This window comes from Arvicola amphibius, chromosome 5 (genome assembly GCF_903992535.2).
Source record: "Arvicola amphibius chromosome 5, mArvAmp1.2, whole genome shotgun sequence".
NCBI lineage: Eukaryota > Metazoa > Chordata > Mammalia > Rodentia > Cricetidae > Arvicola > Arvicola amphibius.
In genome coordinates, this window is record NC_052051.1 from 10,979,913 (window position 1) to 11,043,049 (window position 63,137).

The 63,137-nt window shown below is 51.9% G+C and overlaps 2 protein-coding genes across 2 annotated transcripts; one reads left to right on the forward strand and one right to left on the reverse strand.

Annotated features, from left to right (window-relative positions):
• Nucleotides 1-7,881: 7,881 nt before the first annotated feature.
• Nucleotides 7,882-9,312, reverse strand: Cebpb (CCAAT enhancer binding protein beta). Its single transcript, XM_038330856.2, has one exon. It carries the CDS (start codon nt 9,240-9,242, stop codon nt 8,346-8,348), a length of 897 nt encoding a protein of 298 aa, XP_038186784.1. The 5' UTR covers nt 9,243-9,312; the 3' UTR covers nt 7,882-8,345.
• A 21,864-nt stretch (nt 9,313-31,176) lies between these two features.
• On the forward strand, nt 31,177-51,018 carry LOC119814411 (plasmanylethanolamine desaturase). The gene is made up of 6 exons (XM_038330102.1): nt 31,177-31,339; nt 38,590-38,709; nt 46,887-46,978; nt 48,038-48,182; nt 49,132-49,344; nt 49,898-51,018. The coding sequence occupies exons 1-6, from the start codon at nt 31,216-31,218 to the stop codon at nt 50,017-50,019; spliced, it is 816 nt and encodes a 271-aa protein (XP_038186030.1). The 5' UTR covers nt 31,177-31,215; the 3' UTR covers nt 50,020-51,018.
• The last annotated feature ends 12,119 nt before the right edge of the window (nt 51,019-63,137 follow it).

Consider the following 63,137-nt stretch of genomic DNA (forward strand, 5'->3'; position numbering starts at 1 on the left):
TAATAAGTAATCAAATGAACATTTGAAAGTCGAAAGCCATCCAAGATATTTACATTGTATCAAAGTTCCACCCCTCAAAACTCTATTAAGTACAAAGAAAGAGACACTGCATTATAAATCTGACTCCCTGACCCCCAATGGTGGCTGCCGGTGAGTTCAGAGCTCTGGAGACAGAAGCTGGGAACTGACTGTGAGTTTGAGGCCAGCCAGGGCTGTTTGTCTAGGGCAGGCCGGTCTCAAAAACCCTAAACCAAAACCGAAAGTGAAGCCCTGCAGGACTTGCTCTGATCAGGTGACCAGAATGTGACGGTCTGCCCTAGGACAGAGTCGAGCTCAGCCCTCAGGTCCTGCAGAGACTCGGAGCCTAGGTCACATGCAAGGAGATGGACCTGTGGGGCTGCTGAGAGGACGACGTGTGACAATGTGAGAGCCACAAACAGCCTTCCCGAATCCCACAACCTGCCGCAGCTACACAGGCGTGCTGAGGCACAGGTCAGTGAGGAGATGAGGCCACCACATCTAGCCTGGCCTACACAGTGAGTTCCAGGGCAGCCAGAGCTACATAGGGAGACTATGTCGAAAACAAATAAAAGACAAAAGTTTAAAAATAAACAAATCATGAAGGATTAACGACAACTCAGCGATTCGTTCTCTGTTCAGACAGAGTATGTCATTTAGAGTTTTGTCATTTTCCTATAAATCTTACATCTTTTTCGAAAGAAAAGGTATTGTTTTTAAATGTGCGTGCGCGCACGTGTGCGCGCGTGCGCGCGCGCACACACACACACACTCACTTGTGTTGCTACCACGAGCAGAAATTCAAACACAGCCATCATTCCCTGTGTTTCCCAAGGATGTGACCCTGAAGCCCACACTCTGAACCGCTTAAAGAGCTGTCTGCAAAGTGTTCACCTCAGCCACCCCTAAAGAGCAGACAGGAACCCATGTGTCCCCAAGACATTAAATTAGGGAGCAAACACGTGTTTGCAGCACTCAGCAATAAAGGGGACTAGTGAGTCACATGCTGCCACCTGGGGAGACATCAGGCTGGACTTGGGGCCACTGTGTAGGATTCTTGGAACACAATTCACAGAACCAAGTGGGCCAGTTCTTGCTATCAGATATCAAGGTACTGAGGCTGGGGATATGGCTCAGTGGGTAAAGTGTGCTCATCTAGCATGCACAGGGTCTGGGGTTCGATCTCCGGCATCTCCTGAAACCTGGCCTAGTGCAGGCCTGTAATCCCAGCACTCTAGAAGGAGAGGCGCGGGGGATGAGAATTTCAAGGCCAGCCTAGGTTACATCGTACACGGTCTCAACCACAAAATCAGGGTACTGATAACCTAGGTGTGGCAAGGGACTCTTCGGGGCCACAGCCTGGGAAAGAAGGTAGGTACCTTTGCAGGTGTGGACATTAGGAAGAGGACACACAGCAGGAGATAGCCACATGGGCCAGACAGCATGAGGCTATAAAACAAGGGAAAAATGGCCTTGGAGTAGGTGTAAGGGAACTCAAGAGAGACTCAGTGTGGTTCTTGAAACAGTCTGTGACAACCTCAGGCATATACCTGGGGTCAGGAACGAAGGCCAGAAATGTTACTTCTGTTCATCAGTCAGCCACCCCATGGAGCAGGAGAGGCTGGGGCCCAGCAGGCCCTGACCCGCCCCAGTACTCTCTCCTCCACAGCCCCTCCCCTGGCTACCAAGCCTCTGAGGAGTCTTCCTCCTCCCTGGCTGCCTCTGTCCCTGCCAGGGTTGCAAGGCTGGGCCAGGGATCTGGTGACATCTATAAAAATAATAACCTACCCGGCCAGCTCCCTGGCCTCCTGACTCGCCTCGCAGCGATCTCAGCGGGACTGGCCCTGGCGGCTGGCAAAGGTGCCTTCCAGCCCTGGTAGACTGGCATCTCCAGGCAGCAGGTGCTGGTGGCTGGGACTTGGAGCAGAGAGGTCATTCTGGGTGACATCTGGGCCCTACGCAGTTGACAACATGCTCCATTCCCCGCAGCAGGGCCTGGGCCTCTCTGACACTCAGGGGCCCCTTTCTGGACTCAGGAGAGAAAGCAGGGTCTGAAGCCTGCTGAAGCCAGTGGGAAAGTTTCTACCCAGACCAAAGGCCCGGGTCAAGACTTACCTGAAGCACACTGAGATTCCAGAGTCATCTGGAGCCACCAGGCACCTTCACACATGACTTCTGTAATTCAAATGCATTAATCAACCCTTTCACCTGATCTAACAGAGACCTTTTCTGCACTCAGGGCAATGGTGGCAGCAGATCAGCCCAGACAAGGAAGCAGTAGGCCACCACTAAGAAACACAGGTGACAAAGAGACTCAGTCAGCTCTGTGCCATTTGGGCAAATGTATCAGAAATAAATTCAGCTGCCAGTAACAGGAAACCAAATGACAAAGGTCTCAATGAACAGTGCTTTTCTCCATGTAAAGAAGCACAGAGCAAGTCCAGAAGGACCCATGTGGTTCCTCCGCCACCTCCGGGACTCAGACACCTTTTGTCTTTTGGGTTTGAAGGGTCAGCTCCGGGTTCAAGACAGCCTTTGCTGCTTTAACCATCACGTCTGAATGCCAGGCAGAACGTGGAAATCAAGGACATGTGCCTCGCAGCTGAGTCCTGAAGAGACGTCTGGCAGCCCCCTCCTACAGTTCCTGCGCGGCTCACGGGTCATTCATTCCTAGCTTCAAGAGAAGCTGGGAAAATGGAGTCTCCCCATAAGGCGGCTGTTCCCAGAAATGGGGCAGCCCTCTGCTGAGGAAGAAGGGGAGGTGTGTACATGGACTGGCAACCGTAGCTGCCACGAAGGGGGATGGGATGGAAATCCGTGGAAGAAAATTCTAGAGGTCTCTGCATGAACTAACCTGTCAAACCTTTGCAGAACACTCCCAAGAATGTTGCTATCTTCTTGTCACAGTCAGGGAAGAGAACTGCTTGCCCAGTTCACATCCAGAACACAGTGGATTCAGCAGCACCGTACAAGGACAACGGCTAACCCCCACCCTGTACCAGGACAGGATCGTGTTAAACATAGTATGTGAACCAACTCAGCCTTCACTGCATCCTTATCCTTCTGAAGCGAGATCATTATTATCCCACTTAATAAGCAATGAATCGGAGACACAGAGAGGCAAAGTAACATACCTAAGGCCACACAGCAATGTTTAACAGCTTTGTTTCTGGGTATTAAAACCATGGGTGCTTCTGACTTCCTTTTATTGGCACTCCACATTAGTAATTCTCTGGAAATTAAATAAAAGCAAAATGCCTCTTGGAAGTCCAGTCTCCTGCCTCTCCCCCAGTCTTGAGGCCACAGGAGGCCTGGCTTCCCTCTGCAGCCTTGCAGCCTTGTTTGTTCCCAGAGAACACCTCTCTCTCTCTCTCTCTCTCTCTCTCTGTCTCTGTCTCTCTCTCTCTCTCTCTTCCCAGCCTTTGTTCCTCCAGTCCCTCCTGGCCAGCCTGGCCCCTTTTCCTGCCTGGCACAAGGCTCAGCTCAAATGGCTCCAGGCCCTGGGTCACAGGCTTGAATCCCTCAGGTCTCCTGGGCCAGGCAGGCGGGCAGGCGGGCAGGCGGGCAGGCAGGCGGGCAGGCAGGCAGGCAGGCGGGCAGGCAGGCAGGCGGGCAGGCAGGCGCTCTGCTCCTTCACCCACTACCCTTTGCCTAGCCCCCAGGGCCGAGGGGCCTGTTCCATTCGTCAACAGACTTATCAAGGACTTTGTGGGTGCCAGGCTCTGGCAGGGACACCCACTCAGTCATCCTCAAACAGTCTCTGTTGGCCTCACCCTGGCCTCAGAGGCCCTGCAGAAAGAATCCACCACCCTCCCTTCTCCTCTGCAGTTCTAGGCCTCTGGCTGTCACCCCTCTAGCCTCGGGGCCTTTGCACCTGCTGCCTTCCCCCTGAGATCCCTCCTCAGGTGCCTTCTACCACTTCTTGGCTTGTTTGCTCAAGGCTGTTATGACTATCTGAACCAGTTTGTTACAGCTTCCTTTGAAGGGTTGAGGAGCTTGAGACAGGGTCTTCTGTAGACCAGGCTAGCCTCAAACTTCTTATGTAACCCAGGCTAGCCTCAAACTTCTTATGTAGCCAAGGATAATCTTGAACTCCCAACCTTCTTGCCTCCACCTCCCGAGTGTTGGGGTTACAGGCGTGTGCCAGCACACCAGGGGTCGCACAACATTCTCTTTCTTTTAGCGTATAACTCCCCTCACTTGGGCCCCGCAGCAAGCGTCTGTTTGCTTGACACTGGCTGACCAGATGGACTCCTCGTCCGCAGTGAAGGCCAAGCACAGAGAGGTCAAATGTCTTGCTTAATGTCTCCAGCCAGCAGGAGACAAAGCTCAGGATCACGGGTCCTGGTGCACATCTTAGCCCTTAGAGGCTGTGCACACTCGTTGTCTGCCTCGGCAGGGCCAGGCCACTAGGGTCTGAACCTGCCAATTGCCCTGGGTTCAAATGCAGCTCCGTCAACGCTGGTCCTCTGGCACGGAATCTTGCAGGTGGTTTCTAACACGTACAGACTGCTCATTTTTTATCAGCAGCAAAGGTATCCTCCACTTACCAAGACTCCTGACTTGGTTTAAATCCCGTTCAAATCCTGTGCCTCTAAATTACCCCATAATCTTGGATTTAAAAAAAAAAAAAGCTTCACTGCTCTTTAAGAATATTCCTGTGGATCCTGTGAAGAGCCTTGGATCCCCACACATCACGAAATAGGGCTCCTGGTTTCTGCCTCAGAGGACACAAGAAGGGCTTGGTTACCACCAGCTCTTGGCCATCCCTGCCTGCCCTGCTGTGCCCAGCCTAGGCACTTCACTGCCCAAACAAGCCCTGTTACAAAGGCAACATCTGAACCCCCAAAGAAGGAGTGGTTGGTGGGACACCACTGGGGTCTCCGTGTCAGGAACAGGGTGAGGGAGGAAGGGAGAGAGGGAGGGAGGGAGGGAGGGAGGGAGGGAGGGAGGGAGGGAGGGAGGGAGAAGGTCTAAGGTTGTCACAGTAGGGCGGGTGGCAGCCTTTGGGCTCACACGAGGAGTCAGATCTTCACTTCGGTAGCTCCGGGGACAGTGACTATGACTCTGCTGTGCCTGGCTTTCCCTGGGGGTGGGGAAAGCAGTGGGAGCTAGGACTGGTCTCATGGGAGATGGAGGATAAATGTAGCACGTGGTATCCTGGGCTCCCTGCTTAGCTAGGGCTAGCCCAAGAGAGACACCTCCTCTCAGAAGACTCCTCCCCACCCTTTCCTGCCCCACTTTTCTTCCTTCCGAGTCTTTGTTCCCACCTGTCATTATCTTGTTCCAGTGGCTGAGTGTTTAAGTGTCCTTCTCTGCTTGTTAATTGTCATCTCCTTCTTTATAACCACCCAGCTCCAGCACCCGCAATGGGAGCTGGCATACAGCTGGTGCTCAATAAATGATTGTCACATACATGAAAAGTAACAGGGCAAATAAATATCTAAGAGAGGAGCAAACAAGTCAGAACCGGATATGGGGGAGGGGAACATTCCTCAGATGGCTGGAAGAGACAGTCCCCCCAACTCCAGCACCCACGCTAACTTTTACCCTTCCCAGCTGTGCAAACTTAGACAAGTCACTTCCCCTCTTGGAGCCTCTTCACCAGGCAGACGACTCCTGTAGCCGAAGCTCCAGCCAAGGCTGAGCCGATCATAGCAGCGAGCAGGACCTCCATGCTGGGCCGGTACCCATGCCTCCCCCTTCCCTTTCTGTCACCCACTTCTCTCACCAGGTTGTGGGTTGGCTGCATTAGACAATGAGATGAGAGTACATTTTGTGAACACCCCCATCCTGAGCAGGCGCGGGGAGGGCTCTGGTCGCCTCACCTCAGGCAAGCCTCAACAGTGACCACCACCACTCCATGGGGCTATGGGCAATATGGCTGATCAGCGCTGGCAGCAGGAGGACCCAGCTGCCCACCAAGGGTCTGGAGAGACACTCCAATTCTGTGAACCATCCTCCCCCACCATAATTATCCTTCAAGCCGCTGCTCTATCCCCAACTTACTGTCCTGTCTCCAGGCTTTTGGTCCAGCTTGTCCCACTTCTGAGTAATCCCTGACCCCTGGTGGCCTGGTGATCTGATATGTCACCTCATCAGTGACATCTCCTGTCCACTGTGCTCCTACACTGGGCCACACAGATAGCAAAGTATTGACCCACTTACTGCTTTTCCCAATCCGGGAGACATCAGATGGGCCTTAGGCCACGCCCCCTTCCCGGGAGCATTCTAGTCTGTGCTGCCACTTGGGGTAGGGTACCTGATCTTGGGGCCGAGAAATGAGCCTTCCATTAAGGGCAGAGGGACTGGGGTAGGAAAAAGGGACTGTAAACCAACCCTGGAGACAGCAGGTAGCACCCCTCGACCTTGAGTGAGTGTCACTTCTGTGACTTCAAGTCACAGAAGTTACTTATGCTAAGAAATGGATGCAAGGCCAGCCTGCCTGCATAGGTATGTTAAAGTTTTCCATTCCTGAAAAGGTAGAGCCTCCCTGACCTCCTAGTTCAGCCCGGGCTTTGGGTCTAAGTGGTTAAATCCTGAAGCAATGGAGCTGACCAACAGCCCCTGGCGTGGATAGAAGCCACCAGGACACTGGGCCATGGGCTGCACTGACCTTGGCTCCAGGGCCCACCAGGTCAAGTGTCTGTCTACATAAGCCTAGAAGGCAGCTGACTGGAAGCCTAGTGTCAGGGTCTGCATAGGCCTCTAGCCACCTTGATTAGAGGGAAAGAGAAAGCCTCACCATCAGCCCTGTGACAGAAGACCACAGGTCACCAGTCCCAGTACTCCAGGTGCCCAGAGAAGAGGAAGAAAAAGCATTCCCTATTCTCAAGCCACGGTGTCACTGGTCACTCCCAAGACCCCAGGCTCCCCTAGGCCTCTGGCAAACTGCCGTTACCCACTACCCAGAATTCCTCAGGGCAGGGTGCTCATAGGGATCTAACAACCACAAGCCATCCACATTCATAAAGCAAAGGGCACAGGAGTGCCCACCTTCCATGAGGCCTGAAGGAGATACAGGCAGGTCCAGGGCTTGTAGGACGCTAGCCCTGGGCAGGCGCTCCACGCTCACACAGCCAAATGCCAGGAGCCTCCCATCAAAAATAATAACAAGAACAAATGCTTATGTAAGAGTTCTGGCGTGCCAGGCACGGCGGGACACGGCATATCCACTACTCCTTGGACACTCTCAACTCCCACTAATGCAGGCCGGCTGTGGAAATCGGTGCTGCTCCAGCAAATCTGAGTGGTGGATCTGAGTTCAAGTCCTGGCTCAGCCACCTTGAGACAGGCCAGGGAGGCTCCATGTCCCATCTGGGTTGGAAGGGAACACAGAGTAGGAACTGTCCCCTTTACCCTCTCTTCCACTTTACGGGGACATACAAACCAAACAGACATGCAGGCTCCCCTCCCCGCCACCAGACACACAGTACTTTGTACACCGTACTTACCAAAGCACCTGCCCGGACTGGGGCTGTCTGGACCAGCCCTTTCTACAGAGTCACTGCCTGCCTGGTCCCCAACACAAGCCTGACACCCAGAACCAACCCCGTCCCAAGCAGCGTTTCTAGCAAGGTCCCCAGCACCCATGGGTGCTGAGTCACCCTGATTTCCTGACCCAGCACTCTGCTCCTTCTCCTGGGGGGAGGGGCTGGTACCCCATCTGCCAGGGGAAGAGAAAAACCCAGATGCGACACCCCCACCCACCACCACACACAACCCAAAAATAACCGCAGCCCCCTACACACCAGAAACACAAAAACAAAATCTCGCATAAATCCAAAGTCAGAAGGGAAGAAAAAATTTTTTTCAAAAGCCAACTACTGCCCCCAAAAGGCTTTTAAACATTCTCCAAAAAAGTTTATTAAAATGTCTTCACTTTAATGCTCGAAACGGAAAAGGTTCTCAAAATATACATACGCCTCTTTTCTCATAGAAATAGAACTTTTTTATAATACAAAAAAATAATAAGACCAAAAAGAAAAAACAAAAACGAAAAAAACCAAAAACATCAACAGCAACAACCCCGCAGGAACATCTTTAAGTGATTACTCAGGGCCCGGCTGACAGTTACACGTGTGTTGCGTCAGTCCCGTGTCCACACGCGCTCAGCCACGTTTGATCCGGATTGCATCAAGTCCTGAAACCGGGTGCGCGGTGCAGGTGCGTGCGCGCGGTGCCCACGGTGTCCCCTCGGTGCAGGTGCAGGTGCGCGCGGGGCACGCACGGGGCCCTCGGTGCGCGCGGAGCAGGCGCGCGCGGGGCAGGGCGCACGGTGCCCACGGTGGCCGCGGCGGCGCCCCCCACGGCACCCCCCCGGCGCGCTAGCAGTGACCCGCCGAGGCCAGCAGCGGCTCGGGCAGCTGCTTGAACAAGTTCCGCAGGGTGCTGAGCTCTCGCGACAGCTGCTCCACCTTCTTCTGCAGCCGCTCGTTCTCGGCCGTCAGCTCCAGCACCTTGTGCTGCGTCTCCAGGTTGCGCATCTTGGCCTTGTCGCGGCTTTTGCGCACCGCGATGTTGTTGCGCTCGCGCCGCATCTTGTACTCGTCGCTAAGCTTGTCCACTGCCTTCTTGGCCTTGGCCTTGGCGGGCGCGGCCGGCGGCCCCGCGAAGCAGGCGGCGGGCGCGGCCTTGGCGTCGGCGGGGCTCGGCGTGCCGGGCGGGCTGGACGACGACGACGTGGACAGGCTGCCGCTGCTGCCGCTCGGCGTCGCCTGGTAGCCCAGGTAGGCGCGCAGGGCGAACGGGAACCCGGCCGCCATGGCGGGCGCGTCGTCCGCGCGCTTGCAGTCCGCGGGTTCGAAGCCCGGCTCCGCCTTAAGCGCGGCGGGAGGCGGCGGCGGGAAGCAGGCGGGCGGCGCGGCCTTGGCGCCCGCGCGCCCGAGGCTCACGTAACTGTAGTCGGCCGGCTTCTTAGCCGGCTTGGCGCCGTAGTCGTCGGCGAAGAGGTCGGAAAGGAAGTCGTGGTGCGCGGGCGCGGGCGCGGGCGCAGCGAAGTCCGCGGCGGGCGCGAGCGGCTCCAGGTAGGGGCTGAAGTCGATGGCGCGCTCGTGCTCGCCGATGGCCGGCTCGGCGGCGGGGGCGCGCGGCGCGGCGCGGGCCGCCTTGGCCCCGTAGGCCAGGCAGTCGGGCTCGTAGTAGAAGTTGGCCACTTCCATGGGTCTAAAGGCGGCGGGCGGCGGCGGGAGGCATGCTGCGTCCCAGGCCAGCAGGCGGTGCATGAACGCGGGGCCCGCGGGCTCCGCTGCGTCCCGGTCCCGTGCGCGGCTCGGACTCGGCTCGGCGGCGGCCGAGAGGGAGGTTTATAAGGCGGCGCCTGGCAACAAGGCTGCGTCACGCCGGGGCCGCCCCGGCCCCTCCCGCCGCCCGGCCAGTGCGCGTCATTGCCTGGCCGCGGGAGCGCGAGAGGGCGCGGCGGGGAGCGGGGCCCGGCGGGGGTCTGCGCGCGGGGACACTGAGCGGTGTCCCGGGCGCCCCGCCAGCCCCGCGATCGCCACGGACGCGGGAGACGCCGGCCCGCCCCCTTCCCGCCCCTCGGCAACTCTGAGGAGCGCGGCCGCCGCCCGCCCTCTGCTGGAGGACGCGGTGGCTAGTCTCCGCGCCGGTCCGCTGTCCCGGGCCCCCCGACTCCTGGGAAGCAGAGCGTTCCAGCCGGTGCACGACCCTAAGCCCCGGATCCTGCCCCCTGTCCCCGGCCCCCAACTCCCAGGGAGCAGTCTTCCTCCCGGTACATGTCCACCCCACCCACCCAGGTGCTGCCCACCTCTCTCGGCCCCCAATTCCTGGGAAGCACAGCCCTCCACCGGGTGCACGCCCCCCCCCCCATGCCTGCTGTCCCCAGATCCCAATCCTCCTCCCTATGCCTGGCCCGCCCTCCGCAACTGCCTACGCCACTCCCCGCGCTTCTCCGCAAAGGTGGCAGGGGTGGGGGTTCTGCCACACTGTGTGTGTCTATGGGTGAGTCACTTTGCCTCTCTGCGCTGCCTCCGTGGAGGCTGTTGATATTGTTAAAAGCAGTCCCGGTGTCAGAGAGAAATGGACCCCCAAATAGAGTACCAGGGACACGGTTGCATTTCGAAGACCTGTGCGCAGCCCTGCGCAGAGGCTGCAGGCTTCTCAGGTGGTTGGGGTGGGAGCTAGCCCCAACTCCAACCATGAGAAGCCAGCGCTCACCCTGCAGGCTGGGGAAGCAGCCCTCTGTGCATTCGAACAGTCCCCAGCCTTGGTGGGAGCCTTTCAAAGCAGCCCAGGGCAGCTCGTGCAGCCCACCCTTCTGCCACTCCCAGCCGGGCCACTCAGGCAGGAGCTGCCAACCTGCCTTGGGCTGACCCCCGACCCATTGACCCCAGCCCTGGCCTCAGCAGGCTGCCGGGGCGTTGCTCAACCTTCAGCGTTATCTGCTGAGCTGGGGTGACCTCCGCCCCCAAGAGCTGGAGAAATGACATCTCCCTATGCCCTTGGGGGTTGGGGGGAGGGAGGGAAGGGATAAGACACTTGCCCTGCCTGCGGCTTTCTGGCCTTCCCTGCCTTCCCAGCAGCCTCTGGGCCAGGAAGGGATCAGGGCCCAGAGAGGCGTGGTGACATCCCCAGGGCCACCCAGCCAGGCCTGGCTGTGAAGTGGGACACTGAGGCTCCCCTGAAGGGCTCTCCCTTATCCACCACTGGTGACAGTTTCTCCCAGCCTCTCAGCCACTTTCCCTCAGTTTCCCGGAGCCTGGCCTTCAGGAGGCTGGCCTAGGCACAGTGGAAGTCCTGAGTCCACCTTGTCCCCACTGGCCAGTAGAGGAGCACACTTCCTGTTCCCCCCTGAACACTGTCCCTCAACCCTACTCTAGGAAGCCCTCCCAGATTCCCTAAACCCTAAGCCCCTGCCCCCCATACCTCTGTCCTGAAAGCCCATCTTACTTGGCCACTCCTCTGTCTGTCCCTGCTGCCTCCTCCCCACATCAACCCCCCCCCCCCAGGGACCTTTTTTCTTTTTAATTACATTTATTTATTTGCTGTGTACATGTGTCACAACTTGCACGTGAAGGTCCGAGAGCTTGTGGCAGTCAGGTCTCTCCTTCCATCATGTGGGTCCTGGAGAGTAGACTAAGGTCGTCAGGCTTGGTCGTAAGTACCTTAGACCGCTGAGCCATCTCCCTGGCCCAACTTCTCTCTTTTTGCCCACTGTTTCAGCTGGGTGTGGCCTCGGGCAAACTGGCTCCCCTTTCCGAGCCTTAGCTTCCTGCCCAGCATTTCTGGGTTCTGGGGAGATGCACCAAGACCTGGGGAGGCTAATACAGTAATGCAGGCACCTGCTATGTGTCCTAAGCCGGTCCTCCACCCTCTCTGCGCTGCCATGTTTGACACTCATTTCCTGCTCCTGGTCATTTGCAGGTGGGCCCTGCTCTCTGCTTTACAGGTGAGGACACAGGCTCAACCGAGCGAGGTGCTGGCTCAAGGTCATGGTGGGAAAGCAGTGGTGGTGGAGAAAGTCTCCCCTTGGGGTAAAGTCCTACCAGTAAACTGAGGTCTAGAGAAAGGTGACTCGGGTCACACAGGGACTCCAGGGTGATTCAGGCCCCAGAGGCCACACTCCACCTCATCAAAGAGCTTGGCTCGCTGGCCTCCAGATTGGGCCAGCTGGCCTCTCAGCAGCCTCCCTGCTGGAGCTCACCCACCCAAGGCCGACCTAAGTGTCTCACAGGGAGGCCTGAGGAGTGTGCCCTTGTTTCCCGGCTCAGCAGGTGGTGCCTCCACCTCGCCATCGCTGCCAGCCCTTCCCCGGGGCCCCAAGGCCCCACCAGGACTGAGCAGCTGGCATAGCTGGCCTTCCCCATCCAGGGCCAGTTCCTCCCCTCTCCCTGTCCCACCCTCATGTTTGGAGGAACCTGGGCTACAAAGACCCCCAATGTGGGCAAATCAACATAGAAATGGGCTAGCCTGACACCATCATGGTGTGCTTGGGAGTTTATGTTCCGTTCTTGTCACGGTTCTGGAGTTGGAAGCTTGGGTCTTGCACACGCTCTGCCAGTGAGCTACACCCAGCCCTCTTTTTTTTTTTTTTCTTTTCCTTCTGAGACAGGGTCTTGATAAGTTGCTCAAGCTGGCCTTGAACTTGGGATCCTTCTCCTTCACCCTCCAGAGTAGCTGGGATGACAGGCTTTAAAAGCTCTCAGGCCCAGCTGCCTCTTTAAGTGAATTCATTCCTAACACGGAAAAGCAAATGTCACACCATGGTTCTTTTAAACCTGGAGCCCTGAACTGGTGTGGTGACTGTGGCCATGGTGGTTGCCAAGGCGATGGGCATTTCCAGCGTGGGCTGCATGCCCTCTGCTGCCCCCAGACTCTTAGGTATCTGTAGGAGGGAAGGCTGAAGCTGAGACCCCCTCCCCCAGCCTGCAGGCAGCAGCTGTGACTCAGAGCAGGTGGGTCTCTAGTGAAAGGGGTCAGGGAACCCCTTTTGTTCCTGTGGGGACCCTCCTTACAGTGGTTCTCTGACCATTATTGTGGCCCTGGCATTTTAGCATGGGGATGCGGAATGTCCTATATCTGGGCCCCTTTGGCCCTCTCCGACAGGTGACTCACACCTCCGTACAGCCAGCCCCACGTGGGCCTTGATGGTGGCAGCCATGAAGACGCCACACAGCAGGCAGGTATGGAAACTGGCCTCATCATGACTTCTCCCACAAAGCTGGTGCTGGCCAGCACCCCTGCCCCACATCTGAGCCTCGCTAGGTTAGAACACTCCCCACACATACCAGGGCCTGGGTTTCGCTCCCAACCAAGAAAAACAAGCCAAGAAGGAAACCACCAGGTCTCCTCTCTGAGGCCTCAGTTTCCCCCCACTGCGCTGTGCTGTCTTCAATCCCAGCCTGCCAGCCTCAGCATAACCGCCCTCTGTGAAACTTGCCTGTGTGTCTGCTGCCACCACGTGGCAAGTCCTGGAACTGCAGGAGTGACTTGTTATCTTTTGGGTCCATCTGGGTGCCGTGATTCGCTATCGAGGGGACTGGTTCTGTGGGTGTGGGTATATATCACACTCACAGGATATGAGCGCGCCACTAAGAGAAGTACAGATGTCCAAGAGATGGACAAAAGGCACTCAGCCTTTGTGTAGTTAGCTCACCAAACTTTTTAAACTATGGTTCTAATCCTAGAGACACACAATGCGTGGATAAAATCAGACTCTGGGAAAACACTGCGGGAATGGGGATCAATGCTGGGGACCTGAATGTCATAGGGTACGGTGGGGGGTGACATAAGTACAGAAGCCCGTACCAGATAGTACGGGTCTCTAGCAAGCAGAGAAACGGCCAACCAAAGACCACATCACAGCTTTGCTGGCCGTTGTCATAGAGACTGCCTGTTATGGGGACCAAGAGACGGAACAGAACCTGTGATGGACCCCTCTGGCTCCTTGTAGGGCATGGTCTATGCTATAGGTCAACGAGGGAAAGACATCCACCAGGCAGGAGGTGAGGGTGGGCCTGGGGGGAGGAGGTCACCTTCAGGACCTACTGAAGATGAGGCCATTGAGATGTGCTGATGGGGATGGGGTGCTGTGCCTCTGGGGTCTGAACCACAGCAGGAGAGGTCTGGTGAATGACTCCATAAAGGTCGAGCTGCTTTGTCTGGCTCTCGGCTTTTCTTGTTCCTCTCCGTGGCTGTGACTTGTAACCACAGCCCTTGGAAGGCTGAGCCAGGAGGTTTGCTTTTTTTCCAGATCAGTCTTAGCTTTGCACTGAGACCCTGGTCAAAAGAGAAGATGTAGCCGGGCGGTGGTGGCACCTTTAATCCCAGCACTCGGGAGGCAGAGGCAGGCGGATCTCTGTGAGTTCGAGGCCAGCCTGGTCTACAAGAGCTAGTTCCAGGACAGGCTCCAAAGCTACAGAGAAACCCTGTCTCGAAAAACAAAAAAAAAAAAAAGAGAGAAGATGTGAGACATCCCTCCCCTGGATTCAGCAGTCAGCAATGACAGTGAGGACGCCATCTTGTGCACATAGTCCAGACTGCCTCTTGCTTTCTCGGGGTCTTCTGAGATCCTGCGTAGAGCCCACAGCCACACCTTCAAACGTCAGCATCCCTGTAATGACGAGCATCTTTTCGTCTAAAGCCCTGACGCCGGAGGATGACTGATTCGGATGTCTGTGCCGTAGCAAGTCTGTGGCCTCCTGAGCAAAGGAATCGGAAAGCGTGAGAGGAAAATGACCTCACTGAGTAACTCCAGAAGCACCAGGCATTGCGACGCAGGCCCTGTGATCCTGCACCCAGGAGGCAGAGGCAAAAGGATCAAGAGTTCAAGGTTTGGGCGCACAGTAGTGCACACCTTTAAAACCAGCACTCTTAAGGCAGAGGCAGGTGGATCTCTGAGTTCAAGGCCAGCCTGGGCTACACAGTGAGACCCTAACTTAAAAAAAAAAAAAGATACCTTTTGCTGACCTAGAAATACCAGTTCATTTACAAAGACAGAGAGAGGTGGCCATGCACCAGTGCTTATGACGTCACACGGGTGTTGTCCCTAGAATGTAAAGGGATGAGGTGGCTTTGTGGGGGAGGAGCGGGACAATGCTGTCCAACAGAACTTTCTGGTATGCTGGGACAACCTCTCCCTGTGTCAGATCAGCCCCTGGGGCCTGGTTGATGCCGCTGAAGAGCAGATTTTTACTGCGTGTGTGTTTGTTTAGTGGCTTTGTTTTTGAGACAGACTCATGTAGCCCAGGCCAGCCTGACCCCCTTGCCTCCACCGGGATGACAAGCGTGCGCCACCACACCTGGCTTGAATTCCAATATTTACATCTCATCCTGGGGCTGGTGACCATTGTAACGAGTGGCAGTCATCTCTACAATCTATTGATTTGTTCTGTTTTGTTTTTAACGTGTGTGGGTGTTTTGCCTGCATGAGTGCCTGCTTTCTGCAGAGGCCAAAAGGGGGTGTCAAATCCCCTGGAGCTAGGGACGGTTGTGAGCCATCATGTGGGTGCTGGGAACTGAACCTGCGTCTTCCGGAAAAGCAGCCAGTGCTCTTAACCACTGAGCCATCTGCCAGGCCCCCTCTACGGTCACTTGTTAACTGAAGAAACAAACACTGTGGGTTGGACTCTGCTGTGTTTTTGAGGGAGGGTGGAAGCTCCTACTTAGAATGAGAGACATGAGAAAGTGGGAGCATGGGTAGGGTCAGGCAGTGTACCCCAAAATCCACTGGCTTAAACTCTATTTTAGCCTGGCTCATGGCCTATAAACCTGGCACTCAGGAGACTGAGCTAAGAGAGCTCCTGCCTCGGCTACATGAAGTTGGGACCAGCCTGGGCTACAGAGTGAAGCCTTGTGAGGGAGGGGGCGCCATAGAAACCCTTATCATTTGCCATGGCTGATGTCTGGCTGAGTAGTGTGTCTGTGACCACAGTCCTCCCTTCCTCAGTTGCCCCCAGGCAGTGTTTTCTTCCCCTTGTGGTCTCCCTACATGGTTTTCTATGTCACCTTAGTACACGGTCCACATGGGCGTTCCTAGTGTCCCCCTCATGTGGCCCTTTCTCTGTGCCTCCCAGAACATGCTTCTGACATGGAAACAGGTTTTGCAGGTAGCGTAGAAATGGAACCTATCTTCTTAGACTTACATCCAAGGGTGGCACCAGGACAGAGGTTACAGCCTTGGTCCAGCCCTGACGCCAGGATGAGGTTGAAGCAAAAGACCTCCACCCTTGTGACCTTCGTGTCAGTGACTGCGTGACCCAGCAGGTAGACTGCAGCCTAGGGCCATGATCCAGCCCCTGAAACTCATGTGGGAGGAGAGAGCCTGACTCCCAAGGTGCTGCATGCCTGTAATTGCAGCACACGGGAGGTGAAGGTGGGAAGACCAGGAGTTCAGGGCCAGCCTGTGCTATAGAGACTTTGGGGCCAACCTGTACTACATGAGACTCAACAATAAAGAGAGACAGCCCCAGAGGATCTGGAGAGACAATCTCAGAGGTTAAGAGAACTAGCTGCTCTCTAGAGGACCTGGCTCCATTCCCAGCACCCAATGGTGGCTCACAGCCATCTGTAACTATAGTTCCAGATGGCCTGACACCCTCTTCTGGCCTCTGCAAGCACTGCATGCCATGTGGTATACCTACATACATGAAGGAAAAAAACACCTATACACATAAAAAATCAAATTTTAAGAAATAAATCTTTAGCTGGGCGGTGGTGGCAGATGTCTTTAATCCTAGCACGTGGGAGGCAGGGAGTTCCAGAACAGTCAGGGCTACACAGAGAAACCCTGTCTCGAAAAACCATGAATGAATGAATCTTTAGCCAGGCAGTGATGGTGCACACACTTAATCCCAGTACTCAGGAGGCAGAGGCAGGAGGAGACCGCTGTGGCTGACAGTTTCGGAGACCTTGTCTCCACTGCTGCCAAGCTGAAGCATCACGGCAGAAAGACCCACAGAGAAACGGTAAACAAGGCTGTAGGCATGAGGAGGCAGAGAGAGGAGAGGGCATGCCCTCAGTGCCCACTTCCCTAACAGCCTAAGAGTCCAGCTTGATCCTCATGGATTAGCCCCTAGTGATGTCCAACTCTCTCAGTAGCACTGCTCCCTCACCCCCGCCCACACTCCAGGCCAAGCCTTCAACATCCGGAGGACACTTCAAATACAGACCACAACAGGAGGGGTAAGAAAGCCTGCCACCAACATTTGCCTGTTCCCTCATCCCCATCACCCCCACCCCCGTCACCCTTTCCTGTCCCTGGTTAGCCAAGGCAAACTAACCCTTCCCTCTTCTGTGCGTCCCTCGAGGTCAGCCGAATCTCTGTGCCTCCACCAATGAGGTTCAGCGGCAGTGATGGGCCACCACCCTGAGTGCGCCCTCAGGTGCAGTACACAGAGCTGCCGCCAGAGGGCGCTTCCGCCCGCTGTGGCCTGACATCCGGTCACACCCAATAGATGACCCTAAGGATGCTCACCAGGTGCACCTACTCTGCTCCTCCCCAGGGAGCCCTCGCCCACCCAACTGGACATCTGTGTGCACACCGTCTGCATGGGCAAGCATCCTGCAAGGGGGTGGCTTTCCGTGTACTGACCCTCCGTCCCTCACCTCCCGCCCGCCCCGACGATATCTTGGTTTTGGAGATGAAACTTAGGACCCCCTCCAAGTCGCTTTTTTTAAAACTTCTAAAAGTTGCACTTATTTGTGTAGGAGGTGCAGGCATTCGGCGGGGACAGGTAAAGGTCAGAGGACAACTTATGAGAGTTCTCTCCCTCCATCATAGGGTCAAGTCTAGCAACAAATGAGCTTACTCACTAATGTTGCTCAGCCCTAACGTTTTTTAAATCTTTATTTTTAGATGTATGTATTGTATGTGTGGGGGTGTTTTGTCTGCATGTGTGTATACCACGTGCATATCTGGTCCCTAAAAAGTTCAGAAGAGGCCGGGTGGTGGTGGTGGTGGTGGTGGCACACGCCTTTAATCCCAGCACTTGGGAGGCAGAGGCTGGTGGATCTCTGTGAGTTCGAGGCTAGCCTGGTCTACAGAGTGAGTTCCAGAAAAGGCTCCAAAGCTACACAGAGAAACCCTGTCTCGAAAAACAAAACAAAATTCATAAAAAGGTGTTCTGTGCCCTAGAACTGGAGTTCTAGGATGGTTGTGAGCCAACATGTAAGCGCTGGGAATCGAACCCAGATCCTCTGCAAAAACAGCAAGCTCTCTTTAACCGCTGAGCCAACTCTCCAGCCCTCTAGCTGCCCAAGCTGTCTTTGAACTTCCATTTTTTAAGGGTTTTTTTTGAGTTATATATATTTTTTCTCCACTACCCTCCCTTTCTACCCTCTCCCATGGTCCCCATGCTCCCAATTTACTCAGGAGATCTTGTCTTTTTCTACTTTCCATGTAGATTAGATCTATGTATGTCTCTCTTAAGTCCTCTTTGTTGTCTAGGTTCTCTGGGGTTGTGAAGTGTAGGCTGGTTTTTCTTTGCTTCATGTCTAAAGCCTCTTATGAGTGAGTACATATGATATTTGTATTTCTGGGTCTGGGTTACCTAACTCATATGACATTTTCTAGATCCATTCATTTGCCCACAAATTTCAAGATGTCATTTTTTTTCTGCTGTGTAGTACTCCATTGTGTCCACATTTTCTTTATCCATTCTTCGGTAGAGGGGCATTTAGGTTGTTTTCAAGTTCTGGCTATGAGAAATAATGTTGCTATAAACATAGTTGAGCACATGTCCTTGTGGTGTGATTGAGCATCCTCAAAAGTGGTATTGCTTGGTCTTGAGGTAGGTTGTTTTCTAATTTTCTGAGAAATTTCCATACTGATATTCAAAGCAGTTTGCACTCCCACCAGCAATGCAGAAGTGTTCCCTTTACCCCACAACCTCTCCAGTATAAGCTGTCATCAGTGTTTTTAATCTTAGCCATTCTTACAGATGTAAGATGGAATCTCAGAGTTATTTTGATTTGCATTTCTCTGATGACTAAGGATGTTGAGCATTTCCTTAAGTGTCTTTCAGCCATTTTAGATTCCTCTGTTGAGAGGTTTCTGTTTAGGTCTGTACCCCATTTTTATTGGATTATTTGTTCTTTTGATGACCAATTTCCTGTTCTTTATATATTTTGGAGATCAGCCTTCTGTCTGATGTGGGGTTAGTGAAGATCTTTTCCCATTCTGTAGGCTGTTGTTTTGTCTTGTTGACCATGTCCTTTGCTTTACAGAAGATTTTCAGTTTCAGGAGGTCCCATTTATTAATTGTTTCCCTCAGTGTCTGTGCTACTCAGATTATATTTAGGAAGTGGTCTCCTGTGCCAATGTATTCAAGTGTACTTCCCATTTTCCCTTCTATAAGCGAACTTCCATTCTTACTACCTCAGTTTACCCTATAGCTGGGATTACAGGCCTGGCCACAAGGTCTTGTGTAGCTCAGGCTGGCCTCAAACTCACTATGTAGCTGAAGATGACCTTGACCTTCTGATGCACCTGCCTTCACTGCCATGGTGCTGGGACTGCAGGTGTGCATTGGCACACCCAGTTTATGTGCTGCTGGGGATGGACCCATTCACCTTTTAAATGTTTTAATTATGAGACAGTTTGAGATTTAGAGATGAGTTACACAGTTGCTGTGTGGTGTCCTACAGTGTCTAGCTTCACACAGGCATTTAATGTTTTCTCTGAGCTGTTGCAGCATCAGTGCCGGGTCAGCACCTTCCCTCCGAACACCTCAGTAGTTTTGCCGAGAACAGAGCTTCGCAAAAAAATACAGCCCAAGGCTTCTTGGTGTCTTCCGCTCACTTGGATGGCACCGCTGGCCCCAGCAATGTCCTCTAAGGTGCAGGTATGGCCTGCCTGTCGCTGTTGCCTCTCTCTTGTCCTGTGCCTGGAACAGTTACTCTTTCTTTTTCTTCTTTCATTTTATTTTTTTCTTTTTTTAAAATTTATTATGTATATAGTGTTCTGGGCACCAGATCTCATTATAGATGGGTGTGAGCCATCATGTGGTTTCTGGGAATTGAACTCAGGACCTCCGGAACAGCAGTCAGTTCTCTTAACTTCTGAGCCATCTCTCCAGCCCCTCATTTTATTTTTTGACAAGATCTTGCTGTCCTCAGGGCACCCGTCCCGTCTCATCCTCCTGAGAACCTAACTCATAAAACATCTGCCATTCTTTTTGTCCTGCCATGTTTTGGAAACCCATGGTTTTTGTCTCAAGTCAGGAAGTTGAGGAAGAGGACAGCCATCTTGGGAACTCACCACCTTTATTGCATAGCTGTGGTCCCTCTCCCTATCTGGAGACCTACTAGGGAGGCTGATTCCTCAGTTCTCTGACAAAATCAGTTTAAGGAAGAAAGGGTTTACGCAGCTCATAATCCCAGGTTCCTGTCCATCATCTGGAGAGGTCACAGGGGCACGGGAGCTGGAAGCAGCTGAACATCATGTCCACAGGGAGCAATGAGCGTCAGCATAGAGGCCCTCTCTACATTCCCAAGCCCATGGAATGGTGCCACCCACAGTGGCTAGGACTTTTACATCAGTCATTCAATCAAGACATCTCTCACAAACATTCTCAGGTGATCCAAGGTCAGCGTCTCCCAACCTGTGGGTTGTGACCCCTTTGGAAGTCACCCAAGACCATGGGAAAACAGATATTTACATTAACAGTAGCAACATTACAGTTATAAAGTAGCAACAAAACGGTTTTATGGCTGGAGGTCACCACAACATGTGGTGAAACAACATGTGGAACTGTACTACAGGGTCACAGCATTAAGACTGAGAACCACTGCTCTAGATTGTGCCCTGTTGACGATTTGTCACCCAGCTCCAGCGTCCCACTGGGCACATTCATTGGTTTAGTCTCTAGGGGACAGGACCCAAGCCTGTGTGCTTAGCACCTTGGTGAGATTCTCCAGTCCTAGGTGCTTGGTTATTGCCCCAGTTAAAGTATCAATGAACGAATACTTTCTTGCAGTCCAGAGCCCAGTTCCTGTGTTCATAGGAAGTAGGCTAAAATAGGCTCGCTCTTGCGCGCCCGGAGCGGAGACTGGAATTCGATCTTAGATCCGTGATTTTAATCTCGACACCCAGGCTCTTTCCTCAGTTGCCCATAAGGAACCAAAGCTGGGTTTGAAAACCCCCTTAACAACCACGCAAGTTGAAGTCCCGAAATCTGCCAGCAGGTGTCGCCAGAATTCCCTGGCCACAGTTAGACCAGAAAGCCCCAGCGCAAATATGCCGGATGTCTGTAGTGTCTGTGTTTGGGGGAGGGGGACTTTACCTCCCAGGCAGTCTGCAAGATGTTGCACCTCAAACAAAGCTGCAGCTGCATCTTTGCATCTTTGTTCACAGGCTAGAAACAGAATCTCAAAGAGTAAAAGCCACCCTTAAAATTATTAGATTACACTGTTTCAAAAACTGACAGCTAAGGAAAGTAGGGCCCAGAGAGGGCAGGAGGTTAGCCAAGGACACACAGCAAGCTAATATACCAGACACCTGGGAACTGCTTCTCTGTAACCATGAATTTCTTCTGCGTGAGGGCTTTGCCGCCTGCCCCCACCCCCGGACCCCGCGCGCGCCCAAACTGCAGCTAAACTGCAGTAGTCTGCAGCGGGGAGGGGCGGAGCCTCCACTCCTGTTCAGTAGGCAGAGGAAAATGACCTAGAATACAGTGGACTTTTGCTTTCAGGGACCGACTCTCTTTCTGTCTTGTGTGCAATCGGAAATTTCCATCTCATGGGCCAAAGTGGCTGGTCTAGCACCTACTATCATATTTATATTTGAGTGTGGGGGAAGCAAAAGAGAAAAAAAAAAAGAATTAGCCTCTTGATAAACTCATGTGTGCACACACCATTCAAGAATGAGAATCTGAGCCGGGCGGTGGTGGCGCACGCCTTTAATCCCAGCACTCGGGAGGCATGGTCTACAAGAGCTAGTTCCAGGACAGGCTCTAGAAACTACAGGGAAACCCTGTCTCGAAAAACCAAAAAAAAAAAAAACAAAAAAAAAAAAACAAAAAAAACCCAAAACTGTTGGGGCTGGAGAGATGGCTCAGAGGTTAAGAGCACTGGCTGCTCTTCCAGAGGTCCTGAGTTCAATTCCCAGCAACCACATGGTGGCTCACAACCGTCTATAATGAGATCTGGTGATCTCTTCTGGCATGCAAGCATACAGGGAAGGAATGTTGTATACATAATAAATAAATAAATCTTTAAAAAAAAAAACAAAACTGTTAAAATGGTTAAGACGGTAAGCTTTCTGTGTATTTTACCGTGGTTTTAGTATTTATTGTTGCTATGATCGCGGTGATTGTGACAGGGTCTTACATAGTCCAGGCTACCCCCAACCTCATTACTAGCCGAGGACGACCTTGAACTCAGGATCTTCCAGCCTCTGCCTTGCTGGTGTGATAGGTGAGCATCACCACAGGTATGGGGTGGGACCCAGGACGAGGACTCTACCAACTGAGCCGAGTCCCCTGCCCCATAGCCGCACAATTTCAAAATGCCAGGGAAAAAGAAATGGTTGGTGCTTCCACCGTAGCCTAAGGTGAGTCCGCAGAGGCCCTGCCCCCCCCCAGACCAGCCTAGTGCTACCAGCTTGACTCGAGGCTAACACAATCTCCCTCTCCCTCTCCCTCTATCCCTCCCTCCGTCCCTCCCTCCCTCCCTCTCTCTCTCTCTCCCAGTTTAGACAGCTATCAGCTGCCCAGGGCTCCCAGGGGACTCCTCCTCAGCTGCTGTCAAAGCAGCACAGTTGTTTTGAGATCCTGCGTTGTACTTGGAGGTGGCGGTGGGGTGCACCCGGAGTGGAATTGCTGTGGCACTGGGCACTGGATGATCACTTTTCTTTTGAGAAAAAAATTAAACTCATGAGTAATCCATGGGCTGGAGACTAAGAGGGGGCATGCTTGGTGACATGCAGCCCCATTTCCTGCCTTCCATCCCTCCCTTCTTTCCTTGGTATTTTACTATTACTGGGTGTGGGGTATGAGTGTGGAGTCAGGACAACTTTTGTGAGTCAGCTCCTTCCACTGTGGGCTCAATCAAGGCAATTAGAATATGGAGAGAACAGAACTTGCTGCTAAGGTTCAATTTCCTGGTTTGGAAACCAGATGAGGGGCTGGAGAGATGGCTCAGTGGTTAAGAGCACTGGCTGCTCTTCCAAAGGTCCTGAGTTCAATTCCCAGCCACCATATGGTGGCTCACAACCATCTGTAATGAGATCTGGTGCTCTCTCTGGCCTGCAGGTGTACATGCAGACAGGACACTGTATACATAATAAATCTTTTAAAGAAAAAAAAAGAGAAGAAAACATGATGAGGGCGGTGGACAGGAATTGTCAATGACACCTGACCCCACTGAGGCCAGGGGCCATTAGAAATGACCCTCAGAACACATGGTGGCACGGGACACTCACCAGCCCAAACAGCAAGAATGTCAAGGTCCACGTGAAAATGGGGACCAGCTGGGCATGGTGGCACAGGCCTGTCATCGCAAGAGAATTGCTACCAGTTCAAGAACCTGTGTTTGATCCCCAGGACCAACAAGGTGGAATGAGAGAGCCCACCAACTCCAGGCAAGACATTAGACATTCATAAATGTAAGAAAATCTTAAAAAGAAAGGAGGGGAGAGGTAGAGAGGGAACAAGAAAGAAACAGATAGTCATGCTAGTCAGCCCCTTACCCAGCAGCTCAGTACCTCTGAGCTGAGATCTGGCAGTCCCCAGCTCCTGGGTCAAAGGGCAACTTCAACTCCACTACCTTAGCCAAGGAGGAATAAGGAGCAGTTCCTGGAAGCTCCTGTTTGACTTGCCTGGGTCAACAAAGGGAGGAAGTGAGACCGGGAGACAGCTCAGCTGGGCTCAAAAGTGGCAGGTGCAGCGGTGGGTCCAGCCATCAGGACAGAGGTCACTTATAGACCTGAGAACTTTGGTCATCCAACCTGTACCTCAGCCTTGGGAGGGAAAATGGGAGGATGCCCTGTGCTGGGATCATAGGTGTGTACCACTTCACCTGGTCTCTGTGGTCCATGGACCAGATCCAGGGCTTGGTACATACTAAGCAAGGATTCTACTCACAGAACCACATCCCCCATCTGTACTAGTGTGGCGTGACACAGACGTCACCCTAGCAGTAGGGGTAAAGGACATGCTGAGTGTGCGTGCTGGGAGGACCTGTAGATATCCCGGGACTTTATCTCAGTTGTGCCATAAATCTTAAATTGCTCAATAAACATAAAGTCTGGAGCTCGTAAGATGGCTAAGTAGGTAAAGGTGCTTGCTACCAAGGCCGGCAGCCTGAGCTTGATGCTCAGAACCCACATGATGCAAGGAGAGATTCAGCTCTTCCAAGATGTCCCCTGACTTCCACATGCCATAGTTTATACACACACGCACGCGTGCACATACACACTAAGTGTAGAAAGTATCTTTTAAAAGTGGGAGGTGTCCAGAGGTAGGATAGAAGGTTGCCGAGGCCTTGAATGCCAGGGGAGACTGTGGGTCTGTGGGTCAGGTGTAACAGATGGGCTGCTAAGAGGAAGCGCATGGTGCCTCTGCAGCTGGAAGGTTCTTCCGAAAGCTCAGCTCCAACCTTCCCCACACAGCTCCTTCGCTGAGTCCAGATTCCCGTGCGTGGTATCCAATTCACCTGTGAATGTTGCCCCACCTCTCAATGTGCAGCCTGAGGAGCTGCGTCTCTCATTTCATGGGTGGAAACCAGAGACAGTCTTGTGTCCAGAGCCACCTGCTTCAAGACGCCAAGCCTCCACAGTGCACCTTCTGCCAGCCTCCCTGCCCCTGGCCTTTGCTTTCACAGTAGGTGCGTGAGTCCCCCACAGCCGGTCATTTGTTATGAATACAACCCAGGGTCACATGGGAAGGGAGAGAGAGCCGCCATCTGTGGTTCCCACTTGCCCTCCTCAAAGACGGTTGTGACTTGGAAGTCTGATATAAAATAAACCCTTTCTTGCCCAAGTTGCTTTTGTTCATAGAGTTTATCACAGCAACAGATACCAATTAGAGCGAGCAGAGTGTTGTTGAAGTGAACCTGACCATGTGGTTTGGGTGAGAAGTGAGGAAAGATTTTGGAGGTTTGGGCTGGAAACGCCGCCGTTGAGCGCTTAACTGTCTTGTGGAAGAACTTCTGAGAGCTGAGCAGACAGTGAAGGTCTGGCTTGTGAAGGTTCAGGAAATGTGACAGTCAAAGCCTGGGTCATTCATTTGACATGAAACCTCCGCTTCACTGGGACAATCGATGCTGGTCAGGTGGGGCACACAATGAGCAGCGATTAAGAGGAGAGAAGCATCGTGGTAGCGAAATCTTCTGGGAAGCGTTTCCCCAGAGTCAGCACGCAGAAGCTGTGGTCCAGAAGGGGCCAAGGCTGCATCTCAAGATGGATGCATCTCAGCCAAACTTGGCAATGTGTACGAGTCTCCCACATGTGATGGTTTTGAAGGCATGAAGAAGTCATAGAGAACAACCGGGACTTGGCACTATGTGGCAGGATTAGAGTGTCACAGAGGAGGGGCCAGGTGGCCATGGTGAAGGTGTAACCTCAGTTGCAGTGGGTACCCCAGGACTGAAGGATTCGTAAAGCAAAGCTCAGACTTGGCACCATGTAGCGGGGTGGGGTCCCTGTGGATGGGTCTGGAGGCCACTGGTATCGGCAATGCCTCAGTCACAGTGAAGAACCCAGGATATTGGAAGGGCCAGGGCTATGCAAAGACCATGAGAGACAGTGACGGGTGTGGAGTGGAGTCGACCCAAGCCTGGGGGACAGTGTGTACCGTGGATGGCAAAACCAGAGAGGTAAATGGTCCCAGCCTTTCAGAGCATAGAAGATCATGAATGAGCCCCAGATGTCAGACACTGAGCTACAGAATTTGAATTTACACTATTTTCATCTGTTTTTGCTCTGGTTTGCTTGATCCTATGGCTCGGTTGTTCGAGATAGGAAAATACGTAACTTATTTTTTACTTTACAGGAGCCCATAGTTAAGAGGCTCTGAGATTTTAAAGAAACATTGGACTTTAAAAAAAAAAGACATTGGACTTTTAAAGAGTTGAAATGTTTTATCTAATATTTTTGTTGATAATTTCATACAATTTTGTTGTTTGTTTTCTGAGAGAGGTTCTCACTGTGTAGCTCTGACTGGCCTTGAACTTGCTATGTAGACCAGGATGGCTTCAAACTCACAGAGATCTGCCTGCTTCTGCCTCCTGGGTGCTGCGGTTATACCTGAATCATACAATGTATGTGGGCTCTCTAACGCCTCACAGACCCACTCCAATCACTGGGATTTTTTTAATATTGGGATTTTTAAAAATTGAACTGTTTTATATTATATTTACATGAGATCTTGAGGCCGATCAAGGAAAGGTTATGTGTAACAGTGATGTGTTTATGAGTCAAGTTGACAAGGGGTAGGTTGATCTGGTCAGTTTTTTACCCAGAGTGACCTGGGAAGGGGGACAAGGCAGTGAGCAGCGTTCCTCCATGGTGCCTGTCTTCAGATGCTTGCCTGCTTGTCTGCTTTAAAGATGGGCTGTGACCTGGAAGTTTAAGATGCCAGCAACCTTTTCTTCCCCGGGTTGCCTTTGGTCATGGTGTTTAAACAGAGAAGCAAACCAGGACACCACCCCTCCCTCTCCCCCTTAAGTCTTTATAATGACCAGCAATCCCGTGCCCTTCTGCCCCAAGTTTCTGTCTGTCCGGAAGGACATGGTCCTGGTCTTCAGCCACCAGCCTCAAGCCACTACTGAGCACGTGACATGAGCCTAGCGTAACAGAAGGATTAAATTCTGAACATCTGTAATTCATTTATGAGCCATACTGTCAGCAAGGCCCTGGCTGGTGAAAGTATAAACCAGCATCCCATTCCAGGGGTGGTTTCTTCCTTGGTACAGGTTAATTGACAACATCAGTCAAAATAGTCAAGGATTAACTTTTGTCCGAGTAATGCTATGTCCCACAAGTGTCCCATGGATCTACCTGTGCTTGCAAAAATGGCATTATACATGAATCTTATAATGTGCAAAGACGAAACAACACAGTGATGCCTAAAACACAGCAAACGAAAAGGAAAAATAGAGATAAACCCGACTCCATCCAAAGTCAGATTTTCAAAAGTAAAAGTCAAATTTTCTGTATATAAAAGGGTACTGTCAAGAAAGTAAAGGGTTGGAGAGATGGCTCAGTGGTTAAGAGCACTGGCTGCCCTTCCAGAGGTCCTGAATTTAATTCCCAGCAACCACATGGTGGCTCACAGCCATCTATAATGGGATCTGATGCCCTCTTCTGTCATCCCAGCATACATGCAAATAGAGCGCTCATATACATAGATAAATAAGTCTTTTTTTTTAATGTATGGCCTCTTTAAAAAAAAAAAATAGAAGGCTGAAGAGATGGCTCAGAGGTTAAAAGCACTGGCTGCTCTTCCAAAACTCCTGAGTTCAATTCCCAGCAACCACATGGTGGCTCACAACCATCTATAATGGGGTCTGGTGCCCTCTTCTGGCCTGCAGGCATACACACAGACAGAATGTTGTATACACAATAAATAAATAAATAAATATTAAAAAAAAATAAAATAAAAAATAAAAAGTGGTCAGCTAACCACTTATTTTTTCTTTACAAACATTTAGTTTGCTTACACAGCTGTGATTTTTCAAGGTGCATACTGGAGCCTGGGTGTAATTCTGTAAGCTACATGACCGAGGAACTCAGGCCCAGCCTTGGGTGTGGGGACGTAATTGTTTTCTTTGATCATTTGCCTGTTTCCACAGGCAGAATTCATGGGTCTATGATGCATGAAACTTCCATGTTATTTTTAATCTTCTGTAAATCTCACATTTAACAAAAAGGAAGGCAACTTCTAGCCTATTTTTTCCCTTCTTTTGTATCTCTTATTGGAGCAATCGGCAGAGTAACCTAAACCATTTCCATAATCATCTTTATTATTTTAACCACCTATATCTTTTAAGCTAACTGAGAAAGTCCAATTAAATCACAAATCTAACTAATCATCACTCTTATAAAAATCATCTTCATTATAATCTACAAATAAATTGCCCAGAGAGGAGTGGGATTGTCCCAAAAAGCAATCACACTATACTAGATACAGGGAGATCCTTTCATATAGTAATCGCACCTTCCAAATACAGCAGGACAAGGCAGTAGGAAGCAGGGGGAAGCAAAGCAAAGTGTGTCCCGGAGACAACCCTCCCGGGCTTTGCCTCTCCAGCATGCGCCTACTGTGGCTTTCTTACCCTCTGAGCTGTATTTCATAAGCTCCATTGCTGACGGCAGCTCCTCTGACCTGGCCACCGGCAGATTACCGTGAGTTAAAGGCAATCTTGGGCTACACAGTGAGATCCTGTCTCACAAACAGAAAAGGCTGGGAGGGTGGAATATGCCTATTATCCTAACACTTGCAAGTAGAGACAGGTGTGTCAAGAGTTCAAGATCATCTTCAGCTAAATAGCGAGTTTGAGGATCCTGGGATACATGGACCCTGTTTTGTAGAAGAAATGAATAAATAAATGGTATGTAATTCATTGTTATGCAAGCCAGTCTGTCTGTCTGTCTATCTGTCTGTCTATCTATCTATCTATCTATCAGGAATCCTTCTGTTGCTGATGGGACAGGCTAAAACCAAGGATTCAAGAACAGAACATTCCATTTCTTTATGTTAAAAAGGGAAGGACAATAAGAATATGTGCTCATGGGGCTGGAGAGACGGCTCAGAGGGTAAGAGTACTTGATGCAGAAGTATTAGGACCTGAGTTCATATCCCAGCACCCACATAGAAATAAAAAACTGGGGACGGGGGGAGGCGGCATGAACAAGTCTGTAAACCCAGCAGTGTTGGAGCCAGAGGCAGGAGATCACAGGCTTGCTGAAGAAATCCTGTCTCAGGGAAATAAGGTGGAAAGGGATTGAGTCCTCTGTTCTCTACATGAGCATGCGTGGATGTGTACATAACACACACGCAGCATACACACACACATATATACAGCACATGAGCATGTGCTCTCTCTGCATTTGCGCAGAAGCACAGGAAGCGTGCAGAAGAATCAGGTAAGAAGTGTGCACAGGTGGAGCTGGAGAGGGAGGTGGCTTGGCTCTTGAGAGCATTTGCTGCTCTTGCAGAGGTCGTGGCTTTTGTTCACAGATCAGTGTCGTGAGTGGTTCACAGCCACCTGTGACTCCAGCTCCAGGAGATCCCAGACCTTCTGGCTTCCAAGGGCATCAGCACACACACACACACACACACACACACACACACACCATACACACACACCATACACACACACACAAACACACATAGAGATAAAATCTGTAATAAACAGAAAAGATGAATGGGCATGGTGGGGGATAGGATTTCTTGGGATGGGGAAGTTATACCACTTTGATTTTCAAAGCATGTGGATGACTTACTTTAAAAATTAAAGGCCATGGAGCTAGAGAGATGGCTCAATGGTTAAGAGCATTGTCTGTTCTTCCAGAGGACCCAGGTTCAATTCCCAGCACCCAGCTCAAAACAGTAACTCCGGTTCCCGGGGATCCAACACTCTCATACAGGCATATATGTAGACATAACACCAATGCACACAAAATAAAAATAAATTATAAATAAAATTAAAAGCCAGATCTGACCTTTAATCCCAGCTCTCGGGAGGCAGAGGCAGGCAGATCTCAGTGAGTTCAAGGCCAGCCTGATCTACATGAGTTCCAGGACAGACAAGGCTACACAGAGAAACACTGTTTCAAAAAACAAAAATATTAAAAGCCAAGTGTAGTGGTACAGGTCTTTAATTTCAGCACTTGGGAGTTAGAGCAGATGGATCTCTGTAAATTCAAGGCCAGCCTGGTCTACAGAGTAAGTTCCAGGATAGCCAGAACTACAAAATGAGATCCTGTCTCAAAAAAATAATTAAGGGCTAGTGAGATGGCTCAGTAAGGGATGTAGTTTTTCAAATAAATACATAATTTGTTTTGCTTCATTTGATACAGGAGCTTGCTAACCTAGAACTCACTGTGTAGTCCAGAATCCACCTGCCCCTAGCTCCCAAATGCTGGAATTAAAGGTGCAGGCCACCAGTGCCCCCCACAAATTAATGTAAATCAGATTTTGTCATTCTGCTGTGCAAAACCCTACAGGAGGCTATTTCTCACAGCTGCTGCTAAGCCTGAGGACCTGAGTTCAATCCCCAGGACTCAGATGGTTGAAGGCACAAACCTACTCCCAAATGTCACCCTCTGACCTCCACATGGGCACCATGGTACGATGATATACACACTCCCATGTGTGCACCCAAACACACATGCACACAAAACAAACAAAAAACTACAGGACAGGACTTCCCCCAGTCAGGCTGTTTCCAGCAAATAACAGAGACTGTGTAGGGCCAGGTAGGGGCTTCCTGAGTTGAAAGAACGGTGAGCACAGTTAGTTCAGGTGCTGGCCACAGGGCTCTCCTTACATCAGCGATAATCCGAGACTTCAGCCTGCTTGCTAATAGGCACTGGGACACGTGCAGTTTTGGAGGGTCTGAGACCCAGCACCTACCTAAACAACTCGGGAAACCCCCCTGATACCCCAAATCTAATTGTACAGCTAATACAAGGTGCCAGGCCACCAGCTTCATCGGAACCGGAAGGAACTTGGGCTGCAGCCTGTCCTGGACATCCACAAGTGGCTCTACCTTTGAGGGAGGAGGCATATGAAGAAGACTAGGAAGATACTGGGAACTGACAGCGGACAGAGACCACCCAGGGAAGGAGCGTGTGTGTGTGTGTGTGTGTGTGTGTGTGTGTGTGTGTGTTTGGGGGGGATATCCTGGGGAGGCTTAAGACTCAGAATGAAATGGAACCTTAGAAAGATCCTTCAGATCTCAAGTCCTCTCTTGCCAGTCCCAGGCACTTCAGTCCTACAGCCAGCCCCCCGGGCCGGGGCTGTTATCATCCTAAAGACTTTTACATAAGCCATAAGCCTGCAGCTCTCTTAATGCGGATGTGCTAAAGACAGGACATCCAAATTCATTCAACCCCTGTTTTAGCTTCAAACATCTGCCAGCTGTTGGCCCAGGAAGAGCCCGTAACCCATGACAAGCGCTGACAAGCGTGAGGGTGATGTCACAGTGACCAGAGGAGGGGGCACGCCAGCAAGCGGTCATGAGGGGCTTTTCTTCAGGCAGTGTCACTAGTTATGTTCTGCAACTGGGTCCTGCGATGTAACTCAGGCTGGTCTTTTCACTACTCCCGGGTAATGAAATGAAATCTAGTGCGTGCAACGGGTGTGCTGCCGAGCTGAGCAGCTTCCCGGCGAATGCGCGAACCGCGGCTGCCGTGTACACAGTAGACGCTTCGCGGCGCGCACAGAAGTCAAGTCGCGGACCTCTGCACGGGCGCCTACTCTCTGGCTCTGGGGCAGTACTTGAGCCCACGGGGCGCAGCGGGGACGCGCACACCCGTCCCCCTTTCCGTGCCCAGCTGCGTCCAGCTGCGACCCCGCCCCCGGGCGCCACGGTTGGCTGCGGGCCGAAAGCCTGCGATTGGCCTGGCGCGACGAGGGCGCGGGTCCCGATTGGCTGTGACGCGCGGCCCCGCCGAGGCCCCGCCCCGGCCGCCGCGCCCAGTGCCGGCCGGTCATTGGGCGGCGTGATCTCGCCGCGGTTCCGCGGCCGCCGCCGCCGCAAGCAGAGCGCAGCGGGCGGGCCGGGCGACGGGCCATGGCGGGCGCTGAGGACGCGCCGGGCCGGCAGCCGGAGCTGGATGAGGACGAGTCGGCGGAATGCCGGCGCTGGGGTGCACAGCACGCCGGTGCCCGGGAGCTGGCGGCGCTCTACTCGCCAGGTAGGACAGGCAGCGGGCCTGCGGGCTGGTGGGTGCTCGGCGTGGGGCCCGCCCAGGATCGAACCCCAGGAGGTCCGAACGTCCAGACCCCATCCCATCGGATCCGAATTCCAGCTCATTTGAAGCCTCGAATTCGAACCCAAACCCATCCGGAGCCCACGGATTAGAACCTCAGCCTATTCAAGCCTCACCCTGATCTGAATCCTAACGCGTGCGAGCCCCCCGGATCCGAACCCCAGCCCACCCGAATTCCCGAGATACGAACTCCAGCCCATTTGGACGCCCTTGGATCCGAACCCCACGCCATCCAAACCCTGCCCCCATCCTAACCCCAGCTTCCACCTTCAGAGCGGAACTCAGGGGCTTCCAACTAGCAAAGAGCACCTCCAGGTCTAGGGACCCCATCCAGACCCCTTCTTACCCACAGCCGTGAGGCATTTGGGCTGCAGAAACACCCCTAGGTCGAGGAACAGCCTCTTTGCACAGGCACATTCGGAGTCATAGCCCCAGGGCACCTTGGGCAGGTTAGGAACCCCACCCTGACTTGAGATGTGTCCCCAGGACCGTTTCCAAGGCTTCCGGTTCTCAGGCAGCCTAGCTTCAGACAGCTCCTCATCCACAGGCCCTGCCCTTAGCCACCTAAACTCACACGACTTCCTAAGTCCCTCTCCGCTCCTCCCCCCACGTTGGTACTCTGCACCTTGTGCGTTTTAGCTAGGGTCCTGGGTTGCAAACTGACCCACCCCTCCCAATCTGGGATTATCAGCCCTCCAGTCCAGCTCCAAGGCCCCTAATTTGGATCTCTGCAGAGTATGCCAGGAGCTCTTTCCCCCAAGCCCTATCACAGTCCCTGCTTCAGTAGCTGCAGTGAACTTTTTCCTTCCCACTCCCAATGAGACTGTCAGCCCTTGCCTCTTACTGGAAGATTTGGGGCAGTGACTGAGACCCTACTGACTGCATCTGGCTCTGTCCTCTCCCACACCACACACTAGTCCCTTAGGACTTCGTGGGATACCCCTGTTCCCCAGCTGTTACCCTTGCCCTGGCTCTACCCCCTTCCTCAGGCCAGACTCCCTCTCAGGTTTCTTTTCTCCTACCCCTGCTCTTACCCTAACAAACTCTGGCTCCATCCAGTTCTCCAGCTCCCAGGGAGCCTCGGGAATTTCACCGCCTGGCTGGGTGTCTCCAGGGGTTGGGGAAATGCCTGTGCACTCCAGAGTCAGATGACAGCCTGAGGCCCCTCTGCCAAGGTGTCTCCATGAGTCGGCTTTGTTGTCTGACATTCTGACCTGGGTGGGGCTGAGACTACTCTGTTGGTCTCCTGCCCTGGTCTGCATGGGTTTGATGCTTTTTCAACTATAAGTGGCATGTGACGTAGGGCCATTTGCTTTTCCTCTTTGGGTCCTAGGTCCCTAAGAGCTGTCCCAGCCTTGAGTTTCCTGTCTGTGTATATGGTTTTCCAGCTTGTCTTGGGTGGGTCCTCGGCCCATACCCAAACAGCCAGGGACCTGCACTCCTTGAGGGCGTCTGGTGGCATTCACAGTGCTTAGTTGCTTTGCTCCCAGCCTTGGTTCCCTTCCTTCTCACACAGGCACAGGGGAAATTTCTGTTCTTTTTGTGTTACCCACTGTAATGACACCCTCTCTGTGGCACTAAGCCTTGTGTACAATAGGCGGTCCCTATAATTCACCTGGCCCTTTGCCCTCCTCTGAGCTTGGAGCAAGCCTTGTCTTGCTGGTCCTCAGGCCTCTAGCCTGAAAGATTCATAGTAGGGATTCATAGTGCCTAGGGCTGGACTGTCCCCACAGCCTACTTCCTTACTGGCCCCAATTGTTTCCTCTTGCTTTTTCCTGGGGTCACCTCTCACCCTTCCTTCTTGATTCTAGATCATTTCCTGGCTACTGCTCTCAGAAGAATACCTTTATACAGAGGTCCAGGCTTCAGACAGCATCTGGAGGCCCCAAACCCTCAGTCAAGGCTTTCTCCCCTGTCCTAGAGAAAGGGAAAGACTGGTCAAACTGGTTCCTCCAAGTTCCTCTCGGTAGGTCTCCCTGTCTGTCTCAGTCCACTGAGCCCCGTGGCCTTAGAGAGGTGCCTTGACCCCTTTGGACCCGACCTGTAAAATGAGAGAACAGGCTTGATGTGGATTGAACACCTACTGATATGTTTATTCCGGTCTCTGTTCTCAGCCCTGAAGGCACAGCAGCAGGCAAGACTTGGGTTGGCATTTTGGATGGGGAGACAGGCAGTGAGTCCCACATAAGGGGAATGGGGTCCCAAGAACTGTGAGGCAGAAGCAGCAGGAAACATGTTAGGGACGGGGTGGCACTCAGACCTCACTGAAAGGACAGCCGAAGGGGTGACGGGCAGGAGGGAAAGGACATTGAGCGTGTGTGAGGTCCAGAGAACAGCGCGGAGGCCCTGAGGTGGGAGTGTGCCTGGCACAGCCGAGGAGCACAAGCAGAATGAGAAGTCCCCGGGTCCCAGAACTGAGTTCTTGAGATTCCTGGAGCTGAAGGTGGTTTGCTGTCTTTTGTCGCTGGTAGTGGTCAGTTCACAAAGACGGCATTTATTGGAGACTGGCTTGTGCAGGCGTTTTCCCCACATGCTCTCATGTCCTGAACCCCAGTCCTGTCTGGGGTTAGACTGCTCCCACTACAGTAGAAGGGCTGGCAAAGGTAGGCCATGTTTCTTTGGCATCTGACTTTTGGGGAACCTATGGCTCCCCAGGACCACTTTGTCCATGTCTGTGGAGAGACTTAGCACAGGATGGTAGCGCTGCCTGCCCCATGTGAGCTACCCCGGCACCAGGACAGAGATGAAGTGGCTGCGTCTCTTGTTTCCTGGTTTTCACCCTGGCTGCAGAAGTTATTCCAGGACAGTAGTAGATCCTGTTTGTGGTGTTGGTGGCAGGCACCTGACCTAGTGCATGTGGGTTCCCCTGAGCAGTATAACCTGGGTGGATGAGATAGAAGGGAGTGGTCAGGAGTTAGGCAGTAGTCACCATGGTGCCTTGAGGGCTCAGTGGTTAATCCCATGCGGTGTTGCAGCCGCTGCTGAAGGCTTGCGCAGCGCCCCACTCTGGCTTTGGATTTCCCAGCAGTGAGCCAAAAGTCAGAGGTTGAAAGGAACCTGGTAAGCTTGGTGGAGCCTCCCTCCCACCTGCTTGGCCAAGATGGCAGCTCTCAGGTGCCTGCCACAACCTGCCGTGTGTGCCACTTCACAAGTGCCCCAGCTGGAAGGATGGCAGGGCCTGAAGGGTGTGAGATCCAACTGTCAACCAGCTTGGACAGTTGTGAGTGCCCTTTGCCATGGAAGTGTTTAGGACCCCAGGATAGTGGCCTGTCCTGTGGTCCTGAAGTTGGACCTGGCTTCATTCCAAAATGGGCCTGCCTGACGCCATAGCATCAAGGCTTGGGGCCTCTGCAACTTCACTGGCCAGGCCTGGTCCCACTGTGCTGGGCCGAGCTCTCTCTGTCCCCACTCAGTATGTCTTTTTCCCTTTGGGTCTTATCTTTCTATGTCCCTGGATTCTGCTCTCTCATCCCATCTGTTCCCTGTGTCTGGTCCTGTCCTCTCTGTCCTTCTTGTCCGCTCCTAGTGGTGCACAGGATCTCCTGATAGTCAGAGGCTAGCGGAAGTGTAGGTTGTTTGGAGCAAGAAGGGGCAGGGGTGCTAAGCTTTCCCTGTGAAGTAGGTGTGCCCTCCTCCTTTCCCAGGCTTCGTCCCCACCTCATATAAGCACGCAAGCCAGCAGGTAGGCACCCAGGCCGGTGGGCAGTCACTGTTGCGTCTTGGCCAAGATTCTCTGAGTGTATCATTCTAGGCCAGGAACAGACTTTTGGTGGAGGTTGGAACACCTGAGTCCTGCATAAAGCTCCCCTAGGTCCCCCTCAACTCCCTAGCCTGCCTATTTGTGAAATTGGCTGTTTTATGGGCCTGCCGGATGATGACCTAGGCTGACTTCAGACAATTATTTGGCCTCCCTGGCACTGGGAGGACTGTCCTGGCTTGCACAGGGATGGCGTGAGGTACCCGCAGTTTGTTGACATGTCATACATGCTTTTGTAGATCAGAACCGAGGTCCGTCTGCATCCAGAACCAGGTCCAAAGGGAGATAAGTTAAGGGGAAGTACTCAAATTTCAGGACCATTCTGCCCAACAGGGTGAGAACTAAGCCAGCTCAGGAACCGGGACAGCCCAGACCTAACAGTTTCCAGGCCCACAGGAACAGAGTTGGCTCTGTTCCTCAGTTTCCTTGGCTGGGTCTCACTTAGGGTTCCACAGAGGCTATCCAGACAGCTCTGAAAGCAACTGGGGGACCTGGAACCCATAACTGGAGTAATAGCCCTGTGTTCTCAGGGCTGACAAGGATATATGTGGTTTTAAGTTTAAATCACATTTTTCAAAAATAAGAGGAAACCTGGCCAGAGGATCCTGATTGCAGCCCCACCTGGTTCCCATCAATGATCACCAGCCCGTCATCATTATCATCATTGTTTTAGTTTAATCCTTGATGTCCGAGACGCTGCTCATCCTCTGTCCATGGGCATCGGACACTGTCATTATCGTCATTGTTTTAGTTAATCCTTGGCTGTGATGCTGCCCAGTTTTCATTCCTCAATCTTTACAGGAACCCAAGCAGGTTGGCAGGGAGAGTCACCTGTCCCTTGTCTCCTCCTGTGTCCTGTTCCCCCACCCCTGGGCTTCCTGCCCTGGGCCCTACCCACAAGCAGGAACCGGAAGAGGAAGGCAGGCCGCTCGCAGCTCTACGCAGGGCTCAAAAATAGCACAGTTGAGAAGGACTGGAAGCCCCAGGCCTGGGTCTGTTCCTGTGATTTCTGGGGGTCTTGCCCTTCCTTGCCCTTGGTGTCCTCTTCTGTATATGGGCAAAGGGAATGTAACCCTTGAGTTCCCCTCCCCCAATGTTAGCCTTTTCTGGGGGCAGCTGCTTTAATTTAAGCTCTGGCTCCAGCAGTCAGGAGGAGCCAGCTGCTGCGTGGACACAGATGGAGCCTAATCTTTGCCTGTGTAGTGTTAAGCGTCGGACTTGGAGACATGGTCTACGGTTTGCGATTAGACTTTGCTTGTTCAACAAGCATTTACTGAACACCAACTGAGTGCTGGGGCCCTGGTGAGGGAACTTGAGGTAGCCTGAGTTCACATTCAGGTAGCCCTAGGGGATGGGGGGTGGGTATGTCAGGATCACAGAGCAGGGGGAGGCAAGGTAAAGAGATTTCTAGACTGGTCAACAGGGGCAGAGGGGGAGGGGCAGCAGACCCGGCTTGGGCCTTCATTAACCCCGTACAGGAGGCTTCATCAGGACAGTGGTGCGGTAGAGAATAAGAGAAGAACACAGGGCAGGGGCTGGTTAAAGGGAGACCACAGCACTGGGGCTGGCGTGCTGAGTGGCCTTGGGCTGCCTCCGCGACTTCCCTGCCCCCCATCTTTTTCTTCACACATCTGCTTCTGGGTGGGTTCCTGGATCCTGATAATTGCTTGGTAAGCGCTAAACACCAACGGTGATCACACTGTCAACATGAGGGTCTCCTCTCCAGCCTCTGGGACCAGCTGCCTGGTCCTTAAGGCTTGCCACTCACATGGTGTTTTTACTTCTTTGTCAAAAGAAAATAGTGTGGTTTATCTGAAGGAGTGCGTGGAGAGGCGGTCTCGGTGCTCTGGAGACTTTCTCCTTTCCAGGTTGTCTTACATTTATTTATTTAGTGTGTAGGAGCACGTGTGTCACAATGAGTGTGTTATGAAGGTCAGAGGACAGCTCATGGAGTTGGTTCTCCCCGTCATTGTGTGGGTACCAGGGATTGAATTTAGGTCATCGGGATGGTAGCAAGCACCTTTACCTACTGAACCTTCTTGCCAGCTCCTCTTTATGTTTATGTGTGATGCCAAACATAAGCCTAGGGCCTCAGACTTCCTAGCGCTCAGCTCTTGAGCGACGCGCTTATCTCTCGTGTTTTTGTCTCTTTTAAAAAATTTTTATACAGCCGGGCGGTGGTGGCGCACGCCTTTAATCCCAGCACTCGGGAGGCAGAGGCAGGCGGATCTCTGAGTTCGAGGCCAGCCTGGTCTACAAGAGCTAGTTCCAGGACAGGCTCTAGAAACTACAGGGAAACCCTGCCTCGAAAAAAAAAAAAAAAAATTTTATACATCGGGAAGTAGCGCACACCTGTAATCCCAACACTCAAGAGGCAGAATCAGGCTGATCTCTGTGAGTTCAAGGCCAGCCTGGTCTACAGAGCAAGGTCCAGGATAGCCAGGACTACACAGAGAAACCCTGTCTCGAAAAACTGAAAATAAAATAAAATGCAAACTTTTGCACATATTTACTTCTTATTTATTGTGTGTGCCATGTAGTACATGCTGTAGTGGTCAGAGGGTGACTTTCAGGGGTCAGTTCTCTCCTCATGTGTGCCCGATCTCAGGTGATTACGCTTGGTGGCAAGCTCACCAGCCTCTCTTCTTACTGACCCCATCATCAGTACATTGCTCTCTGCGGCACCTGGGCATCACAGAGGCCATGAATGGGGCAAGTCTGGCTCATCCCCAGGCCATGGGTACTTCGGTGCTGTCCAGAGTTTTGACATCTCCACCAAAGCCACAAGGAACGACAAGCTTGTCTAAACTTGTGAGTCTCTGAACTGTGATTGCATTTAAAGTTCACACCCAGATCCTCGGGTCTGTGCCTTCTCTGTCACCTGCTGCAGCCTTCTCAGGTGGGAAGGGTCACGCTTCTGCCTGGCTGCCGCCATCCAGGTGCCAACCCTGGAACCCTGGGGCCTGATGTCCCCAACACGCATTCTCTGACCCGGCACCCTCCTATTCTTCTTTGACCCTGAGGCTGATGACCTGTGTCTTGCTTCACAGAAGCTGGGCAGGCTCTGAGCATCTGTGGATTGAGGGATCAGAGGCTGGCCATGGCCTCTACCTTCAGATAGTCACTGACCCAGAAACAGATGGTGCCAGGAAGCTTCAGTTAAAATGCAAGGGGATCATTCAAGTTCGTGAAGGGGTTTCCAGAAAACCTGGTCCTGTCTACAAAGAATTGGCACTTGCAGGCCCAGCCTTGGGCATGGACCCTGTGCACAGTGTCCTGCTTTTGCAAAAGCCCTTTTTCTGGACCTCAGTGGTTCTCTCTGTGAAATGGGTGGGTGGGAGTGTTGGGCACAGTGTGCTCTGACATCGCTGTGCATCCCCACAGCCATCGCGTCCCTTGGTCCCTCCTCTCTCTGCAGGCAAGCGTCTCCAGGAGTGGTGCTCTGTGATCCTCTGCTTCAGCCTCATTGCCCACAACTTGGTTCACCTCCTGCTGCTGGCCCGCTGGGAGCACACGCCCCTCGTCATCCTGGGTGTTGGTGAGTACCAGGGGCCTTTGTGCTAGTGAGCGTGTGTGTGTGTGTGTGTGTGTGTGTGTGTGTGTGTGTGTGCACTGAGTGTTCAGGGTGGTCTTGTATCAAGGACAAGCTATGGGAGTCCCCACCTGCTCTTCTTAGAGGCGACGATGGCCATTCCATTTCATAGCCCCAACCTCAGAATTCCCTACCTGTATTGTTCAGCCACCCCGGCCACACACTTTCAACATCCCCCTCCCCCACTGTCCCCAGTTACCTCAGGACCCTTGTTTGTACAAGCTGCTCACTATGCCTGGAGCCCTTCTCTGGACCCCACACATTTAACCCCCAAGGTCTACCGAGAGGCCACATGTTTAGGCCCTCCGTGATGGCCCCTCAAAAACAGCCCTGACTGAGTGCGGTGGTGCAGGCCTTTAATCTCAATATATGGTAGACTGGGGAAGAGCTCTGGGGATCCAGGCCAGCCAGGGTTACACAGTGAGACCCTGCTCAGAAATCGGAGTGTGTTTTCTGCTTCGTCCACTGCTGCATCCCCGACCTCAGGCACAAGGTCTGATACGTGGCAGGTGCCCAGAATTCAATGAGTGAGGATAGTGAGCGTGGAACGCGGCACTGTATGCTAGAAGTCCTGGGTGCTCCCCTGGCTAGGCGTAGGGGCTAACACTCTCCCTCCTCCCTGGAGGCTCAGAGGTGGGCCTGCAAAGCATCTGTAATGTCCTTCCACTGATATCCACATGGCTGCAGTGTCCAGCTGCATTCCTGGTTCCAGCTGACTCAGTGTCCTTCCTTTCCAGTCTTCTGCCCCCTGGCTCAATGTATAGTGTGTCCTCTTCCTTTGCTGAACTCTGGGGCTGGCCAAGGGGCCATGGTACCCTTGGTCCTTCCTGGCCCTCCCTGTGGTTTTGATTCTACAATCTCATCGTAAGCATTCTGGTTTCCTTAGCCAGTAGTGTACAGGCCTGCTAATCAAGCCATCACTCAGTCTGGGGCAGAGCTTAGCCCAATCTGTGCTGAGGAGCTCAGGCCCCACCTGCAGGAGTCCCCTAACCCCGGAGTTGGGTGGCTACAACCTTGGCTGGGCTGACTGCAGCAGGTGTCATGAACTTTGAGGCTGTGGCACTGTGGCCTCCTGGGATTGTAGGGAAACCAGGAGGATTCAGCTGTGCTGAGAGGGCTACCGCCTGGGAAGAGGTCGGGAGGCGACATTGCCTGCTGAACCGCTGACCAAGGCTACCTCAGCCACTGCTCGGGTTGACAGGAGATATTCTGTGAGCACCCGAGTTGGCCACTTCCCTGGTAGCTGTTGCCACCATTCCTAGTAGCAATATTGTACAGAGGAGCCCATCATTGGCCTCTGCCCGCTGGCCCTCACCTAGACTCCAGCCACGCCGTGACTGAGGGTGAGTGGACACCCTGTATGTAGTAGGCCTGGCTGTATGTTGCCAGGCAGGTCGCGGCCTCCCCTTCCCTGCTTGGGACCTGGGTTCCACAACTCCTGGCCCCATCTTCACACCCGATGTGGCCAGTTCTCCTATTGCACCGGCTTCTGGGTCTGATAAGGGTGAGTAATCCCCTGATAGTGGTGTTTGCACAATCCTCAATCGATTTAAATAGCCGCCCTGATTTGTCTGTTAACACGCGGGTAGCCGCGGAGGGCACTGTGCCAGCTTGTTCCTGTCTCTTCAGCGGTTCCCAATGCCCCAGGCAGCCCCGAGGATCAGAACTCAAACTGAAAGGCTTCCAGTTGGTGAAGCCGGCCTTTTGTGGTGCAGTGCCTGAGAGCTGACCAAGATAAGGTCATGGTTGCTAGTACAGCCTGAGGGAAGGAGAGGCAAGAAGAAGCCTGTGTCTGAGGTAGAACAGCAAGTGCAAGGGTCCTGAGGCCCGTGTGAACCAAAAAGGCCTGGTAACAGGTCACTGAGGTGGATGGATGGGCTAGTGGTGCAGGACCTTGGGAGCCATGGTCTGGTCGGTGAATTTGTCTTGAGTGCTATGGGCAGTCGCTGGTAAATTTCCCATGGGGAGAGGATTTCTGATGCTGGGAGCCAGGGAGCAGATGGCGATGGGTTTCCTAAACCCAGAGGAGCTGTGCAGTTGAGTTATATGCACAGTCAGGCTGCTGTGCAGTGAGTGGTGGGGTCGGGGATGAATTCTAGGTTCAGCCCAAGGCATGAGCGGGTGGTAGAGGAGAAACAAGTAGCCTGGGGGAGACCGTGGCTGGAGAGCAGGAGTGGGTGCAGGCGAGAGCGAGGGGCATGGGAGAACTGAGAGGCAGCAGGCGCAGAGAAGGCCACCACCAGAGGCGGCAGTGTACCAGCAGAGGGACACTGGTGGCTGTGACAAGGACAGTGGGAGGTGACTGCAGGATAAGCTGCTCGCTCCCCTGGGGAGAGCACAGCACGCTGCTGGGAGCTGCAGTGGGTCCTGGAAGGAGCTGCTTGGTGGTGGAGAAGGGCACACATCAGCACTGAGGTCAGGAGGTCACGCTGCTGAGCCTTCTGGATTTAACTGAGCCTAGATGATGTAGACGTTCAGGGTCTGTCTGCCTAGTCTGTCGGTCTCACCGCCACCCAGCCTTCACGCTGTGGCTGGATAGAGCCATCCTTGTGCCCTTCCCAGTGTCTCCAGAGAAGGGTGGTGACCAGGCCGAAGCTGCTCCCTGGGCCAGCGAGCCGCCAGCCACCACCAGGGCGGGAACAAAGAGACTTCTGTATGCCTGTGTTTGCCACCCTGCCCCCATTAAAGGAGCCTCATGGGCAACTGAGTGGCCTGGAATGGGTGCCCTAGAAACAGCCACCAGGCCCCAGGAATTGAGAGCCATTTCCTCCCTCACAGGGTGGGAAGGGGTACTCTTAGCCTGATTGTTCCTGACACCAGTCCAGAGCGTGTCCCCTCATCCAACAGATGAAAACACAGCTCACATAGGGATGAAGGCTCAGGCTACAGCGAGCTTGTGGCGGAGCCCAGCTCTCTGCACCCTTGCACCTAGCTTAGGTTAGCTTAGGTAAGGGACATGAGTCCTGTGTGACTCCCATTTCCCAGACTTGGTTGTGAGGTTAAGTGTGGGCCTCTTGCTCCCTCCACAGTGACCTTAGACAGTCCGTCCCTGCCAGCTTCAGCCTCTCATCCTCTGGCAGGTCGGGTGTCATGGCGCCTATCACTGGACGTGAAGGGAGATTTTCCTGTTTTAGTAGATGGTTCTCTTTGCTTTTGAGACAGGGTCACATAGCCCAGGCTGGACCTTGAACTCCTGATCTCCCTGCTTTCCCTTCAGAATTCTGGCATTAATTGGTGACTGCTTCTATGGTATTGGAATCAACCCATGGGAATCCAGGGCTTCTTGCATGTGAGATAAATACGCTGTCAGCTGAGCTACAGCCTGGGAGTCAGTTAGATTTGCAGGAATATGGTAGAAGGGAGCACTTGTGCCCGTTAGCACCCAGAGAGCCTGCTTTGTATCTATACTCTACCCGTGATCGCGTGCCTTTAGTTTCTTAGCCAGTGTCCCTTTCCTATCCCAGGGTCCCATCTAAGGATACAAAGTCTGGTTTCTTGTCACAGCCCTAATTTAGGACCATTGTGCTGTGGTAGTTTCTTAGCCATAACCCAGCCTAGCTTTGAAGTCACTGTGTAGCCCAGGCTGGTTTCAAACTCCCGGTCCTCCAGCCTGAGCCTCCTGCATGCTAGGGTTCCATAGGTGCACCACTATACCTGGTCTCTTGCTTTACTTTTAGCGGGGGTGGAACTCGGCCTTTGAACATGCTGGGCAAGAGGCCTGCCTTACCCTGACTCTGTACCAACCATCTTGGCTGATTCAGAGTGACCTAGGGTGACTCAGAGTGACCTAGGGTGACTCGGGGTCTGAGACGGCAGGGCTCTCATGGGTCACTTTAGCATCGGCAGAATAGGTCAGCATGGCTCGCCACTGTGAGGTTACTTTGTGCTGCTCAAGGGGATACTTTCTGGTTATTCCCATGCCACTCTTTCCCCTTTTGGGGAGGCAGTCTCACAGTCTGGAGTCGGGTTCAGGTGAGGCCCACACAGTGCACATTGCCTGACAGTGCTGGTTATGAGAGACACCTCCAAAGGCCACCCCGTCCTGACTTTCTCCTCACTGCTCTGTCATGTCCTGATCACAAAGGATTAACTGCCAAGGACAGTTAAGGGGAAGGAGCTTAACCGTGGGGACCTGGCCTTGGCCCCCAGGGATTAACGGAGGGGAACGTAGAAGTCTGTGGTGTGCCCTGGTTTAAACTCAGAAGTGTCAGCCACAAAAAAGAAAGACAAAGGGGGCAAAAGTCATTTTTTTGAAATGTCATGCTTAATTTTAATCCCAGCCCTTGGGAGGCAGAAACAGGAGGATTTCTGAGTTTGAACCTAGCTTGGTCTACATAACAAGTTCTAGGCTAGCCAAGCAGTGAGACCCTGTCTCAAAAAAAAAAAAAAAGAAAAAGAAAAAAAGAAAGAAAGAAAAGAAAAGAAAGTGTCGCATAGTGGCACATGCCTTTAATCCCAGCACTCAGGAGGCAGAGGCAGGCAGATCTCTGAGTTCGAGGCCAGCCTGGTCTACAGAGTGAGTTCCAGGACAACCAGGGCTACACAGAGAAATTCTGTCTTGAAAAACTAAACAAAGAGGGGATGGCTCAGCTATTAAAGGCTAGGCTCACAACCAAAAATATAAGAAAGAAAATAAAGCGTCAGTCTAGAAGCTGGATAGATGGGCTCAGTGGATAAAGTGCTTGGTGTACAAGTGTGAGGATCAGAGTTCAAATCCCAGCACCTGTATTAAAAAAAACTACAAGCGGGTGTACCAGCCTGCCTATATTCTCAGCCCTTAGGAAGTGAAAGCAGGATCCCCAGACCGAGATGGCTTGCTGGACTAGCCAGAGTTGCAAGCTTTGCCATGTAGGACCCCCGGGGCCAGTGCCTGTCTGGATGTGGTTGCCAGCTGTCATCCTCGTCCTTGACAGGTTGAGACCGGAGGAGCATAAGTTCAAGGCCAGCCAGGACTACCAGAGTCTTTGCTTCAAAAACGCAATGTCCCTGCCATCTTCAGCTAAAGGAATAAGGGACTCTTTGAGCACACAGTCTTCTCCATGAATGAACATGCAGCTAGGGCTCAGTAGTAGTTCAGGGGAGGGCTCTGTGTTCACCCAGATGAGGGGACAGTACTCAGCAGCAAAAAGGGAAATGGTCAATGCATGTGACACATGACTCCAGATGTGCTATCCCAGAGAAGCAAGTGAAACCCGAAATACTTTGCAAACAAGCTGCTGTGGGATACCATACCCCCCACCCCCATGCGCTGACACACACATTGCTGCGGGATCCCATACCCCCACCCTCGTGCGCTGACACACATTGCTGTGACTGCCCTGTGATGCTGACAGAGTTGAGCCATAGCAACAGAGACTGTAGTCACAGGACTGCCAGCCTTCGTGTCTAGCTCTGTGTAGAAAGTTTGCCTACCCCTTAGACTCCACATGGAGCAGAGTCCACGTGGGGACCTGTATGGTCAGAGGTGCATCCTCGTGAGGAGGCCTTGAACCACATAGGCCTGCACCGCAGTGTGTGCAGTGGTGTAGTTACAACCAGATAGTCTTCTGTGAGCCAGGTTTTAGAGAAGAATATTAGTATGTGGCCTAGAGACCATTCTTGTGACACTGTAGTGAAGAATGTGGCTGCTTTTTGCCATTATCCAAAAAGTCTGCCTTAGGCTAAAGTAAAGAGTTTTGGATTAATTGCATTGGCAGAGGAAATCTCAAAACAGCCTAGTCTAGACTCTGGTGTGGTTATTAGTGGCAACTCTAATGAGGATTTATAATAAAACAAAAGGAACAAGATAGCCAGGAGAAAGGGACCCCAGAAGGTGGAATGGAGCTAAGTCCTACGCTCAGGTAGTTAAACAGATTAAAGAAAAACCTGCTGTTAAATGGAAGAAAGTGAATGGTGACCCAGGGTAAAACCCCACCCAGCTAAGCTTCCGCTTGTGAAAAGGAACTAAAGAAAAGCTTAGGGCAGGGTGAGATGGTGGACTTCTATCCCAGTACTCTGGCATCAGAAGCACGTGGATAGATCTCTGAGCTTGAAGCCAGTCTGGTCTACGCAGCAAGTTCAAGGACAGCCAAGCTTAGGCAGTGAAGGGAACCATTGAAAACAGAAAGCTGGTGAAGATGGGATTGAACAAGGGAGCCATGTTCCAACAAGTCCCGGCAAGCTGCAGAGCTTGGTAGTTTCAGCCGCATGATTCTGGCTTTAGAGTCAAGGTTACAAGACAGTGGTTATGAAATCTTCCTGAGAGACTAGGGAAAGCCGCCGAGGCCAGGCACGTGTCGGGGTGTCCCTGCATGGAGGCCCAGGGAAGCCCTTGTGTGAAGGTGAAGTCTGGATTGCCTTGGAGACCCCAGGATGTTGGAGGTGTCTGAGCCATGGGCTCCCTGCCGAGGAGAGCTGCTAACGGCCTGGAACCAGCCCAAGAGAGAGACGTGTGCTGCGGTCAGCAGAGCTGAAAGGAGTTGGAGTATGAAGAGCACTTTGAAGTCAGACATGGAGATGCAGAGTTTGGAGTTTGCCCCGCTGGTCTTGCTTTGGTTTTGACCTGCTGGGTTCTGGGCTTGCTTTGGTCCAGTATTTCCTCACTATGTTCCCTTCCCACCCTTTTGGAATAGTGATGTGTATTCTGTGTATAGGTTGGAAGTATGTGGCCTGCTTTCTCATTTTAATTACAGAGGATTACAGTTGAGAGATTAGATATTACATAAATATCAGAAGAGACTTTGGATTTCTTTTTATTTTTTCTCTTTATTTATTATTTTTGTTTTCCGAGACAGAGTTTCTCCATAGCTTTGGAGCCTGCCTGTCCTAGAACTTTTCTGTAGACCAGGATGACCTTGAACTCAGAGATCCACCTGCCTCTGCCTGCTGGGATTAAAGTCATGTGCCAAACTTGGTACTTTTAAACAGGGTTGAGACTGTTATAGACTATGGGGACTTTCAAACTTGGACTAAATGCGTTTTGCATTATGCTGTTGTTACAAGCTTATGGGGAGTTGGGGTGGAATATGGTGGTTTGAGTAAAACTGGCCTCAGATACACAGTTCACACTGAGAAACTGAGGACAGGGGGGTGAGGGCACAAGCCTGCCCAGACCCACATTCCCAGCTGCCCTCATGGGTCAGTATAGCTATGGCTTTTGAGCTTGGCACACAGTGGGTTCTCCAAGAATGTCTCAGGAGACTGTGTATGAATCCATAGTTGTACCTCAGCCAAAGTGCTGTACCTCATACATCATTGAGCCCTTTGATGTCACAGAACCAAGATCCGGTCCCAAAAGAAAGCCCACAGTGCCAAGCCCAGAACTGACAGTAAAATGTGACAGAGGCCAGGTGTGCTTGGAGGACGTGATGAGAGGTGGATGGGAGAGGTGTGTGGAGAGTAAGGTGACAGGAGCCTGGGAGATGCTGTCCCGGGAGTGCGAGCCTTAGGGAGGAGGGGACCCTAACAGCAGAGGAAGGCGAGCTGCTGCACTGCAGCCTAGGAAATGAGGATGTTCCAGGCAGAGAGGAACAATGAGGGCGAAGGCTCAGAGGACCTGAAGCTGCAGGGAGTGAGGGGAGAATGGGGGGGCACTGGTTACTCCGCTTCTGTCTCCCTGTGTGTACGTGGATCCTGCTATGCCAGGTTTGGATCTCAGGCAGGCTAAGAACTGGACCACTTGTGTGTGTTTGTCCGGGGCCCATTTCTTCTCCAGCTCCTGAGTGTCACATGGCTTATGTGTGTGGTGGAGGTGGGAGTGCAGCACAGACCTGAGGTCTGTGATGACTGTTGAGCTCACTGGGGTACCCCAGGCTAGTTCCAAGCAGAAGGAGAGCGAAAGAAAATCCCAAAGGATTGAATCCGTTACTGATAAAAGTTAGGTCGAGGACGTGGGATGGACACTTGTTTGCCGATGTAGTCCAGTGGGTGGAGCGAAGGACCTACCTCTCCTACAGCAATGCAGCTGCTCTGTGCAGACCAGGGTGGAAATGTTACCTTGAGCTGGGAAGGAGCACAGATGCTTCCCTCCCATATAAATGAATGGGTGAGCAAGCGACCAAGTGAGTGGAAGAACAGCCTCGGATGGGAGGGTCCACGATGTCTCCACCGGTCCCTGCCCTGGCTCACACTCTTGTTGCCCACAGTTGCAGGAGCTCTCATTGCTGACTTCCTGTCTGGCCTGGTACATTGGGGTGCCGATACGTGGGGCTCTGTGGATCTGCCCATTGTGGGGAAGGTGCGTATGCTAGGCAGTGTGTCTGTGAGTTAATCCCCTTTCCTCTCAGCCAGACCCTCTTAGACTGGTCTGAGGATCACTTTGGTTGATGGCAGTATAGATGTCAGATGGGTGGATCAGAGAGTGTCAGGGAATCTGCCCTGAGCCACGATCTGGCTTATTCTCCTATGTTCAGATTTTTTTTAATAATTTATTTCTTCTTCTTTTATGTACATTGGTGTTTGGCCTGCATGTATATCTGTGTGAGGGTATCAGAGTTTGGAGTCACAGACAGTTGTGAGCTGCCATGTGGGTGCTAGGAATTGAACCCTGGTCCTCTGGAAGAGCAGTCAGTGCTCTTAACCACTGAGCCACCTCTCCAGCCCCCTATGTTCATACTTTAAGCTGTCACTCGGGCTACCTGAATCCAAACTGGTTTCCTCAGGCAAGGGTTCTTAACTCACGTCGGTGCCAAATTAAAGCCCCGCTGAGCCAGGATGACCACCTTTTCAGATTGAGTTTTCCCCATCTCTGGCTTCTGCTTTCCCCTACTGAGCTGAGGCCTCCTCTACTGGCTGCCTAGAGAATTCTTTCCCCAAGTGGCAGCCAAACTCCCAGAACTTGATCCCATTGGTCCAGCTGGCATCACACTGTCCACCCTGCAGCCAGTCGCTGCTGGGGAGAGGGATGCACTCTGGTTAGCCTTTCCTGGGTCTGTGCTCGCTCCAGGCAGGCTCCATTTAGCAGCATGAACTGAGAGACAGCTGCTTCCAGAAGCAGAGGCTCAAGCGCCAGGTCAACAGGGTCCCCTTTGTTTATGGGGGGCCTCTCCCCCTGCTTCAGGGAGGATATTGTCTTAAAGGTCCTCACTGTGTGGGTCGAGAGACGGGCCCAGAAGGATTGGGGAAAGTCCCCACCATTGTTGCCGTCTTGCTCGACAGCCTGCCAGACCTTGGCCCAGGCAGGGTCTGCGTCCATAAGAGGCTCTGGGCTGCAGAGCCCAGCAGCGAGTTTGGAGTCTGCAGGGCACTAGCTGCCTTTGACTGACTAGGAGACAACCCCTGTACCCTCTCCACCCAGGCCTTCATCAGGCCGTTCCGGGAGCACCACATTGACCCCACAGCCATCACGAGGCATGACTTCATTGAGACCAATGGTGACAACTGCCTGGTGACGCTTCTGCCGCTGATGAACATGGCCTACAAGTTCCGAACCCAGAGCCCAGGTGAGATACTGCAAAGGAAGTATCAGGGCATATGTGGGCCATTCGTGTTATTTAAAGTAGTCTCCATTAGTAGGGTGCATTTAGCATAAGACCCAATTCCCAGCTTCTCAGAGCACTGTCTGGTAACGTGGCACCCCAGTGTCATCCTTCCCACCTCCTCCATGGAGCTGCTCGTTTGATACACTCCCCGTGAGTCGCTGCAAGCCCACCCCTTGTTCTGTGGTATTATTAAAGGGAAGTTTGCACTGTGAGGCCTGGGGTGGAACCTAGTAGCTGAGAGTTAGCCTGCCATGCCCTGACACCAGGTCTAATCCTGGTACTGAAAAGCCAAAAGTAGGGACTGGGAGTTGAGGCCAAGCGATGCCCGTTTCTGAAGGAATCCCAAAGCTGGCCAGCTCAGTACTGGGCACCGGGAGAGGTAAGGCCGCATCTGCCTGATAGCTGCTGGCACCTCCCTTTGAGAGTAACAGAGGGTCTGCCCACGGGTGGGGCGGGGGTGCTCCCAGGCCCCAACCCTGCTGACAGTCTCGCAGCAGCCCCTTCTCCAGAGACCCACCTCCTGCCTCCCCTATCCCATGAACCAGAAGTCAGCAAGGGAAGGCCTTCGGCTTTGCTTCTTTCCAAAGTGAACTCTGGAGCTGTTGATGCCTTAGAAGCCCACAGGGCCCAAAAGAGGCACAATCCCTGTTGTCCCGGACTTAACCCCAAGATGTCCTTGGGCCCTACTTCAGGGAACCTGACCCCGAGCCCTGCCCCAAGCTCAGGCAACCCACGGTGTCAGCAGGAATCAAGATGCAGAGCCCACACTCCTAGCCAGTTCCTGTGCTGCCTCCAAAGCTGAAAGACTTCACGGTGGAGGCTGAGAGGGGTCTGGGTGCCACCTGGTACAGGAGCTGGCTGGCCGGTGGGGCAGCTACATAGGTCCCATGCCTGTGCCCTTACCCTGCAGAGACCCTGGAGCAGCTGTACCCCTGGGAATGCTTCGTCTTCTGCCTGACCATCTTTGGCACCTTCACCAACCAGATCCACAAATGGTCACACACGTATTTGGGGCTGCCCTGCTGGGTCACCGTCCTGCAGGACTGGCACGTGATCCTGCCACGGAAACACCATCGCATCCACCACGTGGCGCCCCACGAGACATACTTCTGTATCACCACAGGTGCGTGGTACCATCCCCAGGGTCAGGAGGGTGGGGGCATGTAGCCTTGGCCTAACCCGTGTTCTCAGCATGCGCATTTATTGAGCACCTGCTGTGTCCCAGGCCCTCTTCTAAGTGCCGAGGTCAGGGTCATGAGCACGCCAAAGCCCCTTCCCTACTTCTGGCTATGGTGACTCCAGATACTCGCCCAGCCTGCAGACAATTGACTCGGGGCCTAGTTACTGCCCTGTGCTTAGGATCTAGCGACCCTGCCTTTGTAAGTGCTGGGTGGAATAGCACGCACCTTTAATCCCAGCACAGAGGCAGGCAGAACTCGGATTTTGAGGCCATCCTGGTCTACATAGTGAGTTCCAGATCATCCAGGGCTGTACAGAGAAACTCTGTCTCAAAGAAAGAAAGGAAAAAGAAAAAAAAAAAGCAGTGGTTGAGGGAGGGCCCTAAGCCCCTGTTATGAGGGGTCCCTGTGCCCCACCTTCTTCAGCTTGTCTCCTAAGGACCCCACCCCAGGCAGGCTGGCTGTCTTTACTTAACCCCCTGACTGTGTCTGCTGCAGGCTGGCTCAACTACCCACTAGAGGTGATAGGCTTCTGGCGTCGCTTGGAAGACCTCATCCAGGGCCTGACGGGTGAGAAGCCGCGGGCGGACGACATGAAATGGGCCCAGAAGATCAAGTAGCCTGTCCAGCTGCCTGGTCGCCAACCTTCCCCAGCCTGAACTGAAGCCATCTGCCAAATTACAGCCTCTTTGAGCTGTCCTTCCAGTGAAGAGGAGTCCCCTGGGCTGGGCCCGGGCACCCCTAGCTCATCCCCAGTGACACAGAATACTTGAGCCACCGAGTTTTCATTTCCTCGTCTGTTCTTTCCTTGGGCCTTCCTGGGCCATTGAACTGCTCCAGGGCCAAGCCTGACTGCAGAAGGGGAGCCCCGTCCTGCTGGCCAGCCCCGCCCTGCACACCTGCCCTGCACGCCTGCCCCCTGCCATGGCCCTCACCGGTATGGGGGTCACTGACTCACTTGGTCTGTTCCCAGTGATCCAGAGAGCCCGCAGGACATTTAAATGTCCCTGCATCATGGTCCTCCCTCAGCCTTGCAAACCAACTCTAGAGGCCTAGGTGGGGAGATCACCCCAGCTGCCACCCAAGGGAGGCAGAGCTGGGCAGTGGTCAGAGGACAGCTGGCGGGGAGAGGCCAGAATCCCCTGCACCCGTACAGGTGCCCCCTCCACCCCCCACCCCCCGTTCTTCTGTCCATGTGTCCACCCACGTCTGAGGTCTTCAGTATGAAGACCTTCACGGGGCACAGCTCTTGTGAAGGGCTTGGTCATTTGGGGAGGGGACACTGTCCTTATGGCCAGTGTGTCAGAGGAGGAAGGAAGATTAGGGCTTTTTTATTTTTGGGTTTGTTTTTTTTAAAGGTGCTTGCTTGTCAATGTAAATAATAGAACGCCTTAATACCTTTCTGTAACATGGAGTAATATTTTAATGTCATGTTTTGGATGTATATAATATATTTATAACAAAGGAAGAGTCTCCTTAACCCTGGCTGCCTCGTAATGTTTCCAGATGGCTGCATAGAGGGGCTTAGCTCTGACACAGTGATGTTTGGTTTAGATTTCTATGTTTTCTGTGTTTTGCCTGCATGTGTGTATGTGTACCACATGTGTGCCTGGTACCCACAGAGATCACAAGAGGGCACTGGATTCCTGGAACTGGAGTTACTGATAATTGGGACACAGTGGTGCTGGGAACCGAGCCAGTTCCTCTTAATGCTCTTAACCATGGAGCCATCTCTCCAGTCCTGAATCTTTGTGTTTTGAGGTAATGTGTCATATACTCAAGGTGACCTCACACTTCTTATACAACCAAGGGTGGCCTTGAATTCCTGATCCCCCTACCCTTACCTCACAAGTGCTGGGGCTACAGGTGTTTATCACCATGCACAAGGCAGTGACCTTTTACCAAGGCCTTGCTCCTTTAGGGGTCATTACCACCCGATGTATGTCTTGACTCTGGCCAGGACCCAGACCAGCAAGGATTGGCTTTTTTGGTGGGAACTGACCTAGAAAAAGAGGCAATAAATGCAAAGGAACACAGTAAAGTATCTTTATTATTATATTTACTTATTTATTTATTTATATTTATTTTTGCTTTTTTGAGGCAGGGTTTCTCTGTGTAACAGCCCCAGCTGTCCTAGAACTCTTTGTAGACCAAGCTGACCTCAGACTCACAGAGATCTTCCTGCCTCTGCCTCCTGGGTGCTGGGATTAAAGGTGTGTACCACCACTACCACCTGGCTTTATTATTTTAATTTTGATTTTTATTAGCAGGGTCTCACTATGACGACCTGGATGTTCTGGAGCTTGCTGTGTAGACCAGGCTGGCACTCACAGAGATCTGCCCGTCTCTGCCTCCGAAGTGCTAGTATCAGAGGCTTGTGCAGGTATGCCCCGCTCGCTGCAATGTTTCATGTGATCATCTGAAAAGGAACTAGCTGGAGCTGCCTTGGAGAAGCAGAGTGGAGGCTGCTGGGGTAGGAGGCCGAGTGAGCAGAGCTGGAGGAGGGGCAGAGACAGCCAAGATTGAACAGCAAAGGCCCTGAGGCAGGGGTGAGGCAGGTTAAGGAGCCTCTGACACTGTGACACTGGTCCCTGGACATAGGGGGAGATGAGAGCTGGAACTGTCACATGGCCTGTGCCACCCAGAGGACGTTTGAGCAGGTTGTCCTTTGAACAGGCACTTTCAAGCCACCAGAATTCAGTGGCGAATGTACATTATGGTGTGTTGTCAGGCTTTCTTTGGACTGCTAGCTTCCAAGTAATGACGCAGAGAGACTTATTATGAAAGCTTGGCCTTAGCTTAGGCTTGTTCCCAACTAGCGCTTATAACTTAAATTAACCCATTTATGTTGATCTACTTTCTGCCACATGGCTGTCACCTCTCCTCCATACTGTACGTCTGACCTCTCACTGACTTAATCCTGTGCTTGCCTCAGATTCTCACCAGAGTCCTCTCTCCCCGGAAGTCCTGCCTACCGTCTGCTGCCTAATTATTGGCCATTCAGCTCTTTATTTAAAAAAATCAGAAGACACCTGAAGCAGAGGCGCATCTTCACAGTTGTACAGAGAGATTGTCCCACCGCAGTGTGTATCTAGTCAAGCTGCTCTGTGACTCCAGGCATGATGGTCCAATCCTGTAACTTCAGACTTCAGGATGTGGAGGCAGGCAGATTAGAGGTTCAAGATCATCTTTGGCTACATAGCAAGTTTGATACCAGCCTGGCCTATATAAGAACCTGTCTTTTATTAAAAAGAAAATCCCTAGGGTGATTTCTGTAATATTAACAAAGGAGGAGAAAGGGGGGGGGGGTCCTGTTGACACAAAATGAGAATATTCTGAAAAACAGCATTTGTGTGAGTGTATGCACATGTGTGAAGGTGCACCAGGGGACCAGAAGAGGGTGCCAAATGTCCACTAGTCCTTTGAGGTAGGGTATTTCCTGAATCTGGGACTCATGTCTTTACTGGGTTGTATCCCAACAGGCCCCAACAGTCCTCTTGTGTGTCTTCCCACTCTCAGACCTGAGGTTACAGGCATGCGTGGGACACCCAGCTTGTTAATGGGTGACACATTAGTTCTGCCTCATGACTGCTCAGTGAGTGGGATTTTTTGGGGGACAGGGTTTCTCTGTAGCTTTGAGACCTGTCCTGAAACTCGTTCTGTAGACCAGGCTGGTCTTGAACTCAGAGATCCACATGCCTCTGCCTCCCCAGTGCTAGGATTAAAGGCGTGCGCCCAGCTCAATGGGTGATTTTTAACTGCTGAGCCACCTCTGTAGCCCCCGCGTTTATTTGTCAGATGTGACCAATCTCTCCATTGTCCCTAAAGTTTGCCCACATTGGCAACTACATCACAGGAAGGGGTGTTAGCATGTATCAGCGCATGAGTGATAGTAAATGAGGCCACGCCTGGCAGCATGAACCTGACTGGCTATTCTAGAGGCCCAGGGGGAGGATTTCAAGCTCTGGACAGAAAGAGTTCAAGGCTAGCCTGGTCATCTATCAAGTGTCCAAAAGTGAAAAGAGGCTGGAAATAAGCTCAATTGAAATGAAATCGTAGGTGCCTTGGTGGTGGGCAGAGAGAAGCCTGGATTTAGGTGGCTTGTGCTGCCATCTGGCGGTAGAGCTGGGTTGGTGACGTTCAGGGCAAGCATGCGGGGATCTTCCCACCTAGAACTCCCACCACCTTCGATGAAGTTCGAACTTCCAAGACCTCCTGAAGGATGGTGAAGACCCTGAGATGAAGGGGAGGAAGGCTAGCACAATCAGCTAGCCGTGGCCAAGGGCCCATCCAGCCCACCTGGTTGAGGCTCAAGAGCATTCCTTAAATGACAGCAGGTGATGGGGTATATTTCACAACTGACCATGGTGAAGTGCAGCTGTCAGCCATTCCTTCTCACACCCTCCCAGCTTCAAGTGGGTGCATGCAGCAGAGACCCGACAGCCTCCGATGCCTACACCACTGTGGCCTTTTCAGAAAAGACTTTGAACCCTCATGTAGCCTAAGATTAGGGTTTCTCAAGCCCTCAGTTTCTTTCCCCAACCCCAGGGTGTGGATGTGAGTATTGGGGGTTCTTTTGGTTTTGGTTTTTAGAGGCAGGGTTTCTCTGTGTTGCTCTAGCTATCCTGGAACTCACTCTGTAGACCAAGTTAGCCTCAAACTCAGAGATCCACCTGCTTCTGCCTCCAAGGTGTTGAGATTAAAGGCATGCACCACCACTGCCCATCTTGTTTTTTTTTAAAAAAAAAACAAAAACAAAAACAAAAAACAGGGTCCCAGTCTGTAGCCCTGACTGCCTGGCCTCAAATTTAGGGAAAGCTGCCTGACTCTGCAGAGTGCTGGGGTTAAAGGTGTGTACTACCACACCTGGCCACTGTGTGTATGTGTGTTGGGGCGGGGTGGCTACAGTGCCCAGTGAAGGTGCTGGAAACCAAACTTTGATCCTCTAAAAGCAAGGCCGTCACTTAGTTTTTTATTTTTTGTTTGTTTGTTTGTTTGTTTAAGCCATCACTTTGACAAGACTTTTTGCCTACTCCCCCAGTCCCCCCACCAAGGAAGTCATTAAAAATGAACAACTGGCCAGTCAGTGGTGGCGCACGCTTTTAATCCCAGCACTGGAGAGACAGAGGCAGGCGGGTATTCAAGTTCAAGGTTAGCCTGGTCAACCTAGTGAGTTCCTAGGACAGCTAGGGCTACATAGAGAAACCCTGTCTTGAACAAAAATAACAAAACAACCACTGATCTCTACCTTCCCTTCTGTTTAGAGCTGTGTAATATTTCAGTCTTAGAAAGGACTGACCTTGGGGACTGGGGAGCTGGCTCAGCAGTTAAAAGCACTGGCTGCTCTTCTTGAAGAGCTGTGATTCCCTGCACCACAGGATGCCTCACAAGCGTCTGCAACTCCAGTCCCAGAAAATCTCTCTGTAGGCCAGGCTGGCCTCGACTCACAGAGATCCATTTGCCTCCGTCTCCTGAGTGCTGGAATTAAAAGCGTGTGCCACCGCCACCTGAACACGGCGGACAGACTGACCAGCAAGCCCCAGGATGTCCGTCTCTCTGTCCCTCAGCACTAGACGTATAGGATGCTGGCTTTGTGTATGGGTGCTGGGGATCATCCTCAGTCAGGTCCTTGTGTTTGCACAGCAAGCCAAGTACTTTCTGAACCGAGCCATCTCTCCAGATCCCGCCTCCATTCTTCAGATCCGGCTGTCCTGGGATAAGATCATTTTCAGGCCCAGGAAGTACAAACTATATTCCGGCGCAGCAAAGAACCTTGCCTTTGCTCCTGAGTGCCGGGGACATGCGGGATCAGTTCCCAGGAAAAAGGTCAAGGGTGTTTGTGCTTTCCATTTTAATTGCTCTCAGCAAAAAAGTCTTCCCGGGCTGTGCCGTGTCTCAGCTACCTGTTTCCCCACAGCCCTGCCAGCTCGGTGTTATCAGATGCTCGGTTCTCTGCCCATCTGATAGGTGCTCCAATTTGCATTTCCCCTACTGTATTTCTTTGAATCTGGTATGGCCTGAGTCCTAAGAGATGTCCTGATTCCCAGATGTTCTATCCAGTGTAAAATACACATTTCAGAGTCCTAGAAATAGATACACCAGTCTCTGAATCTATGAAGTGTTCGAGTTCCTTGTGGCCATTTCTGATTTTCTGGAAGACAGTACGGCAGCGGTGTGGTGATGGTTAATCCTCTGGGGGGCCCTTGAGAAAGTCTTACTTCATAGCTACATAAACCAGGCTGGACTGGATTGCACTCTGTAAGTCAAGTTAGCCTCAGATTCACCATGATCCTCTGCATCAGCCTCCTGAGTGTTGGGGTTACAGAAGTGAACCACGACACCCTGTCTAACGGTCAACTTGATCACATCCTGGAAACAAGATTGTCACATGCCTCCTTGATTGTCAAATTGATCACATCCTGGAAAAACGATTGTCATATGCCTCCTTGACTGTCAAATTGATTATATCCTGGAAGCACACCAGATATTAGTAAAGTGCACCTCAGGTGTGTCTGTGAGGGAGTGTCTTGGGATGACTAGCCAACGGGTGCCACCCTGAATACAGACAGCAGCACCATCGCATGGGCTGCAGCCCGAGTGGAACAGAAGAGGGAAGGGAGAAAGCTTGCAGTGATACCAGGACGCTGGGGTTTGGGGTTGAGCATGAGCCATGCATTCTGCCATTGAATTCAAGACCAATGTGTGCTATATAGCAAGGTGAAGAAGAGAGAAATAGACAGACAGACGGACAGACATAGAAAGAGGTGAAGGGAGAAGCCAGCCCAGGCTATGTAGCAAGGAGAGATGCGGGAGGGGAGGGAAGAGGAACTGGGAGAGGGAAGAGAGGGGTTCAGGTCACAGCTCTGCTGCTTACAGGCTGTGGCTCGGGTCTCAGTCACTCTGTGACGGCTTGAGGGACGTCCTCTCCATTCCACCACAGCCAGCCCTGGTGTGGCCCAGGATGGCCTCACGCTTGTGATTCTCTGACACCTGTCTCTTCAGTGTGTGTTCCTGGAAAACGCAACCACAACCAGCTCACTTTCTTCTTCTTCTCACATCTCTCGATGTGTTGCAAGGGTAGACTCCCATCCTCAGACGACTCTCTCTCTCTCTCTCTCTCTCTCTCTCTCTCTCTCTCTCCTTTCTTTCCTTTTTATATTTTGTTTTATGAGTGTTCTGCCTGCACATCGGTCTGACCATGTGCATATCCAATGCCCACAGAGGCCTTAAGAGGGCATTGAAGCCCCTGGAAGCAGAGTTACAGACCATGTGGGTGTTGGGAAGTGAACCAGGGTCCCCTGGAAAAGCAGCCAGTGCTCTTAAGTGCCAAACCTTCTCTCCAGCCCTTTCTTCCTTCTTCCTCTTTCTCCATCTCTCTTCCCCCTCTCTTCTCTTCTCTTTTTTCTCTCTCTCTCTTCTCTCTCTCTCTCTCTCTCTCTCTCTCTCTCTGTGGAACTTGAACCCTGGGCCTACCATACATTTGAAGCAAACTCTCTACAGTGTTCTATAACCATGGCTCTCGATTCCCGATTGCCATTCTTTAACCCCCAACAACAAAAATAGGACAAACATAACCCAGACACTGCACAGAATGATGTGCACCAAGAAACCGCAGGCTGGGCCTTAGGGTGTGGCTCTGCAGCAGAGTGCTGAGCTGGGGCTCAATCCCAGCACCAAGTAATAACTAGGAAAAGCCCAAAATGTTCATCAGTGGAGATGTGGATGGACGATTCCATGGTCCACCCCCCAACACCCTCTCCCACTCCTCCAGGGCTGTGTAGCAATGACGTCACTTATTAAGATGTCTTCCAGTTACACTCAGACAGCCCCCAGGGAGAATCTGAAGCCATTAAGGAACTGTCACATACACTGCTAACCACAAACCTCTTTCAGTGTCCCGTTCCATCTCCTTAGTGTCTGTGGCCTTCCTGTAAATAGCTTGCTCGCTTTCCTGTCTGGAGTATGCAGAAGCTGGGGCATGAGGTTGTGGCTATCGACATAAGCTTTGTTAACCACTTTAGGAACTGATTTTATAGAGATGTGTGCTTTCCTGTCCCGAGAGTCCCCCAGACTCCACTGGTTTCCCACCTTGGTAGAACGGAACAGAATTTATTTTATTTCCCCCCTTTTTGAGACAGGGTCTCACTCTGTAACCTTGGCTGGTCTCAGGCTAGATATGTAGACCAGACCGGCCTTGAACTCACAGTGCTCTGCCTGCCTTGACCTCCCAAGCCTTGACCTCCCAAGTGTTAGTATTAAAGGCATGTGACTTAAGTCCAACCTGTTTTTCCTTTAATAAAAACATAGGTATTCTTTATTTGTCTGTGTGAATGTTGTCTGCCATGTTTGTGCTTGTGCCCACAGAGATCAGATAAGTCAAGTTCCCTGGAGCTAGTGTTCCAGGTGTTGAGTGGTGTTGGGTGGGTGCTGGGAATGGCTATTGGATCCTCTGGAAGAGCAGGAAGCCAGCAGCTTTCTTAACCACCGAGCCATCTCTCCAGCCTCTCATTTTAAATACATTTTGTTGTTATTATTATTGTAAGGGGACACATTAAACCGTCTTGGTGGTCTTCCTTTGTTTATTTTTATTTTTGAGATTTTTTTTATGTACACATGTATATATGTGTACCACATGAGTGCCTGGTGCCCGTGAGGCCAGAAGAAGGCCTTGGTTGCCCTGGGACTGGAGTTATGGATGGTGGTGAGCTGCCATGAGATACTGGGAATCAAACCCAGGTCCTCTGCCACATGCGCTCTCAACAGCTGAGCCATCTCTCCCCATTTGTTCATCGTTTGTTTTGTTGGGTTTCTTTCCTTCCTTCCTTCCTTCCTTCCATCCTTCCTTCCTTCCTTTCTTTCTTTGTGGCTGTTTTTTGTTTGTTTGTTGAGACAGAGTTTCTCTGTGTAGCCCTGGCTGGTTTAGAATTCAGAGATCCACCTGCCTCTGCCTCCTGAGTGCTGGGATTAAAGGTAAAGGTACACGCCACTGCTGCCCAGTTTGCTTCTCTCTCTCTCTCTCTCTCTCTCTCTCTCTCTCTCTCTCTCTCTCTCTCTCTCTCTCTCTCTCTCTCTCTCTCTCCTCTCTCCAGGGATTTCATATTTCACAGTCTTGAACTCCTTCTGTAGCCAAAACGCCAAAACTGACCTTGAACTTTGTCCTACCTGACCTCATTGCTGGGATTACAGGTGTGCACCACCATATCTGGCTTATGGACTTGACCGGGGGGGTGGGGCAGAGCTGTCTTCATAGTTAAGGCGGGGTTTCGCTGGGAACCAGGGAAAAGCCTGTGCACCACCCAGGTGCTCTCTGAACCTTTTCCCGCGGGACATTACTTTGCTTGGATTTCTCATTTCCTGTTTCATGAGTTTTCCCCTTATACTAAATAAAATATAATTGTTTTATCCTTAGCTAGCCTGGTTATTTTCAACACTCAGTCCTTTTACTTCTTCCTTTCCTGTGTGTGTGTGTGTTCGCGCACACATGTGTGTTCATGTGGAGGCATGTACATGTGTAGGAGTGCATATGGAAGCCAGAGGTCAATACCAGGCCTTCTCTTCACTTGCTCTCCGCTTTGTTTGAGACAGGGTCCTCTGGCTGTCCTGGAACTCACTCTGTAGACCTGACTGGCTTCAAACTCACAGCAATCGGCTTGCCTCTGCCTCCCAAGTGCTGGCATTAAAAGTGTATACCACCACACTCAGCTCCACTTTCTATTTAGAGATGGTTGGGAAGCCCCCAGGATTCTCCCTTTTTTGTCCCCAGAGCTCAGATGGCAGGTTTCTACCACCAGTTTTTGAGTGGTATGGGCACTATATAGAAATTCTCGGGCTGGAGAGATGGCTCAGTGGTTAAGAGCATTGCCTGCTCTTCCAAAGGTCCTGAGTTCAATTCCCAGCAACCACATGGTGGCTCACAACCATCTGTAATGAGGTCTGGCGCCCTCTTCTGGCCTTCAGGCACACATGCAGTCAGAATATTGTATACTAAATAAATAAAAAAAAAAAAGAAAAAAAAAAAAAGAAATTCTCTGCAGACAGAAACATCCCCTCCTGGAGGGAGGCAGGGTAAGATTGGGGAACTCAACGTAATTTTTGTTTTTTGTGTTTGAGACACATCTATGATGGAACTCTATGTAGATCAGGCTGGCCTCACAGAGATCCACCTGCCTCTGCCTTCCCATGCTGAGATTTAAAGGTGTGCACCACGGCCGGGCGGTGGTGGCGCACGCCTTTAATCCCAGCACTCGGGAGGCAGAGGCAGGCAGATCTCTGTGAGTTCGAGACCAGCCTGGTCTACAAGAGCTAGTTCCAGGACAGGCTCCAAAGCCACAGAGAAACCCTGTCTCGAAAAACCAAAAAAAAAAAAAAAAAAAAAAAACCAAAAAAAAAAAAAAAAGGTGTGCACCACCACACCTGGCTAAATGCAATGTCTAAGGCTCTGGCATTCAACAGTTTACAAGAAGTTCCTGAAACTGACAAGGTTCCCAAGCCCCCAACCCACAACCACCAGCAACTGCTGAGGGTAGGAGACCCATCAGTGGAGTTTGCTGAAGCCTTGCAGAGAGTGCCAGAGTTGGGATGATCTTTTGTGCACTTGCACACGTACGTGGACACACATACAACAAGTTGTTAAACATAAAGGGCTGGAGAGACGGCTCAGTAGTTAGAAGCACTAGCTGCTCTTCCAGAGGGCCCAGGTTCTACTTGTACCCACCGCCTGCTTGTGGCAGTTCACGACCATCTGTGACTCCAGTTCCAGAGGATCCGATGTCTTCTCCTAACTTCTATAGCCACTAGGCACAAGAGTGGGTACACACTATGCAGAAAAAGTACCCATACACATAAAATATATAAACTTTTAAAAATTAGAAACACTTAAAATTAAGTACATAATCTGATTTCACTCCTTGATGTGTGCCGCAGAAAAATAGATCCGTTCCGGGCCTCAGTGTCGTTATCTGACAAATGTAGACGGTAAGCGCTACTTCGCGAAGCTTCTCTACTAAGGTCATCGAGGATTAAATAACTAATACTTGGATAGCACTTAGTGCCGAGCAATTGTCTAAATTCGGTAGTTAACAACTTTAATCTTCCCACCAATCCGATAAACAGGATTCTCTCATGCCCATCAGCTGAGCTCAAACGCACTAAGCATGGGTAAGTGGCAGGAGGAATCCCATTCAGGGATTTCACTGTGACGTCAGGAAAGGGGCGGAGTCTCCCGAGGGAACGTGTGCCCCGAGTACTACAACTCCCAGCAGGCTACAATAACAAGCATGCCGCGGGGCGTCCACTTTACCCTCTTCCCCTTGCGTCGTTCTCGTGGGAATTTGCATGATCACTTTTGCTTGGAAAATGTGTCTGCTGGAAGAGGATTTGTGAGCCTAGGGGATAGAAGGCTGTTTTAGCCGTCACTCCAGCAACTGGCTCTGAGTACCCGTTTTCTCATCTTTCTTTTTCTCTTTTCTGAGACAGGATTCTTCTGTCATCCTGGAGGGCTGGCCTGGAACTTCCTATCGGATCCTTATTTTAAAAGACTTTTTTTTTTTTTTACTGCTTTTGTTTATGAATATTTGCTGCATGCATGTATATGCACCACATTCATGTCTGATGCCTAAGAGGCCAGAAAAGGGCTCGGGAGTTTCTGATAGTTGTGAGCTGCTGAGTGGGTGCTGGTCATGGAACCCTGGTCCTCTGCAAGAGCAGCAAATACTCTTAACAGCTGAACCACCTCTCCAGCCTCGTCTTTAAAAGTCTTTAAGAGTGCCTGGGATTTGTACGTGACTTAATGAATGCCAGCCTTCCCGGTGTGCCTTCCTCCTCTCATCTGCAAGGAGCTTGCTTCATCAAAGCATGAGGGATGACTCTATTCCCCCTTTGAGACAAGGTCTCAACTATATAGCCCAAGCTGGCCCTAACTCTCTATCCTCCTGCCTCAGCCTCCCTACTGCTGGGACTACGGAGGTGTACCATGTCCAGCTGTCTTTACAAACCTCTTAGCAGAAGCCACCCAAAGAAGTAAACAATGCAGGCTCCAACCCTGAGTGAGACTCTCACTTTTGAAGTGAGTCAACCCTGGGAGCTACATGCTCACTTTTGGTTCCAACGCTTTTCAGCGACCCAAAGACCAGAACAAATATTGTCTGTGCTTCCACAGATTTGTGTCATGTGATATGTAAAGCAAAGGCGAATTGCACGGCATGTAGCTGGAAAACTTGGCATTCTGAGAACCAGTTATAGCTAAAGTGCTCCGGCTGGAGAAGTCTGGAAAGTCTTTCCAAAGAGGTTGACTGGCGGGAGCAACAGGAGGGCTAAACGGCCCTGAAGAGAGGGAGACCATGTGAGGCTCCAGCAGCCTTGAAAAGTGTTTGGGTGGAAGCTTTACTCCAGCCCCTGTCATCCATATACCCAGAGAGTCTGGAATGTTCGGGTGAAAGTTCCACTCCAAACCCGCTTCCCTGGAGTGGCCCTCAGTCTAGACTCTGCCCCTGAAAAAGCCATTGGTGATTCCATCCCTGGGAGGCATTAAAAAGCCCCCACTTCATGGGTTTTCCTCGTGGGTTTGTTTGTTTTTTGTTTTTCTTAGCTTTTCCTGGGACCACCAAGGAATGTTTTGCTCAGAATAAACCTAGATTTATCAATTTGCATTGACTGACTTACATCAGCGGCAGCGGATTCCCAATAACCAGGGATTCAACTTAACAAAAAGAGCCAGTGCCACACTATGGAGGTGCTGCATGTGTCCAGCATATGTAAGAACAAGACTAGAGAGAGGCTAGTGTGGAATTGTGGATGCAAACCTGGAGACACATCTCAGTAAGCAAGTACAGCATTGGGACAGAGGGACACCGAAGGACAGCCTCCTCCATAAATACAATGCCACAGACAGCTGATGAGCATAGGCCCAACCTTGGAGCAAAGCTTTGTGCATTGTGTAGTCATCCGTCTGAATTTGTCTAGAGACTTGGTTCGCTCTGTGTTCTGGAAAAATGGGAACAAACTCCTTTTAATCTGGTGTGTGTCTGTCTCCTGCATGGATAGTAACCCTGAGTTTACCATTTACTTTCTCAAGAGGGAATGCCGAGGAGATGGTTAGTAAACACCAAAGAGGTGACTAGTGTGTGAGTTTCCAGCACCTGGAGCCGGCTACTTCACCGTTCTCAGTCTTGGTTTCTTCATCCACTTAGGTGCTTCCCAGCAAGGGTGGCTTCGGGATGGGATGGCATTACAGTGTATGCGGATATGTGTCTCTAAGACCTTTGCATATGCAAGTCTGTGTTGAAATGGGATCGCCAAAGAGGCCTTTCCATTGTTTCCTACTGCTCCTTCTATCCTATTATAGGTAAAATGTTTGTTTATTTATATTCATTAACTTGTTCTCTGTCCAACTAGAACGCAAGCAAGCCCCAGAGAACAGAATCTTGCCTCTTTGGGGATGTTGCTATCTCCAATACCTTCCACCATTCTCCTACATAATAGGTGCTTAGTAAGCATCTGAATGAATGAATTGAATTTATTAATTAAATTAAGAGTGAGAAGACGCAGAACTAGGGATGCGGATCCCTCAGTAGACAGTTTGCATAGCAGGCACAAAGCCCCGAGTTCCACCCCTCAACACTTCTAAAACCAGGTCTAACACAGGTCTGCAACACAAGCATTTGGAGGTGGAAGCCATAGTATCAGAAATTCAAGGTCATCCTACTCTATAAAGTAAGCTTCAGGTCAGCCGGGCTACCTG

Bases quoted from the DNA above. Each gene is read 5' to 3' on its own strand.
- Cebpb (XM_038330856.2), bottom strand. From the start codon at position 9,242: ATGCACCGCCTGCTGGCCTGGGACGCAGCATGCCTCCCGCCGCCGCCC.
- LOC119814411 (XM_038330102.1), top strand. From the start codon at position 31,216: ATGGCGGGCGCTGAGGACGCGCCGGGCCGGCAGCCGGAGCTGGATGAG. The intron at 31,340-38,589 runs GTAGGACAGGCA...CTCTCTCTGCAG, and splicing joins GGCGGCGCTCTACTCGCCAG to GCAAGCGTCTCCAGGAGTGG. The intron at 48,183-49,131 runs GTGAGATACTGC...CTTACCCTGCAG, and splicing joins GTTCCGAACCCAGAGCCCAG to AGACCCTGGAGCAGCTGTAC.